The sequence below is a fragment of the Sciurus carolinensis genome, chromosome 9 (genome assembly GCF_902686445.1).
Source record: "Sciurus carolinensis chromosome 9, mSciCar1.2, whole genome shotgun sequence".
Classification (NCBI taxonomy): Eukaryota; Metazoa; Chordata; class Mammalia; order Rodentia; family Sciuridae; genus Sciurus; species Sciurus carolinensis.
The window spans coordinates 94,622,526-94,694,614 of record NC_062221.1 but is presented as its reverse complement, the minus strand read 5'-3'; the positions used below and the strand labels follow the sequence as shown (position 1 = coordinate 94,694,614).

At 35.1% G+C, this 72,089-nt stretch overlaps 4 protein-coding genes and 1 pseudogene across 8 annotated transcripts in view; 3 read left to right on the top strand and 2 right to left on the bottom strand.

Annotated features, from left to right (window-relative positions):
* Positions 1 to 925, top strand: part of LOC124993256 (olfactory receptor 5K3-like) — a 933-nt gene extending 8 nt beyond the window's left edge. The window contains exon 1 of the mRNA XM_047564977.1: positions 1 to 925. This exon is cut by the window's left edge and continues 8 nt beyond it. Within this exon, the coding sequence (XP_047420933.1) occupies positions 1 to 925 (925 nt within the window).
* A 14,309-nt stretch (positions 926 to 15,234) lies between these two features.
* On the bottom strand, positions 15,235 to 29,248 carry LOC124993689 (vesicle transport through interaction with t-SNAREs homolog 1B-like; annotated as a pseudogene).
* A 109-nt stretch (positions 29,249 to 29,357) lies between these two features.
* Positions 29,358 to 30,326, top strand: LOC124993688 (olfactory receptor 5K1-like). The gene has a single exon (XM_047565504.1). It carries the CDS (start codon positions 29,358 to 29,360, stop codon positions 30,324 to 30,326), a length of 969 nt encoding a protein of 322 aa, XP_047421460.1.
* A 17,486-nt stretch (positions 30,327 to 47,812) lies between these two features.
* Positions 47,813 to 48,739, top strand: LOC124993265 (olfactory receptor 5K1). Its single transcript, XM_047564991.1, has one exon. It carries the CDS (start codon positions 47,813 to 47,815, stop codon positions 48,737 to 48,739), a length of 927 nt encoding a protein of 308 aa, XP_047420947.1.
* Positions 48,740 to 71,512: 22,773 nt separating this feature from the next.
* The window catches only part of Cldnd1 (claudin domain containing 1), a 6,581-nt gene continuing 6,004 nt past the window's right edge, over positions 71,513 to 72,089 (bottom strand). For all 5 annotated transcript variants that reach the window (XM_047565301.1, XM_047565297.1, XM_047565299.1 and 2 more), the window contains one exon: positions 71,513 to 72,089. This exon is cut by the window's right edge and continues 306 nt beyond it. The gene's annotated coding sequence lies outside the window, so the exon portion shown is untranslated.

Here is a 72,089-nt window from a genome sequence, read left to right as displayed (position 1 = left end):
GGACAATTACACCTTAACAACAGAATTCATTCTCATGGGGTTTACAGATCAACCAGACCTGAAGGCCCTTCTGTTTGTGGTGTTCTCTGCCATCTATCTGGTCACCATGGTGGGGAATCTAGGTTTGGTGGCCTTGATTTACATGGAGCGCCGTCTTCACACACCAATGTACATCTTCCTAGGCAACCTCGCTCTCATGGACTCCTGCTGTCCCTCTGCCATCTCTCCCAAGATGTTAGAGAACTTCTTTTCTGAGGACAGAAGGATTTCTCTCTATGAATGTATAACACAATTCTATTTTTTCTGTTTTGCTGAAACTGTAGACTGCTTTCTTCTGGCAGCAATGGCCTATGACCGCTATGTGGCCATATGCAGACCACTGCAGTACCACACCCTGATGTCAAAGAAACTCTGCATTCAGATGACCACAGGAGCCTACATAGCTGGAAACCTGCATCCTATGATTCATGTAGGGCTTCTCTTTAGGTTGGTTTTCTGTGGGTCTCATCAAATCAATCACTTCTTTTGTGATGTCCTTCCTTTATACAGACTCTCCTGTGTTGATCCCTATATCAATGAATTGATGGTACTTATTTTGTCGGGTTTTATCCAAATCTTTACTATTACTGTAGTGCTAATCTCTTATTTCTGTATTCTTTTTACTATATTCACAATGAAATCCAAAAAAGGAAGAGGAAAAGCTCTATCCACTTGTGCATCCCACTTCCTCTCTGTGTCAATATTCTATGGTTCTCTTCTCTTCATGTATATTCGGCCAAATTCATTTAATGAGGGCAATAAAGATATACCTGTTGCTGTTTTTTATACTCTAGTCATTCCCCTGTTAAACCCTTTTATTTATAGTCTAAGAAATAAAGAAGTAATACATGTTATCAAAAGAATTGTGATAAAGAGAGAATTTTGAAACATTCTGAAACAAATATCATCTCACTTGAAAAATTGATTTCAAATTGATAACAGATCTTTCTTAATCAATAATACTGAGAAAGTGGAAAATACCTGTTGCAGGTATTAAATTCTGAATACACGATGATATTGTTGTCAAATTAACCTAGAAAGTAGAGGTTCTGCTAAAGTGTACTTCAAAATATAAGGTACTTCATTCCATTAGATATAAACTAAATGATATTGCCAAATTGTCAATGTGAAATTCATTCCAATTTTTAACAAATCCAAACTATAATAAAGAACTGTCACTGTGTGTAAAGGATGCTACTATTTAGTACTTTTTGCAAATTCCTTGAATCCCAAAACAAATCTTGTAATTTTGGGTCCATTCCAAGGTCTCAGATACTAATATTTGTTTATGCAATGATATTTTAATTTGCTTCAATTTATGTTTGAATGTGTGTACAGAGGTAATTTCCTCCAATTAAAGAATGTTTTCATTTTTAGTTTCAGTCATTTTTACTCTCAAACTTTCTGAAATCAAAAGTACCTATGTATGGTGGCTTGTCAATTTGTATTTTATAACAAAGCTATTCATGATGAAAAACACAAGACTTTTATTTTTTCAAAGACTTCTCTTTATATATGAAACACATATGAGACTATAATTAACATATCAATTAATCAAGATTTTTTCTCCCAGATTTTAATAACCCCAATTTTAATAACCTCAAAATAAAAAGTTCTTCCTTCTTTGTATCAACTATGTCACATATTATTTTATATTTCCCATACTCAAACTGTGCCTGAAATATTTGGGTATTCAGTAAATATTTCTTTCAAAATGTTTTTGATGTACCTGTGTTAGAATAAAATTGATTTAATTTTTATAATTTTAACTAATATGTTTTTAGTTTTTCTGTTTTCTCTCTGATAAGCACCAACAGATATTATCAACATTTGCAAAGTCTCTTAGGGTCTGAAATATGTTTCACAGGTATAAAAGAATCTGGAGACCAAAAAGTTTGAGAAGCTCTGAATTGGATAGATATTATACCCATTATATTTTAATGGTAATTTTCAGTTCTCAGAATTATATCCATTGATTTTCTTTACCTTTTCTAGTAGCATCATGGTTTCTGATGTGTATTTCAGCACCACCCATCACTAATCCTCAAGGACACTGAGTCCCAGATATCTGGGACACACACACACACACACACACACACACACACACACCAAAATATTCATCTTGCTCTCTCTAAATGAATGGGTGTAAAATCCATTACAGCCCACTTTTATTTAGTCATCAAAAAGAAAATCAGCCTATGATCATAGTCAACTCTCAAAAAAGGACTGAATTGAGTGAATCCATGGAAGACAAATCAAAATGTATGGACTAAATCATCTCTTACAGTCATATAATCCAATAGATCTTCTTACTGTTTAAGATTTGTTTGAAAAGGTTCTGCTTGCAACAGATTAAATACTAGTTGTAACTACTATGTCTCTTTCCTATCTCTTAAATGTATCTCTTAATGATCAAATGAATTCTGGCACATTCTCTTAGTTAACAAATACCTTTTCAGTGTATCCACTTCACTATTCAGCACATTTATTAAGTCTTTTATTATTGTATTTTTCAATTTAAGTAACCCCAAAATAAAAAGTTGAAGGGCAGAGAGATTTCCTTATTTAACCACAGAAATATAATGGTATAGCTCAGGAATCAAATCCAGGATGTATGACTCCAGAATCCATGGTTGTAACCATTAAGGTATGCTATAAATTACATAAACTGAATATAAAACAAGTGAGAAATTTTTAAGATTCTGAGTTATCCTTGGTAATCAGGAAAATGAATGTCAAAAATACATTGAGATTTCTTCTCACTCCAGTGAAAACAAATAACAATAAATGTTGGCAAGGATGTAGGAGAAAAGTTACACTCATACATTATTGGAGGGACTGAAAATTAGTACAAACACTTTGGAAAACAATTTGGAGATTCCTCAGAAGAATAAGAATGGATCCACCTATGACCCAACTATCCCACTCATTACTTATCCAAAACAACTAAAATCAGCATATTATAATGATACATGCATATCAATGTTTACAGTAGTGTAATTCACATTAGGCAATTATGAACCCAGCCTAGATGTCCCTTAATAGAGGAATGGAAAAGAAAATGTGTCATATATATATATATACACACACACACACACACATGAACACACACACTGAAGTTTTACTCAGCCATAAAAAAGAATGAAATAATGTCATGTATTTGTAAATGAATGAAACTGAAGAATATCCAGCTTAGTGAAATAAATCATAAACAGGAAATCAAAGGTGGATGGTTCTTCCCATATTTAGAAACTAGAGAAAATATAAAATTTTTAGAGGGAAGATCTCATGAAAATAGGAATGAAGTAGGGAAAGGGGATGGCAGGGGATGAAAATGTGGAGAAATTGCAAAATAAAACAATAATGCTATGTGCATTATGAATATAATTAAATAAATAAATATATTAAATAAATAAATATATTAAAATAAATGCTATGTGCATTATGAATATATCACAAAGAATTCTGCTTTTAAATATAATGCAACAATTTGATTAAGTAATAGAAGGAAAACAAAGTAGAGGAAGGGAATCAGGGGAAGGAGGAGCAGTAAAGCTAATAAAAATGTGCATTGAAATTAAGCAACTTATGTCGTATGCATTTATGAAAATGTCAAAATAAATTCCACAATTATGTATAACTATAATGCACTAATCAAAAATAAATTTTATAAAGGCATCTAAGTTGTGAAGTGGGCAGAAATTCAAGAGCAAAGTGGATTAATCACAGTTTTGCTCCCAAATTTGTTTTGAAAACTCTCGAAACAACATAAAACTTAGCAGAATAATATGATAATACTCATGTTTATTTTTAGCAATTTATATTGAATTAAGCAATTTATATTGGTCTAGATCAAAAGTTTATATGCATATATATAAAATACATATATACATGCACATATTGTATATGTTCCTATCATCAATATATACATATAAATATGATATACATTGCATGTACTTATACATATTTATACTCATAATACTGTTTATTTGAATTAAATTTAGATCTGAGGTGCCTCTGCAAGTATGTTCTTAAGTAATTAACTGCAACCTAACTTGGTATTGAAATCAAGTCAAACAAAAGCCTGACTTAGGAGTATGCTCTCATAACCTATAGTTGAGTGTTAGTCAATCACAAGCGGTGAGGCTTCTGTCAGTCAAAGGAGACTAGATGATTAAGCTATGGCAAAACACTGATATGTACCCAATTAAGCACTCTCTACATGACACTGCTGTGTTCTGTTCATAAGTGTTTGACCACATTGCAGCCCAAAAGTTCTTTGAATTAATTATGCTTCTGAGGGTTGCCTGATTCAGAAATTGTGAATAAGAGTGGGTTAAGATCTTTTCATTGAGTTTATTTAATGTGTGAAAATTTTTACACCATAGTATGTATTTATACAAATAATTCATATCCACATATAAAAATATTTACATATGTACTACATATATATATAAATATATGCCTTTCCTTGTACAATAGATGTCTTGTAAAATATCCAAACTCTATTTTCTGATGTTTCCTCTTGATTAGATTTAAGTTAAATATTTGCAGTGATAATAGGCATACTACATTTTCCTAACTGGTTTGGTAGTGTTCATCAGATATTTCCATAATAAACACAATTTGTTTCCTGGTTAATTAAAATCTAAACTGAAGGGTGATATGTTAATACTGTGTGGATTCCTCTTGCTTAAAATGTTTCATCAGTGAGGATACTATTCATTAACACTCTTTGCTTAGATTAAATATTACATTTAAAGGTAGAAAACTGGAGATTTTCCCCCATTAATCTGTCTTCTTTCTGAAAAGAGATTTACCTCAAAGTCATTATGTTTAAATAATTTTAAGCATATTTTAGAAACATTTTAGGTTTATAAAAATGTATGAAGTTAGTAAAGAGTGTTCTGATATGTTACACACTCATTTCTCCATGTCACCAATGTCTTACATTTTTATGGAACATTCAGAATAATTAATAGGCCAATGTTGATGCACTGTTGCCTACCAAAGTTCATACTTTACTCAGATTTCCATAGTTTATAGCTAGTTTTCTTCTCTTCCATCATCCCATTTATGACACCACTTTGTATTTAGTCATCTTTTTCTTCAGGTTCCTCTTGGCTATGCAGGTTCTTAGATGTTCCTTGGTTTTGATGATCTCGCAAAATTTTGAGAACTTGTTTGGTACTGTGTATAAAGTTCTGTTGTCGATGGGACATTGCAAGAACAGACATGTTTATCTTTCTGACCTTAGTAGAAAAGCTTTCAGTCTTTGACCATTGACATAATGTTAGTTGTGGGATTTACCCTATATGGTAAAGCATAAATGCTTTTCATTCTGAGATACATGTTTTATTATATTAAGAAGGTTTCCCTAGTATTCCTAATTGGTTTAGTGATTTTTTTTTTCAGAAAGTTGTATTTCGTGAAATATTTTTTCTGTCTCTTTTGAGATAGACATTTGGTTTTTGTTCTGTAGACTATTGGTATGGTATGTTTTATTGTGTTTTGTTTTAGTCAGTTTTTTCATTGCTGTGACTTGTAGAGGAACAGTTTATGTGAGGGCTCACAGTTTCAGAGCTCTCAATCCATAGACTGCAGGCTTCATTCCTTGGGGTTCAAGTGAGACAGAACATCATGGCAGAAGAGTGTGGCAGAGGGAAGCAGCTCACATGGTATGAGGAGCAGAGAGAGAGATCTTCACTCATCAGATACAAATATATACCCCAAAGTCAAGTTCCAATTCCCACCTCCTCCAGTCATCCCTACCACTTCAGTTACCACTCAGTTAATCCCTATCAGGGGACTAATTCACTGATCAGGTCAAGACTCTTATAACCCAATCATTTCTCCTCTAAACCTTCTTGCATTGTCTCACACAAGAGCTTCTGGAGGACACCTCACATCCAAACTAAAACATGTTTCAAAAGCAGCTTTACAACTTTTTTTTTTTTTTTTTTTGCTTTCTGGAATCGATCTCAGTAGTTGTGTAGTCTTTTTTATAATTGCAGTATTTGATTGACCAGGAATCTTTGAGAATTTTTAATCTATATCCATGACATATATTGTTATGAAGTTTCTTCTTTTTTCCTTGTGATATCAGGTAATATAAAAGGGTCTTATTAAATGACATGTGTTACTTTTTTCTGCATTTAAAAAAATAGTTTACAAAGAATTAATTTTTACTCTAAAATCTTTGGTAGAACCCATTGGTGAAGCTCTATTGACCTGGACACTTTTGTTGGGTAGTTTGTCAAATTAGAAATGCTACTATCTCTTACCTTTTATGGGTAGATGCACATTTTCTACTTCAGTTTGAATCAGTTTTTGTAATTACTGTTTTTCTGTGAATTTATCCATTTCAGAGCTTATCTAATTTCTCAGCATATCATTATTTACATTATTTTATCATCTATTTTTTCTGAAACATTAATAGTAATGTCCACTCTTGAATTTAATAATTTGGATCCTTTTAATAGTAGCCTAGCTAAATGTTTATCAATTTCCTTGATCTTTGAAAGGAGTCAACTTTTGGTTTTGTTAATTTTCCCTGTTCCTTTTTTTATTTTCTGTTACATCAAAGTGTTTTATATTTAGAATGTCTTTCTCTTCCTGGTTTTAGATGCAGTTTATTCTTATTTTTCTTAAAGTGAAAAGTTAGGCTATTTATTCTGATCTCTTTCTTTCTTTATAATAGACATGCTTACTATAATTAATTCCCTAGTAAGCACTGCTTTGCCTGAAACTCATAGGTGAAGTATGTTGGGCCTCCACTTCCATTCATCAAGGAACGTTTTCAACTTTCCTTTATGATTAGTTCTTTGAACCATTATTAAGGGTATACTGTTGGATTTCCACATATTATTTAGTATCATATTATTTTTATGCTAAGAATTTCTAAATTCATTCCATTATAGTCAGAAAAACATTGTTGTTTGGTATTATTTCTATCCTTTTAAGTGTATTGAATTTTGCTTTTATTGACACACAATCTACACTGGAGAATATTCCATGTGAATTTGAGGAAACACAGTTGTTGGTTAGAGTATACTATGCATGTCTATTTCATCTAATTTGTTTTTTTAGTGTAGTTCAAATCTTTCATTTCCTTGTTCTTCTGCCTTGTTGTTCTACCAATTATCAAAAGTAGGATGTTGAAGTTTCCAGCTATGACTATCAAATAGGTTCCTCTCCCTTCTTTTCTTTCACCTTGTCATATAGCTTATTACTCTGTTATTAGATGTGTATTCATCATAATGGTTGTATCATCCTGATGGACTGAACTTCTATCATTATGGAATGTTCCTTTCCATTTCTAGTGATGTATCTTTGTTTCAAAGTTGAATAGGTCTGTCGCTGGTGTAACCACTGTACCTTAATTGGTTGCTGTCTGCATAATATACTATTTCCTATCCTTTGGCTTTCATTTCATTTCTATCTTTTGTTCTAAACCATGTCTCTTATAGCCAGGATATAGCTGGATTTTTTTTGTTCAATCTTGCAACCTTTACCTTTTGATAGGATTATGCAGTATGTTCACATTTAATGTTATCAATACAGTTTAAAGTATATCTTGTGTTTTAGTTTTGGTGTTCTTCATGTCACATGTATTTTCTTCCTCTATTCTTCCTTTACTGCTTTCATTTGCATTAGCAAATATTTTACTAAGACTTCATTAGTGATTTTTCTATCTATAATTTTTGTGTATTTAGCAAGTATATCTTAATAAAATCAGTTTAGATTTATAGTAGGTTAATTACAATGATGTGTATAAATGCTACTGCTGTATAGCTCCATTTACTTTCTCCCTTTATGTGGGGTTATATTTTCATATATATAAGTATATACTTGTTAAAACATACATTGTAATTTTTACTTTACAATATATTATTATTTCCTTAGTCCAATATGTTCTTTCTCCTGCCCACCTCCTTTCTGCTATTACTGGAAAATATATTATGCATAGAATACATTTCTAAATGTTATAGGTATACAATTACATTGTACACACATTAATTTAAAAAATGGCTGCTTACATAAATTATGGAATGAGAGGAGATATGCTTTTAAATAGTGTTTAATAATTACATAATTACCTTCCTTAGTGCTTGTGTGTGTGTGTGTGTGTGTGTGTGTGTGTGTGCGCGAGCACATTCATGTGTAAATGAAATACCTTCTGGGCTTACTCTCAGTATTTCTTTTAAGATAGATGTGCTAGCCACAAATTCTCTAAGATTTTGCTCAACTGGTGCAATGGTCTGAATGTGGTTTGTCCTCTCTGAAATTCCTATTAGAATTTAATCCCCATCCTGTGGTTATTAAGAGAGGCAGAAACTTATTTGATAATAGCATATAGAAGTGTGCCTGTGGGACTTAACTAGGATTAGAAAAGGGATCAGGGAGGAGTCCCCATGATCGAACATTAATGACTTTATAAGAAGAGATTAGAGACTTGAGGGTATGTACACACACACACACACACACACACACACACGACGCACTCACACATATTCCTTCTCATCATGTGAAATGTTATGCTGCCTCAGGACTCTGCCAGCAAGTAGTTATCACCACATGTGGTGTCTGGGTATTGTTTTATATAAACTTTAGGATTATTCTAAAGTTCTGTGAGGAAGTTCATTGATATTTTGATGAGGATTGCATTGAATCTGTAGATTGCTTTGACTAGTAAGGAAATTTTGACACTAGTGATTCTTCTGATCCATGAACGAGTTTTTTATGTCTACTGCAATTTCTTTCATTAATGTCTTATAATTTTCATTATATATATCCTTGATATTTTGGGTTAATTTATATTACAATATTTTATTTCATAACTATGATAAATAGGATTGCTTTCTTGATTTATATTTGAGATAATTTGCTATGGGCATTTAGCAGTACTATTGATTTTTGTTATGTTGATTTCATATCCTGCAACTTTTTGGAATTCATTTACTTGTTCTTAGTAGCTTTTTAGTGGAGTCTTTGGGATTTTCTATGTATCAAATCATGCCATTTGTAATGAGTGTCAGTTTGACTTCCTCTTTTCCAATTTGGATACCTTTCATTTCTTTTTCTTGCCTAATTCCCTGGCTAGGACTTCCCACAGCATGTTGAATAAAAGTGGTGGGAGTGGACATCCTTGCCTCGCTTTAGACCTTAGAAAGTTTTTAGCTATTCGCCATTCAGTAAAAAATTATGTTTGCTTATGATAAATACCTTTTATTGGGTTGAAGTAAATTATTCCTTATTCTTAATTATATTTTCTAAATATGTATTCATTAAATATTTAATATACTTGTTTATGACCACTTCAATCCCTTATAATCTTAACATTTATAGTGAGGACGTTCATTTGACAACTTTCAATTCATTTTCTCTTCCTTTCATATAAATGTTCATATATTGGATTTTGTGCTGATGTCAATATTTCTTGATTTCTCCTTTTAAAACTATGAAACTTGAAATAAGAAATAGTATAAAGTCCACAGTAGTCCTCTGTGTTTCTATCAGGGGATTCACCTTTATTACAATTGTAATATATTCAAAATATAGTGGTAACATTATTATGGTCGTGTACATAATGGATACTGTGCTTCTCGTTTGTTAAAAGAAGGGCTGGACAGTTTCTCCTAAACATCACGACCTGTCTTAGTCATCCCACTTTGCTCTCTCTGGGAGTGCTTTGATCCCAGGTGCATCAGAGCTTCTGAGGAGTTTTGTGTGGTAAGTGATAAGATTGAGTATTAAGCTATAATGACCCAAGAACTTCAGAAAAACCTACCTGAGAGAAACAGAGACTCAGTGGGAGGACAAAGGGGAGAAAATGACTAGAGGATACTGTTCTGAGTGGGAAATGATGTAGAGAAGATGAGGAAATGATCAGTAGCAGAGATAAACAGATGAGAGATGAGAAAAAGAGAGGTAGAAGAGAGAGTGAGGTAGAAAAGGAGATGCAAAGTGAAGAAAGGTGCTACAGAAAACAGCTAAGGTTGATCTCAAGTGTGTTACATTACACAAGTGAATAAATAGGTAAAACTTCATTCACACATATAAGATTTTTATACCTATGCCATGAGTATGACATCTTAATTTTTAAGAATTTATCAAGTTTCAATGGTGAGCTCAAGTTCTTAGGCTGAATGGTCCCTGGTAACTAGGAAGAAGAGTTAAGGAGACTTCATTCACACTAACTGAAAGCAAAGTAAAACTAAACAAAACATAAGAAAAACCCATGGCACCCCATTCCCTGCAAAAGAAGTACCAAATTCCAATTCTTTTTCTGTTTTCAGGTATGACTGCTATCTTCATTATCAAGATTGTAAATAGAAATATTTTAGTATTTATATTTATATCAGTATTTTGTATAATATATATTAATATATATTTATGAAATACTGATATAAAGCACCAATTGTATTGGAAACAATACAATTTAAAGTGGCTTTTTCTTTTCTTAATTTAACTTTAGACCTGAAAATATTAAAGATTCCCTTGGTTGCTACTCTTGAAAAAAAAAATCACGCTCACTGAGAATCATTAAATCTGTGCATGACTTTGTTACTTTTAACTTCAACTGATTAGCTGGGGTAATTTATGTAAATTAACAATACTCAGTGAAATGCTTAGGAGACCTGAATACTCACTGGAGGCTTTATTAAAAATTTCACCCTTGGAGACTGGGAATTGAATAAGTTCTATAACTGCAAGTAGGTTTTCTTTCTTTGCAAACAATGCACAATGGGCATTATTAGGAAATAGAGATCTCTGGTAAAGGAACCTTCAGGTGAGAGATTGAGAAAAGCAATTTGTATTGAGGCATCCCTTTGGGCCAAAGATATCATTAGCAGGAAGTCATGGAGTCTGTTCTTCAAGGACCATACTTTCATGATATGAGGAAACAAAGAATCAGAGAAAAATATGTCCAGTAAGTTGATAACCAACCTTTAATTAAAGATGCAACAATCCAACACCAGGCAAATCACCCTGGTGCCCTGCCATTTGATATTCTATATCAAATGTTTGTTTCTCAAAGGACCTTAGTATTCTTCACCTTTGGAATGGTATGGCTCTTCTAGAGAAAGATCATTAAGTGCCTTTGGCGAATTTCTCTTAGAACCACCAAGTCATATTAATTTGGACAGTAAATAAATAAATATTCCTTTTCTTTTATAAAACATTGCAAAGGCTTCTAATTAAAAAATACTCAGCAACAATATAAATGACTGCTTTTATAGAGGACTTAAGCCTTTTCTAAGTATTGCTAAATAGGAACAAAAACCCAAAGTTTCACCTTTAGGAGATAACAATCCAGTGTGGCAAGTAATGTTTGAATAAGAATATGTGAGCAACAATACTAGAGAATATTTTGGAAGTTCCTATCCTAATGTGAGTTTATCCAAAAGCAAGCACTGAGATGGGGATCTAAGAGAGTGGTCTCTGGGAGGTAATCCCAAGAATCATGAGGGATGCAGAAGTGAGACAAAGGAAGGAGGAAAACACATAAATATTGTCTTGATGAACAGGTTGCATCATCAAGAAGCAGGTATCTTCTGAAAAACTGTGTAAACACTCTAAATTGATCACTCATGGAGTGAGAAAGTCCAAAATTCTTATTGTAATTCATATGTTCTCAAAGCCTTAGCTTTTAAGTTAATTCCCCTGGGAAGGTTTCCCTGTCCCCAGTCCCAAACTAAGGCAAGTTCACCTGTTATATGCTTTCAGATTTTTCTTCACAATATAGTTATCATGACTTTTTAAATGTGTTTTTCCTCCACCACAAACAATAAGCACCATGGGAGCAGAGACTCTGCTTGACTTGCTCACTGCCTATCCCAAGAGACTAGCACAGTGCACGGTGCATAGTAGCCCATTGGCACTCTTTGCTGAATAAAGGCATGAAAGAATGTTTCAGTGAATATGTTAGTCAGATTCCAACAATGTGACAAATATCTGAAAAATAAAAAAGTTAAAGGATGAAAGATTTATTTTGGCTCATGATTTTAGAGGATCCGTCTATGATCGGGGGCTCCATTGTTTTGGGTCTGAGGTAAGACAGAATATCATGGCAGAAGGAAGGCTGCTCTCCTCATGGCAGCCAGGAAACAGAAAGAGAAAGAGAGAAGGGACTGGGAACATAATATATCCTTCAAGGACACATCCTCAGTGACCTACTTTCTTCAAAAGTTTCAACCACATCCCAATAATGCTGTCAAATTATGAATCATCAATGGATTAATCCACCAATGGAGTTAAAGCCCTCATGATCCAATCACTTACTAAAAGCCCCTCCTCTGAACATTGCTGAATTTGGAACCAATTCTTCAACACATGAGATTCCAGATCTAAACTGTAACAGTAAACAGAGTATAGAAGCTAGAATAGTGTGTCTTTCTCTTCTTCCAGTTACCCAGTTAACTCCTAAGTATGCTGCAACCTCAGCGTATGTGAACATCTTTAGAGATGCTCTTCCTGACCCATCTCCTGTATCCTGTGACACACTAGGGTAGTTGGAAGGGAAAGTTCCTCTAGGTACAAATTGATCTCCCTTTCCCTTTAAGAGTCAGCTTTACACAGTTGCAAATTATTGTTTTCTAAGAGATAAGACAGAGTCAGAGATAAAACTTCAACAGATGCTCATGTTGAAATGAAGAGAAGCAGTTCTAAAAATGAGAGCATGTTAAAACTGTCCAATATTCTAGAGAGCTCAAGGACAACAAAGGTTATGGAAAGATAATTGAACATGATGAGTAGATCACCTGGGTAATGAAGATTTTATGAAATGATTGGAATTAAGACAAGGTTGTGGGCAATTAAAGAGAGTTAATGAAAGCAGTAGGCTTTTTAAAATTTTTGACACTAAAATTTGAGAGGAATGAAACAGGAACTAAAAGGGCTGGCAGTAAGGCCAATCCACTTTTTATCAAAATAGGGCAGAACTATACATCTTTGAGAGGAAAAATGCCTTTTATAATGGTAAGTCTAAAGTCAGTTAAATCTTTTAACTATTCACTTTTTAAAGAAATACTATCCTTTTGGACAGTATCTTATCTCTCCTCCTCTCCCACTTTTTCCCCTCTTCTTTCCTTCTGTACCATCCCTTTCTAGCCTCCTTATCAGACAAATGCTGTCCGGTAGGTAGCCATCAATTATACGACTTTTATATGACTGAAATGCACGCATGCAGTCTGAATTACTATGTGTTCTAAGTGCTCTAAGCACATCATATTTCAAATACTTGAAGTGAAAAGCACAGGTAAAATAGCTTATCAATAATTTTTGTATTATTTTGTGTTTAAATGACAGTATTTTGAATATATTAAGTTAAATAAAATATTTAATATTAAAATGGTTTTGATATGTTCCTTTGTACTACTTCTTAATGTGGTTTCTGGAAAATTCTAAATTATATTTTTGGCTTCCGCTAATTTCTTTCACTGGTATCACTCTAGACTTTCTTATCTATCTGCTCTCTCTAGGTTTCAGACTTCACTTGTTGCAGTTTGACACATCCTTATGTCTCATCACATAAGTATATACTCAGCCCTCTCCATAGAGTCTCAAACAATTACATACAATCTCTGGGGGTTTTGGTATGAATGATTTACATATCATGCATTTATTACTATACTAGAGTCCATGTATTTCTAATTTATATTTTATTTTTTGTTTTTAAACATAAATATTTATTTTAAAACAGTGTTTGATTTACAGAATTGTTACAGAGATAGTACAGAATGTCCCCAATGCTCCTACACCTGGTTACCCTATTTCCTTTTCTTTTTTTTTTGAATACTACTTTATTCAGATGACTCCCAAAAGGTAGATTAACTTACCCAGAATAACCCCTTAAGAAGTTAGTTCTAGAGAAGTTGACTATGTAAAGGGGTATGGGGGAAGATCTGGATAGGTTCTTCCCTTCCCCTCCGAGCCAAAGAACAGGGCTAAGGACTTGGGCACAAGTTCTCAAACCCTCACAGAAGGTAACCAGAGTCCAAATTAAACAATATATGACTATATCATCCCATGGCCAAGTGTAAGAGGCTGGGCCAGTCTGCTGGGAAACATAAAAAATGTATCAGATATGGAGCCTTCCTCAGAACTCAGGCATGAAGGGACGAGAATATAAGTACATTTTAGGGCATGTGGTATGGTAAATGGGGTTGGGGATGTAACTCAGTGGCACAGTGTGTGCATAGCATGCAGAAGGTCCTGAGTTTGATCTCCAGCACTCCCCAAAACAATAACAAAATACAGATAAAGCATCAGAAAGCCTGAAAGCTAGACCTATTATGTTAGTTGAACAGGGATGAATTATTTTATTACCTTACAAGTTTCTTGCAGTCCTTCAGCATATAGCATTTTAATTTGAACTGATAGCGAAGAGGATAAAGTGCAAGGGGCTTTCTCATATTAGATAATTTTATAGTGGAAAATGCTCCTATTTTACCTTGGCTTGTTCTCCCTGTCCAGGGGCACAACCCTCACTGAAAGCAGCAGCTAGGGAATTTTCTGAGATTCCATCATACCTTATTCTTCCAGGGTTGCTGCCAGCATTGGATCTTGTTGAAGTCAATCCTCAGTTGGCCACTTCAGATGAAGAGGCTAGCCTGGGTATAGATGTGATTGCTTCAAGTTTTGGTCATACAAGGAAAGGAGGATACACTGTCTATGATAAATTTCCTACTCCCACTTCACCAGATGAATCAGAAAATAAAGAATGTGTGAGAATTTAAGAAACTGGGCACTGGCATATTACACAATGGGCATTCCAGCATTGCAAAGCATTTAAGGGGACAGATATTAAATGGTTGGCTGGATTGACAGTGCCTTAATGAGAACATCTATCCATTTTCACAGTTGTAAAGTTTCTCCTCTCCATTTTGGTGACCAACAATACTACTGTAAATGTATTTTTTTTTAATTTACAAGGTATTGATATGTTACACTACTATGTAAATTTGCAGAAGTCATAAACCGCATTTATTACCTTGGGATATCATACTGGTCTCGTCAATGTTCCTTCATATCTATGTGGTTTTTCTGGCTGCCATTCCTCCTCCCAGTCCGGCTACACAGCAGCGCATCCTTTAACTGTTAGCCCACGCGGCAACATGCTTATTCCATTCCCTAACAACATTCATCCACAGGGTCAAGGTTCTGGCCCACAAACCTTACCCTATAGCAATTTCAATGCTTGAGAAAGAATTTGTAATAAACCAGGCCTCCCAGGATAGCTAGCTCCAATAAATGATGATGGAAAGCAGCAGCTTGTTGGTTGACACTTTTCTGGACATTGAAGGGAGGAGAATCTTTCGACTTTTGCTCAAGTTTTCACTTGTGTTTACCAGTCTGTTCTTGGTAAGTTCCAGCTGGTCTCGTTGTTCCCCCAGCTCTTCTGTGATTTCTAAGCCAATCTGGTCAGTCTCTGTAGCATTCCGATGAGAACGCTCGATACTTTCAGTGCCTTGCAGAAGCAATGCCCTTTGTGACTATAGTCGATTCATATGCTCATTCTCTACGGTGTAGGTGCCAAACTTCATGTCTCCTCGGCCCCCAGGTGTGGCTGTCAAAGGAGTGCTTCTCACCTCCCGATGGAATTTGCCAAGGTCCTTCCTGTATTTTCGCAGCTTACCGTAGTTCTTCCTCCATCTCTGCCAGCGTTTCATTTGCTGCCTGGTGCTTTTCATCAAAATCTCTGATCAACTTCTTCTTCTCTTCCGTCCTGGCCGTCCCCAGCGGCGGCTCCGCTCGGGCGCCCCTCGTAGGTCTTCATGGAGGCGGTGGAAGATTTCGTGTTCCTTCTGAAATGCTCTGAGGAGGCAGCAGAGGTGGCCACGGTGAGGCCGCGCTCAAGCAGCGGCCGCCTGGATTCTGCGCACTGGGCCCACTCCTAGCCCAGTGGTCAGCGGCCCAGTCCCGAAGCCATCACGGCGACCGCTGCGCCACCACCTCCCTGAACGGGGCGCTTCCCCCCTATTTTCTTCAACTTTCACTTTTTATATTTTACTAGTGCATTATAGTTATACATAACAGTGGTATTCATTTTAACATAATCATAAAAGCATGTAACATAATTTGTTGCATTTCAATCCCCAGCTTTAGTTTCTTCCCTTTTCCTCCCAAGCCCCCTTTCTTTGGTCTTGATCTTCTTAGTATCTTTTTTTAATTGGTGCATCATAGTTGTACATAAAAATGGGATTCATTGTCGTATATTCACACATGCACACAGCATAGTTTGGCCAGTTTTATCCCAGTTTCTCCCCTTTTCCGTCCCTCCTCCCTCCCCCTCAATCCCCTCCCTCTACTCCACAGTTCTCCCTTTTGTTTTTATGAGATCCTCCATTTTTAAAACTACTTATTTCTTTCTACTTTTCACACATAAGAGTAAACATTTAACCCTTGACTTTCTGGGTCTGGTTGATTTTATTTAGCATGATGTTCTCCAGTTCCATCCATTTACCTGCAGATGACATCATTTTAGTGTTCCTTATGACTGAGTAAAATTTCATTGTGTGAATATTCCACATTTTCTTTACCCATTCATCTACTGAGGTATACCTAAGCTGGTTCTACAACCTGGCTGTTGTGATGTCGTCTTTCAGAAATCTCAGAAGTACCTCATACTCAGCTTGGGTAAAAGTCAGACCTCTCTTACTCTCCTCTTCCCTCAAGCTGATCCTGTTCCCATGTTTCCATTTTCAATGAGTGCCATCACCATTCTGGGCATAAACCAAAATTTTAGATCCTCCTTCTCTGAACCCTGTATCCAATTATGACACATAATTTTGCTTATTCTACTTCTTTAATATTTCTTGAGTTTGTCTGTTCCACTCTGATCCATGCTACCATGATCTCTTTTCTGTAAAATATGAATAGTCGGTCTGCCCACATTCAAGTTTTTCCAATAAGGTTTTCGTATTTCAGTCAGAATTAAGTTACAAAATGAAAACCTGATTATGTTGGGTTTCTTTATAAAACTGTCCATAGATTTTTATTGCTGTTAGAATGAAAACCTCAATTTTTAATATAATTTGCAGCCTTCCATACTATCTGTCTTCTACTTATATCTCTCCCTCTCTTGCATCATTTTCCCCTGATTCTTTTTGCCTCACTGACACTTTTTCAGGACTTGAGCTTGCCATGTGCTCTCCAGAAATAGTTCCCTTGTTCTTCTCACAACTTACTTACTCCACCCTTCCCTGGTCACTTCTCTTCAGCCTCCAAAGATCAGCTCAATCATCTCTTATTTAAGGAAGTGGGTCAGCTCCCAAAATTCAACTACTGCAGTGATGATAATGACAGTGGTAGTGGGGATGGTGAGATCACTTAGCGTTTATGGAACACTATGTATTAGGCTGTCCCCCAATGCTATACATACAAAGATGCATTAAATCTTCAAAACTAGTTTTTTAGTCTTCATTTTCAGAATATAATCTATTATAATATGTACTTTCTAATGAGGAAATTGAAGAACATAGAGGTTAAATATTTTCACAAGATCAACTAGAAAGTGGGATACCCAATATTCAAAATTAAGCACTCTGGGCTAGGAATGTGGCTCAGTGGAAAAGCACTTGCCTAAGCATGCACAAGGCCCAAGGTCTGATCCCTAGTACCATAAAAATAAAGTTATTTATTTATTAATATAAAAATCAAGCATCTTACTTCCAAATCCCACAGACTTAACCATTACATACTAAATTTTCAGACTGTTTAATCCCCTCTATAAGTTTTACATCTCCAATGACCTTGCATTTATATTAAAGAAGTTACACCTTCACATTCATTAGAGTGATTATTTGATGAATGTCTATCTCTCATGCCTTTCCTGCTGTATTAGTCAGCTTTTCATTACCAGAAAAAAATACTGGAAATAGACTACTTTGTAAAATAAAGAGGGTTATTTAGTTTACTTTCAAAGTCCAAGATTGGGCAACTCCATCAGTATGACTTCTGATTGGGACCTTATAGTAGATGGCAAGAGAATGTGCAAGGACAGATCAAATAGACAGGAATCCAGAGGACTCAGGGTTGGGCTCAGTCTTACAAGGACCACCCTGTGAGAGAGCTCAGAGATACCATGAGAGCTACCAGATCCTTTCTGAGAGAAGATTCCCCAGTTGCTTAAGGTCTCCCAGTAGACCCCACCTCTTTAAGGGTCCTTTTCCTCCCACATTGATACACTGGGGACCGAGCTTACAGCACATGAAACTTTGAGAAGTTCAATCAGACCATATGTAAATCATAACACTCTCCAATTCTATAAGAGGGAGGGGCAGATACCATATCTACTTTTGTTTATTCATAACCACGGTGCCTAGTATTGTAGCTAGCATAATGTAGACACCATATATTTGAAAAAAAGATATAAAAGAAATGTATGAATACATTTAAAAAAGATAAGTGAGTTTCATACCTCCAGTTATGGATTTCTCTATTGAGCACAGCTTAATGTACTACTTTTTATCTTCCTTTGTATGACTGCCTTAGGAAATTTTCTGATTTGACTCTGTCAAAATAAATTAAAATACACTGTCTGGCATATGCAAAATAACTTTAGAACTTCTTCTGAGCAATTCTTTGGTTATGAATAGCATCCATTCAATATTTATTTCATGCACAGGATGAAAAACCTAGATCAGCACTGGGTAATTTATCCATAACGCAATGAGTACCGAATTCAAATCCACAAAATGCCCCAGCCATCCTAGGGAAAACATTCCATTCCTCCAACACCTCAGGAGTTTTCATGCCACTGGCATTTTGTTTGATATTCCTCTTCAAATCTTTTCTTCAGAAAATGCCTACATACCATACAAGTATTCTCTCCCAGGTAATGTATAATAAAACATCCTCTAAGTGTGTGTTTCTTATATAAATTCTGAGCTTAATTTTAGAATATGATTGCACCATTGAGGATACGCTTATAATATTGTGGTTCAGGTTGGAATTGCTCCTGAAGGGTTGGTCATTCTTAGCGTCGATCATATGAGAGAAAAGCTAAGCCCTCACAAAAGAAAACAGGGTTGGATCTCTTACTTCTTCTGTCCTTCACATTCTTGGAAATGGACCTCTGGAGCTCAGTCATGCCTGAACTTCCTATGACTGGGGAAAGTCAACATCTGCCTCTCAGAGATAGATTTAGAGATAGATAAAGAGGCCTCCCAAGGTTTGTGCTCATAGGCACAAGATGATCAACTCATTCGTAAAACAAATTATCAAGATCAGCAAACTTCATAAGCTATTTCCACTTCCTGATCTGTCACAATCAGTTATGAGATGCATCACAGTTGAATTATCAATAATAAACATCAGACAGACACTTTACAGAAGAAGACGTACGGGCAAGTAATAAATATATGAAAACGTGTTCAACAACTCTAGTAATTAGAGAAATGCAAATTAAAACAACTCTAAGATTTCATCTTACTCCAATTAGAATGGCTACTATCAAAAAAACAAACAATAATAGATGTTGGCGTGGATGTTGGGGAAAAGGCAAATTTTACATTGCTGGTGGAGTTGCAAATTGGTGCAGCCACTCTGGAAAGCAGTGTGGAGAATCCTCAGAAAACTTGAAATGGACCCACCTTTTCACCCAGTTATCGCTCTCCTCAGATTATATGCGAAGGACCTAAAATTAGTATATTACAGTAACACAGCCACATCAATGTTTATAGTAGCTCAATTCATAATAGCTAAGTCGTGGAACCAACCTAGGTGCCCTTCAATAGATTAATGGATAAAGAAACTGTGGTATATGTACACAATGGGATATTACTCAGCCGTTAAAAAGAATGACTTTATGACATTTGCAGATAAATGGGTGGAATTGGAGAATATCATGCTAAGTGAAATAACCCAATCCGAAAAAAAACAAAGGCCAAATGTTTTCTCTGATAAGTAAATGATGATATATAATGAGGGTGGGGGTAGGGAGTGAGAGAAGAATGGAGGAACTTTAGATTATATAGAGGAAAATGAGAGAGAGGGGGTATAAAAAATGGTGAAATGAGACAAAGAGCATTACCCTATGCACATGTATGATTACACAAATGGTATGAATCTACATTGTGCACAACCATAGAAATGAAATGATGTACCCAATTTGTGTACAATGAATCGAAATGAGTTCTGTAAAAAATTTTTAAAAAGAAGTAAAAAAAAAAAGAATATTAGACTGGAAAAAATAAATAAAAAATAAGATGCATTTACACTATTAAAAAATCACCAGAAAAAAAAATCACCAGAGTTTAAATATGACTTATTTAAAAAAATAACTAGAGTGGATTCCAGATTATCCCAATAATATGGTCCTCACTGTTCTGCATGACAATATGCTACCTTGAAAGGGAGAAAGTGAAGAGGAATCATAGCTAATTAGTGGACAAACACTCATAACCTGGGAGGTTCATGAAAGTAGGTCACACAGTCAATGTCACTTGCCATGTGCTTTTTTCAGTGAGGAAGAATTGCGAACAATTCTTCCATTTGTATGTTACCATTTTTCCCATTAGTTATTCCCTAGTCTAATAAACACATGTATAAGTGATCCTCTAACTCTTCTCTGTGCTGCAGGGAATCATTTGAACCACAGAGAACATGAAACAAAGAGCAAAACCCTCTTAAAGTTCCCAAGGTTTGGACAGCCATGGTGACTACTTCCCCAGAGGGAAAAATTATTTTCAGGAAAAAGATGAGGGGTTATAAAGTTCCATGGCTCCTTCCACATGGAAATTTACTGTCTAAGGTTAGTGTTATTTTGTAATGTAAAAGGCAATGTTCTTGAAGTGTTTTTAACACCCCCAAGCAAACTGAGTCATGACCCACTTGTTCCTCTTGTTCCTTCCATAGTTTTGAATGTATGCTCATACCACAGATTTTATCACTCTACATTCTAATTATTTTTTTACATGACTGCTTTCCCAGAACACTGACAAGTCACAGCAAACAGACCTCATACTACCTTGAATTACTATTGCTCATTAGCCTGGTGTTTGATGTTGGGATAATCACTATCAAGTCTTGATCAATGCGTCAAATATGATTAGAAAAGAAACAAAACAATCATCACATTCAGTCTGAGGTCTATTTGACACACAAAAAGTTGTTTTTCTGAAACTCAGATGTGATGGAGTTAGTATTTTGACAAATTTTATTCAGGCCTGACTTCATAAAATTCAAGATCCATAATTTAGCATTCTGTCCTTCTCATCATTTTTAGGGTGTTTCCTGTAACTTTCATACCGCTGAATTCTCCTCCCACCACACCTCTTGAATGCCAGACCATCTGGTTTAGTCTAAACTGCAGAGTCACAGGCCTCTCTCCCAGTTACCATTCTATTTTCTACCTTATTTTTCTCCCTTGAAGAGCTCATTTAGTTCCAAAACTTTAAATATCTGTGCCAATGACTCCTAATCTCCAGCCTTGTCTTTTATATTCAATTGCCTCTTCAATAGCCTCACTTAGATAACTGATAGGCACCTCAAATGTAGCATGAAAAAAATAAAATTCATATTTCTACCTCCTCACTTCTCAGAGTATTTATCCTCCTGTCTCCTTCAGTTCAATAGAAGCAACCACCTTGCCCTGAGATACTTAAGGGGAAAAAAAAAAGAAAAGGAAAAAAACTAGACATTTCATTGTGGACTTCTTTTTACCCACTTGAATCTCCCTCTCACATCTAAATCATGAACAAATCCTGTTGAATCATCCTCCAAATCATAACCAGAATTCACCAATGCTTCTCCATATATACTACTATCACCCTCGTTCTAAACTACTATTATATTCTAGTCACTAGTCTCTGCATTTCCACTCTTACCATTTCTGAGCATGCTTCTTTTTTAAATGTAAATATAGTAATGTCATGTTTTTTGCTTTAAAAAAACTGATTTTGTAAGCAGAATAAAGGCCACCCAAAAATAACCTCATACAAATCTGTGGATGCTATGAATATGTTATGATATGTGGCATGACAAAATAAAGGTTGCAGATGGAATTAAGGTGGTTAATCAGCTGAATTTAAAATTGGGAAGTTATCCAGGTGGGCCTAATATATGACACTACCTGTTAAGAACAGAATGAGTTGAGTTGGAATAGAGCGATACAATGTGAGAAAGATGGAGCTAGCCATCTTTGAAGATGAAAAGGGGCAATGAACCAAGGAATGAGACCAATCTGTAGAACTAGAAAAGCCCTGTCCACACCTTGATTTTAGCCCATTGACACCATTTCAGACATAACTTACAAAATTTGGAGGTAATAAATTTGTGTTATTTTAAGCTACTGAATTTGTGATAACATATTTTAGCAGCAACAGGAAATGCATACATCCTCCAGGGTTTCTTATTGATCTGAAAATGAAACACAGACTCCATATTTTTTGTTACAAATTGTAGATGTTCAGAGACGGGTTTGCTGAGGGTGAGGACAAACGATGCCTACCCTACCTAGCCTTACCTAGCGTGCTTACCCAGGCATCGGAGATGGAGCTCTGAAGGCACGGATCTAATTTTATTTAGGGTTGCACAGGACATATATAGACACATTATCCAATCAGGTTAACACACTTGTTAAAGTATAACAGAGTCAGCCTATAGGTGAACTATACATCGAGGGTCCAGGTAGTGTAAACAAACCAAGCATGCCTAAGCAATTCTGCCCAGCAACAGGTCTGAGACAAAGGACTGGGGGAATGGCAAGCTCCTGCACACAGCATGAGGCAAGGCAGCGCAGGCGAGCTCACATCACAGCTTTCTGTGATGCATGTCAGAACGAGGCCTCCCCTCAGCTCAAACTCAGCCTCAGCAACTGCAAAGACCTTCATTCCATGGTGCATCTTTACCATTACCTCAGTTTCTCTGTTCAGACTGTTTGGCTTACTTAGACCATGGTGTCAGTGACTGCTGTCAGATAAGCTTGAGGAATGTTCCCTACAACAAATTCTATGAGATCAAGTCTTCCATCCATCTCCAACTACTCGACTGGGCATTTTATGGGTTTCACAAACCTGCATAGCTTATTTCTGCCTTAAGCAATTTTCACTACCTCTTCTTGTACCTAACATGTTCTTTGCCAAATCACCATAGCTAGCTTCTTGTTACTCATGTTCTCCTACAGTTTTTTTTTTTTTCACACTTTCTATGATTGTTTGATTAACTTCTGCACAGAAACCTTGTGTAAAAATCCCCAAACTTCAATGGCCTACAATGAATGACAAACATTAAAATTCACACTCATGGAATGGCAGATCTTCGAACATGTTTTAGACCACAAAATCTTAAAAGACCTGAGTTATTACAATTATCTGATTTAAAATAACTCCTAATCTTTATCACATCTCCCTATTTTGACCTTGGCATAGGGTTTACTGATTTTTTTCTTTTTCTTTTCTCTTTCTTATTCATGTATTTATTTATATTTGTTTCCCTAATCTCCTTTATCAGAATATAATAAAGTAGTGGAAGAATAGAATGGCATACAATAGGCAGGATATAATATTTTTTGTACAAGTGCATTACCAAATGATAACAGATTTGTGGTTCTTAATATGAGGACTTTTAAAATTTTTCAGTAAATGCAAAAAGTTTCATAAATGTGTAAGAAGATTAGGAAGTGATCATTTGCATTGACTCCCATAAATCTTTCAATAGAGTCCACATTGGTCATAGATAAGAGTAGAATAGGCGACTAGGAACAGCATTCATCTTCTTCCATGGTTCCCTTCATGACTAGCTGTCATTACAGGAGAAAACTGCCCCAAAATGCTATCTCAGCAAAGACCTATTCATGCATTATCTGATATATGGCCCTCACTTGAATAATCACATTGTTCTAGAATTTAAGTTCCAAGGGCAGGAAACTTATCTTGCTTTGTTCTTTACTTTGTTCAGGGAATGCCTCATTGTTCCTGCTATCAATGAAGTCGTAATCAAGCTGAGGGAGAACAAGACTTACACCCATGAGACATCACAGGGCAACTCAAGGCAAATATTGAGATCTGAGATGTGTTATATGGGTAACAAGGGCTTGGATTGAAAAAGAGACAGATGTGTCTGTCCTAGGGAAGGGGGGTAAACCAAATCTGACCATTAAAAGGAGGTGGGGACATAGAATTAGGGTAGATAAAGAGACATAGTAAAGATAATGTAGATGGGCTGGAGTCGTGACTCAGTGGTAAAGCACTTGCCTAGCACATGTGAGACACTGAGTTCAAACCTCAGCACCATGTAAAAATAAATAAATAAAATAAAGGAATTCCCACCTACAACTAAAAAATATATATTAAAGAACGAAAATGTAGATGAAGCAAAAGGCACAAAATTAAGAATGAAAGTGAATTATCAGAGAACCAAAAATAGAGGTGCTGGGCTCAGGGATAGCACAAAGGGAGTGCAGAATACAAGACGACGAAGCAAGCTCAAAGGATGAAGACCAGAAAAATCAAGATAAGCAATTGCAATCATTTGGGTCTTAAATGGACAATATGTTAAAGTCTTGTTCTCTGGCATTATTGGGAGGTGATGGATCCTTTAAGTGGTGGGTACGAGTGGCATATCTGTAGGTCACTGGGGGCATGCCTGTGAGGGGGATGGTGTAATCCCACATCCTCTCCCCTCTTTTGCATCGCAGCTATGAGGTGAGCAGCTTTGCTCAGTCACGTGCTTCTGCCACAATGTGCTGCCTCACTAGCACCCAGAGCAACAGAGCAAAGCAGTTAGATACTGAGCCTCCAAAACCAGGGGACAAAATAAATCTTTTCTCTTTATATGATGATTTTCTCAGGTGTCCGTTACAATGATGGAAAGCTATCACAGTAATTAACCGAATAAATTGATACTTGAGTTTGATAGGTACTAAGGAGTAACAAAGATGTAAAGATTATTTTAGTAACCAAGGTATAAGATCAAGAATATTATCATTTCAACTGGGCATGGTGGCACATGCCTGCAACACCAGCAGCTCAGAAGCCTGAGGCAAAAGAATGACAAATTTAAAGCCAGTTTCGTCAACTTAGCAAGGCCCTAAGCAACTTAGAGAGACCTTGTCTCAAAATAAAAAATAAAAAGAGCTGGGATGTGGCTCAGTGGATAAACACCCCTGGGTTCAATCCCTGGGACCAAAAAAAAAGACTCTTATAATTTCAAAGAAAGATTTCATAAATTGTATTACGACATTAAAAAGAGATGAGATATATTCCATGCATGTACAATTTTATCAAAGTGGACTTGACTGTCATGTACAACTAAAAAAAACCAGTTAAGAAGAGAGAGATGAGAAAGGTTATACTTTCCAACTTATACCATGCCTTCTCTCCTTTGAAACAACCAATCCTAACTCAGTTACCACTTTCTCCATTAGGAACTTTTCCTTCATGCATGGTATTCTATATTCAGACTGGTGACAAGGATAAATAGGACAAGCTCAAATTAAAATCAAAACATGGCCCATTAGTTTAGAAATCGTCATGTGCCTTACTCTCTAGATCTCAAAGGATACATTTAATTATTCCAATTTAGTATGCCTCAGATGTACAGAAGATTGGGTCTCCCATGCTGTGCTCTGATGTCAATATCAAACAAATCCCCTTAGAATTATTCTGAGTATTTGAACCATGTTTTACCAATCACATAAATATTATCATTGGCCTCTTTGCAGAAATATTCTCCTAAATATTTAAGAAGATACTTTTTTATTGCTGGACCTGCTTTAAAAACTAACATTAGGTGACCAAATTGCCTCTATAAAACTCTCATCAGGGAAATTCAGGTGAGAAAAATTTTAAATATATTTTTGCTAAAATATTAATCCCTGAAATATTTATTCCTCTGTTACTTACAAGATATTTTCCTTGCAATTTTAATTTTTTTTAATGTTTTAAGGTTCTTCCCTGTACCCTAAACTTTATTGTGTCATACTAGATAATTGTCACTCATTTACCTCACTTCTGAATTCAAGAGGAACCCAAATTTACCAAAAAATAAATTATAACATACTGACAATAATAACAGAATACAATAATAAAGTTTTTGAAACAACTTTGAGTAATGTAGTTTACAACATGATAAAATGGATTATTAGCCTTTACAATGAAGTAGAATTTAAAGGTCTTGTGTAGGGCATTCCTCATATGCTAAACAAATTATATGAGCAAGGACTATCATTTCAATACACTATTTTAAACTCTCAATGTAATATTACAGAGGATTCTAGTTTCTCTTTTGATTGTTAGCGCAATTAAGTATAAATGTAAGATTTATTTCTGTTTAATCAGTTATTATCAACTTGGAAAATTGATGGAAATCGTTATGTTAAGTGACTTAAAGTTGGCAAAGGTAACATTTAATTTAAAAGATTCATATTGCATAGATTATCAATGTTATTTTCTTTTCCTGGTGATGTTCTTGAAGTTCTTGTCCCCAAGTAATCTGAGATTTACAAGCAATATTATCATGAAACTGAAAAAGAGATAGTCCTATGTCTTTCCAAAACACTTTTTTCTCTGTTCTTGAAATTTGCAGAATAGCTGGAGTCAATGCCTATCAAGAAAACTATCTACCTGGAAATATCTAAAAGAGGCAACAGCGAGTGTAAAAAAATGCAGGTAGAACAGAGCGGATATATAATAAACATCAGGTTGGTGAATAAATGATTCTCAAAGTACTTAAAGTAATTTAAATTGAAATAAAATGTTCCTCAATAGATAAGAACTCTGTCTATAAAGATATATCTAATGAGTAGAAAAAGGAAGCTTTCAAAATATCCTGAAATTTTAATAAATGTAAGTACCAGAAAAATCTAAGAATGCCACAGAAGCACGTGACACTGAGAAGAGTGAAAGGTGACAACAAAGATATTGCTTTTCGTAGAAACAAGTGACCTTAAGAATGCATTAGTACAATATATGAGTATATTCCTGAATTTTTGAGATAAATGCAGTACTGTAACCCTAAAGCACAACAGACATTAGTCAGGCCCTCAATGATTACTGTGGCCTTGTCAGTTATAAAACAAGGAGACTAGGAGCATGCTATTTTATTTATTGAATAAAAATTGTTTCCTGATTATAAGAGTAATAGTAATCATAGGGAATTTGAAAAAGAAAATACGAAAAAGTGAGAATATTATTTTCATCAGCAGAGAAAACTAGAATTAACAGTGTGATGTGTTTTCATGCTACCTTTGGTTTATATTTATAGGTACTTATTTGAAAATTAGAATTATTCTGCATATAAAACTTTTTGTTTTGTTTTTCACATAGTATTTTGTATTTATTACATCATTACAACAAGTATTCTGGGTATATATCATTTTTAATGATTGTACAACATACCATCATATGGCTGATTAACTTTTACTTACCCATACTGATCTTTTAGGTATTTTGCTTTGGTCAACATTGTAAAGATTGCAGTAGACATGATTATATGTGAACCTTGAGTTTCTGATTATTTCTGATAGACTTAACATTTTTAGAGGATAAACACTTAAAAGTTTCATTAATCCAGTACCAAATAATTTTCCTCCAACATCTATAACAACCAGAAAAGCAATTAGAATTCAGTTTCACTGTTACAGAGAACATTGAATATTATCATTATTTAAAATCTTGCTACATTGTTAGGCAAAATAAATATGCTCACATAGCTGTTTCAAATGATATTTCTCTGATTAATAATGAAGGCAAACATTTTTGATATATTAAAAAGTTGCATTTCCTTTGAGAGTTTTGTTTCTGCCATTAATCTATTTTCTACTAATTATTCCTACTGATTTATACAACTTTATATAGAAAAAACTAGAGAAATATTCTACATACTGCAAATAATCTCCACATTTGTGTTTGACATTTGATTTTAATTCATGATATTTTTAATATATATGAATTTAACAATTTTTAACCCTTAGGATTTCTCACACTTCTTTTAATAGCATTTAAGTTTTTTGTGTACATGAACATGAACATGTGAATAATTTTACACTGTGTTAATAAGTGGTATTATAAATAATCTACAAGGTTTTTTGAACTGCTTTTCTTTTCCCTCTTCCTTCCTGTCTCTGTCTTCCCTGTTTTAATTTATAGCACTTTCCCTACCCATTCCCTGGTATTAAATACTTTTTAAATAGCCACCCTTTTCCCCAAAGCATTTAATTTTAACCATATATTTTAATATTATTAGAGATAATAAATTACTTAGAATATGCAAATGAAAATAACCCTTAATTTTTAGTGTAGTAAAATATATGTAACACGAAATTTGCCATTTTATCCATATTTGACTGTACAGTTCAATGGCATTAATTACATTTGTGTTATTGTATAAGTATCACCATTACTCATACCAGAACTTTTCCATCTTTCCAAATTGAAACTCAGTAACCATTAAAACAGAGCTCCCCATCAAACCTCCACTGAAAATTAACACTTTATATTCTACTTCTATAAATTTACCCATGCCTTGTGTAAATGAAATCATACAGGTCCTTTGTATCTGCCTTATTTCACTTTGCATGAAGGTTTATCAATGTGGTAACACATCAAACTTTTATTCTTTTTAAAGCATATTTGATTTTATATGTATAGCATATTTTATGCATTCAACTGTACGTGGACATTTGGGTCATTTCCACCTTTTGGCTATTGTGAACAATGCTGCTATGAACACTGATAAACAACAATAATCTTCTAAACATTTTTTCTAAACAGTTAATCCCTTTGGTACCAGGGATTAAACATGGGCACTCTATTGCTGAGTCACATCCCTAACCTTATTTTCTATTTTATTTAGAGACAGGGTCTCACTGAGTTGCTAATCTTGCTTTTGCTGAGGCTGGCTTTGAAATCATGATCCTCCTGCCTCAGCCTCCTGAGTGGCTAGGATTACAGGTATGTGACACCACACCCAGTTTCAACAACATTCTTAATCACCACATATATGGTCATTGTACTTGTTTGGAAACACTGATACAAATTGCTGACACTTGAATTATCAATCAGTTTTACCTAACCATTATAAAGTTCATGGTCCTGAATATGCCTCAAGAACTCAAAGCCATCCTTGTGCATTCAATTGTAAATGTCCATGAAAACAGACTGGGAAAATGTTTAGTAAGTGAACAAAGAGGTTTTATACTGGAAAGGTTGATTCTTCCTCAGAACTAGGCACTCACCAAAGTCCAGGTGAAATGTGGAGCCATTGTGAAAGATGCTTCTCTTCCTTTGAGCCAAAGAGAGCTCAATAGTGTTTTGGACTTTCTACAAACTAGCACCTTATATCCCACTTTTTTTTTTCCACAGAAGTTAGGAATGATTGAAGAAAATCGTACCATGAAAAATGAGTTTGTCCTCACAGGATTTACAGACCACCCAGACCTGAAGGCCCTTCTGTTTGTGGTGTTCTTTGCCATCTATCTGATCACCATGGTGGGGAATCTAGGTTTGGTGGCCTTGATTTACACACAGCGTCAACTTCACACACCAATGTACATCTTTCTGGGTAACCTGGCTCTGGTGGATTCCTGTTGTGCCTGTGCTATTACTCCTAAGATGCTAGAGAACTTCTTTTCTGAGGACAGAAAAATTTCCCTTTATGAATGTATGGCACAGTTTTATATTCTTTGCACTGTGGAAACTGCAGACTGCTTTCTTCTGGCAGCAATGGCCTATGACCGCTATGTGGCCATATGCAGCCCCCTGCAGTACCACAGCATGATGTCAAAGAAACTCTGTGTTCAGATGACCACAGGAGCCTTCATTGCTGGAAACCTGCACTCTATGATTCATGTAGGTCTACTACTGAGGTTAGCTTTCTGTGGGTCTCATCACATCAACCACTTTTACTGCGATATTCTTCCTTTGTACAGACTCTCCTGGGTTGACCTGTATGTCAATGAACTTGTACTCTTCATCTTTTCAGGCTCTATTCAAGTCTTCACGATAGGTAGTGTCTTAATTTCCTATATCTACATTGTTTTTACAATTTTCAAAATGAAATCTAAGGAGGGAAGGATCAAAGCCTTTTCCACCTGTGCCTCTCACTTTTTATCTGTTTCGTTATTCTATGGATCTCTTTTCTTCATGTATATTAGACCAAATTTACTTGAAGAAGGAGATAAAGATACACCTGCTGCTCTTTTGTTTACAGTAGTAGTTCCCTTACTGAATCCTTTCATTTATAGCCTGAGAAATAAGGAAGTAAAAAGTGCCTTGCAAAAAATTCTGATAAAAATAATTACCTCAAGAAAGTTTAAACAAATGACCTCCACTGTAGCTTAAAGATTTAGATGCATTAAAACCTTCCACATGAGATCACACAGAGAAAATTCATAAAGTGGATATAAGCTATTAATCTATCATAATAGATTTAAATACAATATGTAAATGGGATGATATATTAAAAGGAGTAAACTGTGCTAAATCTCAACAAAAAATAATGAAAATCAAACTTTGAAGTCACTATACTAACATGTTAGTATGTTGTCAAGCTCAGTATATCTTTGTCAGAATCCAAGATGATCAAAACCCAAAAGACAGTAGCAAAACTCAAGAAATATAAAGACAGTTGCATACACATTTATAACTATCCCACTTCAATAACTTACAGCATGAATGTTCCAGGTAAGCTGAAAGAGTTTAAGGTCCTGTGAAACTTCAATCAATGAAATCACTTAAAGTTATGCACATCAAAATTTTGGCAAGTGAGTTTTGAGGAAACAGTTTTAATAGAATTTAGAGGACACTAATGAAGTTAAGATAGAAATGGAGAGGAAATGAAGATGACAAACAAAAGTGAATATTACATCTCCAAATTGAAGTTACTGTAGGGTTAAATGATCAAACACAGAATGCCCATCTTCCAGTTCTATCTATTCCATGTGTATTTAAAGAGGTACAATAACATAAAATTCTGGACAAAGAGTCAAAAGACATTTCACATTCCAGGAACTTCACTGTCATTAAAACTAAACTTCTCCATCCCCCTACTTGAGAGGTGAAAAGGGATTCAATAGTGGGACAATAATGGCCTAATACAGAGTCATTGAGGACATATGGTTGCTAAAATGTGGATACGGCTCATCCAAAATTCTTTCCTTTTAACACAAAATGTGAAGCTGTAGAATGTGGGTGGAATCTATTGGTCTTCATGGGACATCATAAAAGAATTACTTCCAAATATTCACTCACCATTTATTTATTTAGATCCAGTTATGTAGAAGCAGAATTCTAGGTGCTAGGATATATCAAATACCAAAACACCATCTTTTCATTTTGTCAAATGATAGAACAATGCTTATTATCTTAATTACTAACTTCTGGATCAAGGAGGAATCATATCAAGTACCACCACATAAGTGCATTTTACTGTCATGTACAACTAATTAGAACAAATAAAATAAAATTTTAAAAACTCCCCTTCCCACCTCTTTTCTTGATGCTCCGAGGTCACATCTAAATTCCCATATGACAATTGTCAGATCGATGCAGTGCCCCAGACTAGTCACCCACTAGTGACTGATGTCACAGGGAAAATCAACATATTGAAACTGTTGAGAAAAAGCAGTGGGAAAAAAATACATTTCCAATTCCCAAATTCATAAATGAAAAAATGTAGACCCCCAGTTTCTCTTTGTAAGTTCCAAGAAAACCTAACAGAGCTCATTCCATTTATATACAGACATTTCAAGATTTCCTTGGTTGATTCAAATTAAACCCATCTTTGTGGGATTTTCCTAACCTCATCTCTATCCTTTTGTGATTGTGTGTAAGTTTAGGTCCTTGCCCTGTATTGTGGCATTCAGTGCATGGACTGTGTCATGTTACAGATGAGCTCTGTCCAAACTGTGATTATCCAAGATGTTGAATCCTAGTTGGCTCTCTGGTTATCTCTTCATGCCACTCCCACTTTGGGTATCCACATCTATGTCTAGTCCCCAGGATGCACTAATTTTTCCCTAGCCTGGAGGCCAGGCTAGGTTCTCACATTCACTAGGCTAAAAGTTTACTGTCTTGGTCTCTCTAACTTGTTGCCCCCTAATTTCTGAGTAAATTATCTTAACCTCCCTCTTTCCAGGTACAGAAGAAATCAAAGGGCATCATTTTTGGACTTAAGATGACACACAATACCAGTAAAATGCAGAATTTTGTTTTCATGGTCCTCTCAGGAGGTCCCTCTTATTCATAGTCCCCCAGATTTCTCTGAATGTTTCATTGTCACCCATCTGTATTCACAGGACACCCCCTGATAATTTAAGTCGCAGAGCCCAATCTCAGCAAATAGCAGCTCTTCCCTCTGATGTTCCACTGTTTCTAATTCACTGAATCTTTATTCCCAGAATGATATCTAGATTGACACTGACGTCCTCCTCTGGTCTCCATGTCTTAAATTAGCAAGAAGTTTGAACTGTTCTTGCTGCTATCTGAAATAGGAGGGAAGGAACTTGCTCAAAATAGAATCACAGGCTTCATCTGAGGGTTATTGCTAAGAGTAGAAACAACTCACAAAATAAATCCTTTTACATTATTGACCAATAATTTATAGTAATTAGAGAAAAGCAGAGATTTATTTAGGACTTTAGTTTCTTGAAAATAATACTAAAATATATGGAAATAAATATTTTATCTTGCATTTAATTAAAGTTATAATAACAAATATGAACTATGAAAACAGTGAACAAAGTGTCAAGTATTTTCCTGAGTATTATTTTCTAGATTAAAGTATACCAACTTAATAAAAATTTTAATTGTAAGAAATGGTAATAGTAATAAAAAAAATGGGTCAATTTTGTAAAAAAAAGGCTCCTCAAATTTTATCAAGGGTCCCATTTACTCCTTTTTTGTATGAATATGAACTATTCTGTATTAAACATCTTACATTTGTTTGTTTGTTATTCACATTTAGATTGTTCTAACTATACCAGACCATTTGTTAATGGAATTATACATTCTGTTCAAGCAGTTTTCCAACATCACTTTCATTAACTTCACAGTATCTGTTCGATCTTTGTAAAGATCACTTAATACTGAATTTCTGTAATGCTTACTATTAATGCAGAAAATCAGTGGGCAGCACATTTGTCCAATGAGTGAAGATAGATACTAAGGTGAAGCAGGGAGGGATAGTTAAAAGGAAAGTAATTCTATGTATGGTCAGTTTATTCAGGAATATTCATATATTATGACAATTCTCACACATTCCTAGCAGCACTGACACTTTGGAGCCTGGCATGTTGAGGGCTGTGTGGTGAAAATCACTCTGTGGCTCATCAGTTAATATCATATTTTCATCATATTTGCAAAGATTGGCACTTGACCTACTTTGCAGTTATTTCTAATGCTGCTAACTCTTTCTTTCTCCGTACATTTTAATTATTAGAGTTTTACTTGACTCCTTGCTATTTCCTGTTATCTGGATGAACTGTCAAGTTATCTTGGTATGCAGTTTGGTGAATATTCATCTACAGACTCACCATTTAACTGCCTTCCATATCTTTCTTCTTAGGATGATATTAGTCTTCAATCCCTGTTCATTTTCAGAATAAGAAAAGTGTTCTGAAGTTGGCATTGCTTTGGGACATGTCTGCTTTATCAATGAGCCTATCTCATGACATAAGTTTAAATGTCATATCATAAGCAATGTTGATGAAGCATTAGGGAAGCAGAATATAATGGCAGTCTTCTGTTCTCCTCTAAAGTCATAATTCTAGAGTCACAAACTGTTGAAACTTTAATTCTCTAGTTTAATATAACTCCCAGATTACATTTTTAACCTACTTAGATGTGACTACCCTGTAGAATAGGGAGAAAATGTGTTTTAATATGAACTCATTCTTATATCAGAACAAATAAAAGATTTCATTCCACCCCCAGATTTGCCAGTCTATGTATCTTTCAAAAACTTAAAACTTATATAATATTAAATTATTTCTATAAATTTGAGTTATCATTAATTTATTTAAACAAACTCTTAATTAAATGTAGATGTTATGTTCTGTTTATTTTTTAAAAGTATATGCTTGATATTAGATTTGATTAATTCAGTCCTTCAGAAAATATGTACAAAATTATCTGTAGCACATGCAGTGGCAAAAAAGATAGGAAAAGAAGTATGCTAAGATTCAAACAACAAATTTACACAATAAATAACAATCTTTATTTTAAAATATTTTATGTGCATGTTTAATACATATATTCATAACTTCATTTGATCTATACCTCATGAGTCAGTCACATTTAGAAGAGGTTGTATCTTTCTTCAAAAATTTACTTTTTATGGGCTGGGGTTGTGGCTCAGAGGTAGAACACTTGCCTATCACTTGTGAGGCACTGGGTTCAATTCTCAGCACTACATATAAATAAATGAATGAAATAAAGGTCCATCAACAACTAAAAAAAAAATTACCTTTTACTAGTATCATCAAAACTTTACCACATATTCTGTGAACCTTGAAATGATAGATAAACAAATTTCAAAACTTTCAAAAGAGAATTTTACATAAACTTATAAAAATCTTTGTAATAATTTTATTTATAACTCATAACAAAAGTAAACTATTTTTAGATATTCTTAAGTAAAATATTTACTGCTTAACTAATCAAACTATTAAAAATCAAACATACAACCTACAACTCACACAAGAATCTTTCCTTCTTGACTGTTCCTAACCTAGTATCATGTGATTTTCTACATACTAGCCAAGATTAGTCTCTATTAGTCCTTCAAAGTCCCTCTTAGGGCAAGTCTCTGGTTTATGCTGCTTTTTACCATCTCCTTATGATGCTGAGCAAGAAAAGTTTAAACTGACAGTGCAAATTCTTCCATGCGCTCTCTTCTTATATTTTCTGGAAAGTAACAGATAAATGGCAATTCCTGTTTTCACCCAAGACTAACTGTAATACATGAACATTTTCTTGACTATTCCTGTTTCATGTTTTTAAACAACCTTAATCAAATCAGAAGATATTTTCCTTCATTTTTGTTTTTTCCATATGTATAAGTCTCATTCTTTCATTTAGCCAACCTATTTTTGAGACTTACAATATATGAACCACTGAGGTAGATCTCAGGTGAAAATAAAAATTAAATAAGACCTAATATCAACTTGAAAGAATAAAATTTGTATTCAAGAAGATGTTTTATGTTAATTCACATAAAATCATTTTGAAATATTAAAATGATATATTACTTTATTATTTACCTAAATATATTTTCACAACAAGTCCAATAGTAGGCATGATCAGCAAGCATCTTTTTTATACCTACAATCATAGATTGTAGGTATGAAAAAGATAAACTCATAGATTAGCTCTTGCTTACTGCCTCAGTAGGTACATCATGAAAATGTTAATTTCTGTCACTTATGTCCCTGTATTGAAGGGCTCACATTCACTATAAGAGTCCAGACCAGAAATGAAAAACATAACATGTTCTCCCTCTTAGGTCAAATCTCTCTCTCAAAACTAATTTTCACAGGCTGAATTTATAAACAAACAGGCTATAAGATAGAATGTAGTGTGCATATGTTACCAAGGCAATGCCCTTGATAACAACTCTTGTAGAAAGGAAAAGAAAGAAGCATTTGAAAGGGGGAAAATTCAGTGCCATACAGATTCCTTATAGCCAAGGCCAATCCCACAAAAAAATCTTGGAGTTAGAAGGGCTCCATATGTCTCACTGAAAGGAAATGGAAGAAATGAACTTTGAAAAAAGAGACAAATCAGTTAAAAATAAAACTTCAAAGAATTATAATTTGTATCAAATAGAAAATTCTGCCATTAAAAATATAAGAAGAAATTAAATAAAAGTAACATTTAGAATACAAAAATATACTAAATTCTTAAATTACAATAACAGAAATTCTTAAAAATCAATTTAAGAGTTAGAAGATAAAGCTGAGAGGTAGAGCAAAATGATGGAACAGGACTTTTTAGCAATTGTCTCCTGGCAGAAATATCTATTGGAGCAACTCTCCATGCATAAAAATATTCTCATAAAAGCTAAGGGAACCATTTGAAAGATTTCAAACCCTGAACATAGCACAGAAATAAGGAAAGATGAATCGAAAGGAATAGAAAAGATCATTTCATATGACGTGTGTCACTTTTCCCTCATGTCTGGGTAACAGTTATGAGAAAATAGGTGCTTCATGATGAAAGAAGACTGAAATGATCAACCAAATTTACCATGGAACTCAGTGTCTAGGAAACCTCCCTGACTCCAGATTCTGGGCCATCAACCACAGACCCAGCCTTCTAGTCAGCTCATTTACATGTGACCCTTCTAACCCAAGCCTTAAATTCCCATCAGGCCAACCCCTGAAGACCCCAGTCCAGACTGAATCCCATGACCCAAATCTTCAGGCCTTTCCCAGTACCTGACCTGCTCCTGTATCCCTGGTCCTTCAATCAGCCTTTGTGTTTGTCTGGTCCCCACAACCTCAGACTCCATCCAGGTCAATACACATGAACTCAGCCTCCAGGTCAATTCCACAACCCCAGGCTTTAGGCTTACCTCAAAGCCCCTACATTTCTAGGTTTGCAATTATTCGGTGACAATCTAGCCACAGTCCCAGATTCCAGACCAGTTTCAGCAGATCCATTTTCCATGCCCAACCCAACTTGAGGCAAATACAGTTCAAGAGACAAGGCCAAGAGCTACAGTCAGGACCCCATAACTGCCATTCATAGAAACCACCCCCTGCACCCTGAGAATCCAGGCTAGTCTTCATAGACTCAAGATTCACACTTAATTCAACAGACACTAGCTCCAAGTCAAACTACCACAGATATAGACATCAAGTTCATCCATGAATTTCACCAGATGTTCCAACCACAATCTGGACTTGTTGACTTCTGAAAGGTATTCCTGTTGAAGTCATAATATAAAGACTCGAATAGATGACCACTTCTCCAAGTATGCAAATACCAGTGCAAGGCCACAAATAAGATGAACAACTGGGAAACATGACATCAACAAGCAAACAAAATAAAGCCCCAGTAATTAATCCTAAAGATATGGAAATTTACGAATTGCCAAACAAAAATGTCAAAATAATCATCTTAAAGAAACTCAATAAGATTCAAAAGAACACAGATAAACACTTAAATGTAATCAGGAAAGCAAATGCACAAAATGAGAATAATAAAGAAATAGAAACGGTAAAAAAGAACCAAGCAGAAATCCTGGAACTTGAGATGACTGCACTGAAGAATTCCATAGAAAGCTTCGACTACATACCCAATCAAGCGAAAGAAGAAATCAGTGAGCTCAAAGACAGTTCATTTAAGATTACCCAATGTGCTATTAGGTTTTCATTACTGCGACCAAAATACCTAGCAAGAAAAACTTAGAGGAAGAAAGTTTATTTTGGACTCATGGTTTCAGAGCTTTGGTATATGGTCATCCAGCTTGATTGCTCTGGGTCCAACGTAAGGTAAAGCATCATAGCCAAAAGACATGGTGGAGGAAAGCTGCTCAGCTCATGACACCCATGAAGCTGGTGGGGCTGGGGAATGCTAGGGACAGATAATACTTGAAGACCACACCCCCACTGACCTACTTCCTCCAGCAATGACATGACCCATTTGGCTAAAGTTATCATCAATATTCTACTCAAATTATTAATCCATCAAATGAATTAATCCACTTATGAGGTTATAGCTCTCATAATTCAATCTTTTTTATTTCTGAATATAGATACACTGACTAACACATGAGCTCTTCAGGAGACCTTCCTAGATCCAAACCCAGGAAGAGGAACAAAAAGCAAAAATAATAAGAAGGTAAAAAAGTCTATAGGAATTATGGGACATTATCAAGCAAACCAATGTACCTGAATGAGGGGAGAAAAAGAAAGGTACACAAAACTTATTTAAAGGGACAATGATAGAAAACTTCCCAATATGGAGAGGGAAATAAACATCCAGATCCATAAAGCCTAATGAACCACAAATACTCTAAATATAAAGAAATCTTCTCTAGGACACATTATAATCAAATTCTCTAAAGTCAAAAGCAAACCTTGAAATTTGGGAGCAGTAATAGGAAGACAATTTGTTATATACAAGACTATTCACGATTTCTCAGTATTATTCTCAGTATTATAGCAGGCTATGAGAGAATGAAAGATACATTCAAAGTGCTGACATTAAAAATCAGCCAACCATAAGTACTATGCTCAGAAAGACTATTCTTCAGAAATCAAGAAGGTATCAGGACTTTATTAGGAGGAGTTAAAAAAAAAAAAAACTTGGAGAGTTTATCATCTCTCCACCTGCCTCATGAGAAATACCAAAGGGAGTTCTTCAAGTCGAAATGAAAGGATGCTACCTAAAAAAATGAAAATGTATAAAAGTATAACACTCATTTTGAAGCTAACATCATAGTCTTAAGTTTTCTAACATGATAAATATTTAAGGTTATAGAAATGCAACTACCCTGATTTGATCATTATACATTATATACATGTATTGAATTATCTCACCATGTTATAAATACATGTGATGAAAAAAACTTAAAGAATATAGTTAAATTCAGAATACAATTATACTCTAAAGGTGATGCATAAATTAAACTCTAATATAAAATTAAAAGATTAAAGTATGCAGAAAATATGGCTATAATTTTGGATTTGAATATAAAAAATATGAAAAAAATAACTTTGTAACTGACAGAATAAATAGCTGGGGAAAGAGGAAATAAAATTTGGGAGGGGTTGTATGTGGTTAGAGTTAAGTTGCTATCAGCTAAAAATAATTCCCTACAAGTGGAGGACATTTCACATAAGCCTCATAGTAAGCACAAAGAAAAAATCTGCAGTAAATACCCAAAAGATAAAGAGAATGGAATTAAAGTATACCACTATGAAAAAAGTTAAGAAAAATAGAACTAAAAACAGAAAATAATCAACTAAATGAAATTAATAAGTCCTTTCTTATCGATAATTAATTTAAGTATGAACAGTTCAAATTCTCCAAACAAAAGTCACAGTGTAGTTGAATGAATTTTAAAAAAAAACATTCAAGTATATGATCCCCATACAAGACTGACTTTAAGCACACATACAGGTTGAAAAAGAGACAGGTGGGAAAAATTGTAATAAAATAGCATTGTGGATATACTTTTATTAGACAAAATAGACTTTATGTCCAAAAGTGACACAAGAGACAAAGAAAATCATTACACAATGATAAAGTGGCCATTACAAAAAGATATGATTGTAAATATATGTGTATACATCAGAGAACATAAATATTAATGGAACTGAAAAAAGATAGAATGCAATACAATAGTAGTAGGGGAATTCAATATTCCACTTTTAACAATGGACAGATCATCAATAAGGAAAATGTGAACTAGAACAACACTACAGACCACATGAACCTAACACATATATACAGAATATTCCAACCAATAACAGTATTATACATTCTTCACAATTACATGTGATATATTCTGAATGATAGACCATGTGTTAAGTAACAAAACAGTCTTAACAAATTCAAGAAGTATTAAATAACAGCAAGTGTCTTTCCAATCACAAAGGTATGAACCTAGAAAACAATAACAAAAATGGGAAAATACACAAACGTGAAAATTAGATAACGCAGTCCTAAAATCATATGGACCAAAATAAAAATCCAAAGTGTAATTTTAACATATCTTGAAATAATTAAAAATGGAAATACGGCATTCCAAAACTTGTAGGATATAGTAAAAGCATTTCTAAGGGGAAAATTTAATGATAAACAAGAAGATCTCAAATAAGCAACCTAACTTTACACCTCAAGAATGAGAAAAAAAAAAAGAACAAACTGAGTCAAATATGATCAAAGGAAGAAATAATAATTTAAGACCAGAAATAAACAGAAAAGGACTGGGGATATAGCACAGTTAGTATAGTGCTTGCCTCGAAAGCATGAGGCCCTGGGTTCAACTCCCAGCACTGCAAAAAAATAAAAATAAAATAAAATAAACAGAAAAGACTAATAAAACCAAGAATTCGCTTTTGGCAAGATAAGCAAAATCAATAAAGTTTTATCTAGAAGATTAAAGGAGAGAAGGCTCAAAAATAAAATTATAATTGAAAGAGGAAACATTATCACTGATACCATGGAAGTGCAAAGAGACTGTACAATTATATGCAAACAAATATGATAACCTAAAAGAAAGGAGAAATTTCTAGAAACTTACAACTTATCAAAATCATGAAGAAATTTTAAAAATCTGAAGAGATCAATAATGAATAAAGATATTGAATAAGTAATCAAAACATCCCAATGGTAGGGAAAAATAAAACAAGAACTTGATGACTTTGATGATAAATTCTACCAAGAACTTGAAAGAGTTAATGCCAATCTTTCTACCACTCTCTTAGAAGATTAAACTGAAGGGCATATTTCCAACTGCTTTTTACAGGATCACCACTACCATAATTAAAAAGCCATACTAGGAGAGTACCTGGAAACAAGATTATAGCCACTATCTTTTGTGCACACAGACACAAAAATTCTCAACAAAATACTACCAAACTGAACTCACCCAGCACTTTGAAAACTTCATGCACCATGATCCAATGAGATTAATCCCTGGGAAGCAAGGAATATTCACATGCAGATCAACAAATGTAGTATATCACATTAACAGAATGGCAAATTAAAATTATTTGATAAAGGGAAAGCATTTGACAAAATGCAACCTATTTCATGATAAAATTCTCAACAATTTAGATATAGAAAGATTGTACCCCAACCTTATAAAGACCATGTATAACAAGCCCAGAGGTAACATAATATTCAATGGTGAAAAGCTGAAAGCTTTTCTTCAAAGATGAAAAACAAGACAAGAATGTCCACCTTCACCACTTCTATATAATAAAGATCCGGCAGTCCTAGTCAGAGCCGTCAAACAGGAACAGCAAATAAAAGGCATTCATAGAGAAGGAAAGAAGTGCAATTATCTGTTTGTAGACAACATAATCTTATACATAGAAAATCCTAAAGAATCCATTAAAGAACTATTAGAACTATCAAACTCATTCCGTAAGGTTGCAGGATATAAAATCGACTTACAAAGTCAATAGTGTTTCAATACATTAACAACTGGAAAAAAATAAACTCACTTAAAATAGCATTACAAAGGGGTTGGGGTTGTAGCTCAGAGGCAGAACGATTGCCTAGCATGTGTGAGGCACTGGATTCAATCCCTAGCACCGCATACAAAAATAAATAAAAGTATGCTGTCCATCTACAACTACAAAAAAATTCTTAAAAAATAGCATCACAAAATAAAATACTTGGGATTAAATTTACCTGTTTTAGTCAGCGATTTCACTGCTATGACTAAAAGATCTTACCAGAACAATTGTAGAGGAGGAAGAGTTTGAGAACTCATCATTTCCAGAGGTCTCATTTCATAGAAGGTGGGCTCCATTCCTTGGGACTCAAGGTGAGGCTAAATATCATGGCAGGAGAGGGTGGGAGGGAAGCAGCTCACATTTTGGTGATAAGGTAGCAGAGAGAGACTTCACTCCCCACTCGCCAGATAAAAATATGTATACCCCAAAGCCACGCCCCAATTCCCTCCTCCTCCAGCCACCACTTCAATTACCACTCAGTTAATCCCTATCAGGGGATTAATTCACTGATTGGGTTAATACTCTTATAATCCAATCGTTTCTCCTCAGAACCTTCTTGCATTGTCTCACACATGAACTTTTGGGAGACACCACATCCAAACGATAACATTCCCCAAGGAGATGAATGAGAGTAATGAAAACCATAAAATACTGATGAAACAAGTTGATGACAAAAATAAATAGATATCCCATGTCAATGGACTGAAAGAATTAATGTTAATCTTCAAACATGCACACTACCTTGAACTAACTATAGATTTTGTGCAATCACTATTCAAAATTCCAATATTTTCACAATTAGGGGGAAAAAAAGCTAGTTTCAAGAAACACAAAAAGACCAAAAACAACCAAAGAAATTTTGAGTAAAATGAACAATGTTAGACATTTTTCACTACTTGATTTCAAAATCTATTACAAAACTTCAATAATCAAAATAACACAATACTGTCATAAAAACAGACATATACCAATGGGACAGAATAAAGAGTCCAGAAATATATACATGTATTTATGATCAGCTGATTTTTGACAGAGTAGTCTCTTCAAGAAATGGTCTGGGGAAAACTGAATATCCACATGATAAGAATAAAATAAGAATATTATTTCACATCATAAGCAAAAATTAACTCAAAATAGATTGCTTAAACATAAGACATAAAATTACAAAACTAATAGAAAAAAACACAGGAAAATCTCCATAACGTTGGTCTAAGCAATGATTTTTTAAAAAACATGAAACCAAAAGCACTAGCAAAAAAGAAAAATAGACAAATGGGACTGCATTAAATTAAAAGGTTTCTGAAAAAATTAAAATACCAATAAACAGAGTGAAATGAACTCAAACTCAGTAGTAAGAAAATAAATAACCTGATTACAAATTTGACAAAGGACCTGAAAAAAAGATTGCTCAAAGGAATGTATATGAATGACCAAGTACATAGGGAAAAATGTTCAATATCACCAAACATCAAGCAATTGCGAATAAAACCAAAAGGAGATATGACTTAACACCTGTGAGTTTGCATTTGCAGTACAGAGAAAAGAGAATTGTATACTCTGGTGAGAATGTAAATTGGTATAGCCATTTTAGAAAACAATAGAGGATCCCCAAAAATTTTTTAAAAAAATAGAATTATCATACAATTTAGCAATCCCACTGCTAGAATATATATTAAATAAAATCAGTAACTCTAAGATACATCTGCAATCACATGTTCATTACATTATTTGCAATAGCTGAGATATGGAATAAACATAAATGTCTGCCAACAGATGAATGGATAAAGAAAAAATAGTATATATACATAATAAAATACTATTCAGTCTGAGAAGGAAATTCTGTTATTTGTCACAATATGTATGAACCTGGAGGTCATTATGTTGTGGGCAGAAGCCAGGAGCAGAAAGACAAATATCACTTGACCTCATATGTAGAACGTGTACGTGTGGAACTCAGAGCTGAAGCCTATTGGTTAGGCAGCCACAATGGCACATTCCAATGATCCTGGCAGCTCCGGAGATCAGAGAAAAAGGATCACAAGTTTGAGGCCAGCCTGGAAATTCAGCAAGACCCTGTCTCAAAATAAAAAATAAAAGGGGGCTGGAGATATGACTCAGTGGAAGAGTGCCCCTGGATTCAATCCCCATTACAGAGCACAACAGGGGCGAGGGTAATGGGGAGGCTTGTTGTGTTGGGAAATTGGAAAACACAGAAGGCAGTGGAGATACTAGTCAAATAATATAAATTCTCAGGTAGATCCAAAGAACAATTTCAGTTGATTTCTTGTGCAGTAATGGGAATGTATTTTATAATAATGTATTTTATACTTGGAAATTGCTGAGTAGATTTTTAATGTTCTCACCACAAAAAAAGAAAGTGCAAGAGACAATGCATATAATAATTAATAAGATTGAGCCATTTCACAATTGACAAATATGTCAAAATTTCATGTTATACACAATAAATATATGCATTTTTGTCAATTAAAAACAAATAAAATTAAGGAAGAGCTCCTGAAATAAAACACTGATATGAATAAAAAAAAAAAAAAAAAAAAAAAAAGAAGTGGCTCTTACCAACCTCTAATCACACCACACTTTCTCCCCTAGGAAGCAACCAATCATACATTAGTTCTCACTTCCTCCACGAAGCCTTTGCTAACCACTTCTGGGTGGAAAGTTTTTTTTCCACTTAGGATTTTGTATTCAGATTGAAGGTAAGGATAAATGATCCAAAATCAAATGAATTAAAACCAATGCACAATCCCTAAAATTTTTAACAAATGGGTGTTTGCCTTACTAAGTCTCAAAGGATACACTTAATTTTTCCAATTTAGTATGGCTATGATGTTCAGAACATTGGGTCTCCAAAGTCAATGCCATTGGGTCTCTGATGTCAATGCCAAGTAAATCCCCTTAGAATTATTTTTAACATTTAAACCACTCTTTACCAATGGCATAAATATTATCCTTGACTTGTTTTAGAAATATTCTCCTAAATAATCACAAGAAAAGTTTATTGCTGGAGCTACTTTAAAAACTAACATCCATCAAGCAATCATTTGGTCTCTATAAAATACAGAAAACACAGGTGAGAAAGAATTTAAACTCTTTTTTTACTAGAAACGCTAACTACTAAAACCATACATTTTTCTACATTCTTTAGGAGTTTTTCCTTACAATTCTAATTTTTCTATTTTTTAAGATCCTTGAAGTCTTCCCTTTACTCTGAAATCTATTATGTAAGCACCAGAAAAATCTACCATTCATTCATATCATTTCTGAATTCAAGAAAAGTCTAAATATACCAAAAAATAAATAAATTTATATTTCATAATAACAGTGGTACACATTGTTGAAGTTTATAAAATTTCTTTAAATTATGTGGTTTGTATAGTAAATGAAATGTATTATTAGCCTCCACAATGAAACAGAATTTAAACTTTGTGATGGTCATTCCTTATGTATTAAACAAATTAGATTATCAAGAAATATAATTTCAACTAGTCCTTTAAATCTCCAGAATAATTTTAGGGAGATTTCTATTTTCTCTTTTGATTCTTAGAGAAATAAAATAACAGTACAAAACTTATTTCTGTTTCATCAATTATGTCATATGACTTCAAATTGGCAAGGGTAAGGCACAAAATGAAAAACAATTCAAATAATGTCGACTTCAAAGTTTCACTTTTTAAAATATTGTCCTTAAATGTATCACCCCAAATAATCCGAGAGTTTAAAGTCAATAACATTTTTTTTTAATGAAGAAGAAAACGTTCTATATCTTCCCAAATCTCTTTTTCTGTGTTCCTGAAACTTGGAGTGTAGTTATGGTCAATGACTGCCAGGAAACTTATGTCTAGAAATGTTTAGGAGGGTCAATTGACCATCTAAAGAAATTAGGAAGCACAAGCAGTTATTCAATAAATATTAGGCCAATGAATAAATGATTCTCACAGTTACTAAAATAAACTGAAATAAAACATTCCCCAAAATGTTAGAGTTCTTTGTCTATGGGACACATGTGATGGGGTCAATAATGAAAGTTCAATAAATATCCTGAAGTTTTATTAAATGTGATCATCATAGAATCTTAGGAGATCATGGAAACAGTTGATGATTCAAAGAGTAAAAGTTGACACTTTGGATATTGCTTTTCACATAGGTAAGTGAAATTAGGAATGCCTTCTACAAGATGTGAATGTACTCCTGGATGGTTTGAGATGCCTGAATGTTGTCATTAAATGATTATTCTTTCTAAGAATTAATGCCATTATCACAGAACTAGATCAGGCACTGTGATGTTATCCATTATAGAATTGTAAAGTGCAGAAAATATTTGTTTAATCTCCTGTTCTTATTATGGACTTATCATAAAATATAGCAGTCCTTAGAGTATATGATTTGATTTACTTAAAAAAGTTTTGGTTTTCTGATTATAAGCATAATAGTAAAATAACAGTAGAGAGTTGAAAGAAGAGCAAAACATAAAGAAGAAAAAACGATGTATAATTTCATTACACAGACAAAATCTAGTATTAACATTTTGATGTGTTCCCATACTATCTTTCTTTCACCTTCATACATAAATATTTATTTGAAATTTAGGATTATTTTTTACATAAAATTTTCTCTTTTGTCTATTTTACCATTTCATGAAATATTCTAAGTAAACACGATTTTTAATGATTGTACAATACACCCTCATATGGATGGTTGACATTTACTAATCATCATTTAAGTGTTTTTAATTTTTTACAAAGTGACATTATAATAACCATAACTATATAGAAGCCTTTTTTGAGTTTCTAATTATTTCATTCTGACAGACTCATTCTTATTGGTCAATGATTGTGAACTTTTAGGAGTGCCCTTAATCTAATATCAAATTCTCTGACAATAATTGTATCAATTTATTCAATTTATGAAATAACAGTCCTAAGATTATTTACCGGGAATGCAAATAGGGTTCCATTTCACTGTATTCTACACAACACTATAAATTATCATTTCCTTAAAAAAATTTTTCTTTAAACTCCTGATAGGCAAAGTAAATACAATTTCATAGCTGTTTCAAATGATATTTCTGATGAGTAATGAAGCTAAACATTCTTAACTGGATAAGAAAATTTTCTTCTGAGATCTTTCTGTTGTTATCTTTTACCTACCTTCTAGTGATTATCGATATTATTTGCGTAAGTTTTCCATAGAATAAAATGATAGAAACACTATTCTATGCATTATAAATAATCTCCCAATTTGTGTTGGCATTTGATTTTATACATTTTTGACATATTGTTGCAAAATTGAATTTTTATTTCTAACCCTTAAGATTTTTTCAATATTTTTCATAAAATTAAAATTTCATACACATGAACACATGAATAATTTTACCTTCCATGTGCAAATGGTATTATAAGTAACCTGGAAGTTTTTCACTACAACAAAAAGCATATTTTGTCTTTCCTCTCCTCCATATTTCATCTCCCTACTACCATTCACATTGCTCTTCCTCCCCACCCCACCTCCAAAGTATAAATATCTTTATCCAATAGCATTATAAAGCATCTACTCCACTAGTAATGAAGATAATAAATTATCAGAAAATGCAAATGAAATTGTTAAAATTTGTAGGAAATTTTTAATACATTCACATTATTATGCAACCACCATCTCCATTCATCTTCAGACCTTTTCTATTTCTCAAGCTGAAACTATAGAACCATCGAACAACAGTTTCACTCCCTCCCTCCTTCCCCTTGGCAGTTACCATTCTCTATTTCGTTACTATAAAGTCACCTACTCAGGCATCTCATGTAAGTAATATATATAGTATTTCTCCTTCGTTTCAGGTTTATTTCACTTAGCATAAAGTCTTCAAGGTTCATCTATGTTATAACAAGTGTCAAATTTTCATTTGTTTTGCACACTGAATACTTCATTATATGAGTATATTACACTTTATACGTTCATCAATCTATGAACATTTGGGTTACTTCTACCTTTTGGCTATTGTGAACAATGCTGCTTTGAAATTGGTGGACAACAATAGTCTTTTAAACAAATTCTTAATCATCACATATATGTTCGTTGTACTTGTTTGGGAACGCTGATCAAATTGCTGACACTTGTTTTATGAATTAGCTTTACCCAATGATCATGAAGGAATATCCTGAATATGCCTCGATATTTAAAGCCATCCTTGTGCATTCAATTGTAAATTTCCCTAAAAATAGGCTGGGAAAATGTTCAGTAAGTGAACAAAGAAGTTTTTAGCCTGGAAAGTTGGATTCTACCTCAGAACTGGGTCCTCACCAAAGTCCAGGTGAAATGTGGTACCATTGTGCAAAATGCTTCTCTTCCTTTGAGTCAAAGAGAGATCAAGGGGTTGGAGGAAGGAAAATTAACAGAATGAATTAAACACCGTTACCCTATGTAAATGTATGATTACACAAATGATACGCCTCTGCTTCATGTACAACCAGAGAAACAAGTTGTACCCCATTTGTTTACAATAAAAAAAATAATGATCAATTTTTCCATTAAAAAAAAGAGAGAGAGATCAATAATGTTTTGGACTTGTCATAAACTAATGCTTTATTTCCCACTTTTTTCCCACAGAAGTTAGGAATGACTGAAGAAAATCATACCATGAAAAATGAGTTTGTCCTCACAGGATTTACAGACCACCCAGACCTGAAGGCCCTTCTGTTTGTGGTGTTTTTTGTCATCTATCTGATCACCATGGTGGGGAATCTAGGTTTGGTGGCCTTGATTTTCACACAGCGTCAACTTCACACACCAATGTACATCTTTCTGGGTAACCTGGCTCTGGTGGATTCCTGTTGTGCCTGTGCTATTACTCCTAAGATGCTAGAGAACTTCTTTTCTGAGGACAGAAAAATTTCCCTTTATGAATGTATGGCACAGTTTTATATTCTTTGCACTGTGGAAACTGCAGACTGCTTTCTTCTGGCAGCAATGGCCTATGACCGCTATGTGGCCATATGCAGCCCCCTGCAGTACCACAGCATGATGTCAAAGAAACTCTGTGTTCAGATGACCACAGGAGCCTTCATTGCTGGAAACCTGCACTCCATGATTCATGTAGGTTTACTACTGAGGTTAGCTTTCTGTGGGTCTCATCACATCAACCACTTTTACTGTGATATTCTTCCTTTGTACAGACTCTCCTGTGTTGACCCGTATGTCAATGAACTTGTACTCTTTGTCTTTGCAGGTTCCATTCAAGTCTTCACGATAGGTAGTGTCTTAATTTCTTATGTCTACATTGTTTTTACAATTTTCAAAATGAAATCTAAGGAGGGAAGGATCAAAGCCTTTTCCACCTGTGCCTCACATTTTTTGTCTGTGTCTCTATTCTATGGATCTATTTTCTTCACGTATATCAGACCAAATTTACTTGAAGAAGGAGATAAAGATATTCCTGCTGGTGTCTTATTTACAATAATAGTTCCTGTATTAAATCCTTTCATTTATAGCCTGAGAAATACAGAAGTAATACGTGTCTTGAGAAAAATTCTGAAGAAAAAGTAATCTTGAGAAAGTTTGAAACCAATGTCATCTACTGCAGCTTAATGTTATAAATGAAGCAATAACCTTCATGTGGAATGACAGAAAATAAGCACAAATGGCAGGTAATAATTACAATACATCAAAATGCAATCAAATTGTGAAGTAAAATGTAAATGGTAACAATATATAGAATGCTGAATCTTGAGAGAAGAAAACAAAAATCAAAAGCTGTCTTCGAAACTATTTAAGAATCAACCTAAGATGCTTCCAAGCTCATGGACTGTGTCAGCTACAGTGATAATCTGTACCCAAAAGACAAAAGCAAACTAGTACTTACAATGGCATTTTAGGGGAAATAATTTAGTCAGTTTTGTATGTGGTGAGTAAATAAATGTGTCAAATAAAAATGAACTATAATTAAAAATTGAAGTCATGTAGTTAAATGATTAAACACAGAATGTCAATCTTCAAGAGAAGATACACACATACCTCTATATTTATGTATTCATATATATATTTGTATATTAAATACATGCACACTGAGGATACACAAAGTTCTAGACAAACAGTCAAACCTGGTGTAAAATCTGAGGAGCTTCCTTGTCCATAAGTCAAGCCAAAACTTCACTGTGCTCCTTTCTGAGAGGTGAGGAAAAGGCGTATTACATAGAGATATGAGGAAGAGTATCTTGTTGGGTTGTGGAAAAGACTTATTTAAAACAATTCTTTTTTTTTCTTTTCCTCATTGCAAAGCCAGAAGTTAGAGCATGTGAAAGGACTTAATGATCTTAATGTGACATCACAAAGAATTACTTTCCAATTACTCACTCATCATATATTTACTTAGATCCAGCTATGTAGAAGAAGTGACCTGTAGAAGCAGTGATCTCCTAAAATAATAGAACATTGTCGAGATTTTCATTGCTAACTTCTGGGTAAAGGAAGACCCACATGGAATAAAACAAAAACTCCCCCTCCCACTTCCTCTCAATGCTCTGGGGTCACATCTAAATTTCCAGAAGTCAGCTGTCAGGTCGATGCAGCATTCCAGGCTAGCCACCCACCAGAGAATGATTTCACAGAGAAAATCAACATGTTGAGACTGTTAAGAAGAAGCAATGGGGAAGAAGATACATTTCCAATTCCCAAATTCATGAGTGAAAAAAAGATAGCCACCTCGTTGCTTTTTATAAATTCCAGAAAAACCTAACCTTGGTTATTCCAGTTATATATAGACATTTCAAGATTTCCATAATTCATTCAAATTAAACTCATCAATTTAGAATTTTTCCCATCCTCATCTCTGTTCTTTTTTGGTTGCATGTAAATGTAGGTTTTTGCCTTACATTGTGGCATTTTGTACATGTGTCATTTGATTCAGATGACCTCTGTCCAAGCTGTAGTACTCTGAGATGTTGGATCCTAGCTGACCCTCTGGTTATTTCTTTATGCCACTGTCGTTTTGGATATCCACATCCATGTCTAGTACCCAGGCTGCACTAATTTTCAGCTAAAAAATCTGCTTGTCCAAGTCCACAAGGCTTAAATTTTGCTGGTTTGGTTTCTCTAGCTTGTTGTCCCCTAATTTCTAAGTAAAGGTTCCTGACCTCCTCTCCTCTGTGTCCAGGAAAAGATGAAGGACTTTGATTTTGTGCTTCTGATGCCACACAATGACAATACAATGTCATGCTTTGAATGTTTTTTGTTTCTCCACAGAAAGCACTATTTCTACAACGCTTCCTCCCAATTCTCTGGGTATTTTCACACCACCTCCATTCCCAGGAAAACCCCTGGGAATTTAAGTTACAGATCCACATCTCAGTGAATACCAACTCTTCCTCTCTTTCCAATAGAACTCTTCTTCCATTTGTCTGAAAGCAATTAATTCTTATTTTTACAATGATTCCTAGCTCTCACATCATTAGAAATGCTTCCTAAATCTGCTGCTATATGAAATGGTAATAAATGTCACTGGAGAAAACAGAATTACAGACATTATCTGAGGATTACTATGTATAGAAAGAAAGAAATCTTATCAAATGAATTCTGTAAGAATCTTGATCAGTATTTTATAGTAAATAGGGGGGGGAAGAAATTTTGTTTAGAACTTTATTTTATTTTAAACAAAATTTGGAAATAAATATATTATCTCACATTTAACTAAATTCTAGTTATAATCACAAATGTGCACAAATTTAAAAAAGAATAAATCAAGTATACAGGGTTCTCCTTGGTACTACTTCCAGAAGAATAAAGTATGATATATGATAACCCTTTAATTAAACTTTTGAGTTGATTTTTATTACTATAGTGATAGTAGCAGCAGCAACAGCAACAGCAGCAGCAGCAGCAGTAATAATTTTGTAAAATTATCCAAAGGGTCCTCTAATTTTTTCAAGATTCTCATTTAGTTATTAATTGTACTAATTCTTTTCTATTTAAAATAATTTCCTCACTTGTAGTTTATTCACATTTTAATAATTTTAACTCTACCAGACTCTATTGTTAACTGGGCTATACATTTTTGTTCAAGCAGTTCTCCAACATTTCTTTGACTTCATGATATCCCTTCAGTCTTCCTAATCATTTCACTCTGAGCTTCAGTAATGTTTATTAGAGCAGAAAATCATAGGTAACACATCAGCACAATGGGTGAAGCAGGGAGGGGTATTTAAGAGGGAAGTAATTCTATATACATGGTCAGTTTATTCAGGAATATTCATGTATTATGACAATGCTCGCATATCCCTAGCAGCAGTATCACTTCAGAGACCGGCATGTTGAGGGCTGTGTGGTGAAAATGGCTCTGTGACTTATCAGTTAATATCATATTATTTCATCATAGATTAACACTTGTAGTTATTTTTAATACTTCCTACACTTTCTTTTTACATTTTAATCATACAAGTTTTACTTGAATCCTTGCTACTTTTTGTTATCTGACTGAACTGTCAAGTTATCTTGTTATACAGTTTGATGACCCTGAGACTATTTATTCTACACACTCACCTATAGGCTCACCATTTAATTCCTTTCCAGATCTTTCCTTTTAGGATGACATTAGTCTTCAATTCCTGCTCATTTCCCACTCATTTCCACTTCTGCACAAGTGCTCTGCGGTTGGCACTGTGTGGAAAAGATCTGTTTTATCAATCAGTCTATCTCATTACATAATTTTAAATGTCATATCATAAGTGATATTGTTGAAATATTAGAGAAGCAGAATATAGTGGTTGTAGGCCATCTCTAGAGTCATAACATTAAAAATTCTTCAGTTAGGCCAGTGCAGCTCAGCGTACTCTGGCACGCAAGCAGATTCAGGGTCCAGACAGGGCAGCCAGAGACTTCCCCAAGTAGTCTGGACCCCTGCGGTGGGAGGTGCCGTTCAAGGTTAGCCTCTCGGAGCTGACCGCCCAGTGAGAGACTTTCTACATAGAACCAGCCACAAGCCCCCGAACCAACGGAGAGCCTCGATCCGCAAACAGCCTCTGGGATCAGGGCAGGGCAGCCAGACACCTCTTCAGGCGGCTCTGCCCACTCCGGCTGCAGGCTCTCTTCTCGGGGCGATCCAAGATGGCGGCCTAGAGGGAGACTGCACCCCCTGTCGCTCCAGAACCCAGGAGTTAAGAAGGGGAGGCATTGAGAGACTCGGACTGAAATAGAGCCACGGGTGAGTCTGCCCACTGGGTAAAGCTCGGCCCGGGGGGCAGGCCCAGATAGAGGTGGCTTATCGGAGCCGGGCAGGGCAGCTAGAGTCATCCACAGGCAGCCCGGCGCACTCCGGCGGTGGGCCCCGCCCACACAGCCAGCTTCTCCAGGTTCTCGGAACGGAACTGGCCCGCTGGTGAGAGCCTTTCTGACCAGAACAAGCTCCGAGTCCCGAAGCCAGTGCAGCTAAGCGTACTCTGGCACGCAAGCAGATTCAGGGTCCAGACAGGGCAGCCAGAGACTTCCCCAAATAGTCTGGACCCCTGTGGTGGGAGGTGCCGTTCAAGGCTAGCCTCTCGGAGCTGACCGCCCAGTGAGAGACTTTCTACATAGAACCAGCCACAAGCCCCCGAACCAACGGAGAGCCTCGATCCGCAAATAGCCTCTGGGATCAGGGCAGGGCAGTCAGACACCTCTTCAGGCGGCTCTGCCCACTCCGGCTGCAGGAACTCTTCTCGGGGCAATCCAAGATGGCGGCCTAGAGGGAGACTGCACCCCCTGTCGCTCCAGAACCCAGGAGTTAAGAAGGGGAGGCATTGAGAGACTCGGACTGAAATAGAGCCACGGGTGAGTCTGCCCACTGGGTAAAGCTCGGCCCGGGGGGCAGGCCCAGATAGAGGTGGCTTATTGGAGCCGGGCAGGGCAGCTAGAGTCTTCCCAAGGTAGCCTTCCACACTCCGGCAGTGAGCTCCTCCCACACGGCCAGCTGCACGGTGCAGGCCCACAGTGAGAGCATTTCAGCACAGAGCCAGTTCCAAATCGTGGAACCAGTAGGGGGCTAGGGGCAGTTTTCTTCGGATACGCTGCTTTATCAGATTCCTCCAAGACATCAGGCTACTGAAGGCTGGGAGGTGATACACTGGAAATCTACCGGGACACTATAAGCCAATAGCGGAAAACTGCAATATCTCAGGGTCCCACTGACAACTGACCAATATGAGAAAACAAGGGAAGAAAATGTCCCAAACAAACCTAGATACTACATCAATAAAACCCAATGACAGCACAGCAGAAGAAATGTCAGAAAGGGAGTTCAGAATGTACGTAATTAAAACGATCAGGGAAGCTAATGAGGAGATGAAAGAGCAAATGCAGGCACTGAAGGAGGAGATGAAAGAGCAAATGCAGGCATTAAATGATCGCACCAATCAACAGTTAAAAGACCAAATACGGGAAGCAAGAGATCATTTCAATAAAGAGTTAGAGATACTGAAAAAAAAAGCAAACTGAAATACTTGAAATGAAGGAAACAATAAACCAAGTTAAAAACTCCATAGAAAGCATAACCAATAGAATGGAGCACCTGGAAGACAGAACCTCAGACATTGAAGACAAATTATTTAATCTTGAAAGCAAAGTTGGCCAAACAGAGAAGATGGTAAGAAATCATGAACAGAATTTACAAGAATTATGGGATATCATGAAAAGGCCAAATTTAAGAATTATTGGGATTGAGGAAGGCTTAGAGAAACAAACCAAAGGAATGAACAATCTATTCAATGAAATAATATCAGAAAATTTCCCAAATCTGAAGAATGAAATGGAAAACCAAGTACAAGAGGCTTATAGAACTCCAAACATACAAAATTACAACAGACCCACACCAAGGCACATTATTATGAAAATACCTAACATACAAAATAAAGACAGAATTTTAAAGGCCGCGAGAGAAAAGAATCAAATTACATTCAGAGGGAAACCAATAAGAATATCAGCAGATTTTTCAATCCAGACCCTAAAAGCCAGAAGGGCCTGGAACAACATTTACCAAGTCCTGAAAGAAAACGGATGCCAACCAAGAATCTTATACCCAGCAAAACTTACCTTCAAATTTGACGATGAAATAAGATCCTTCCATGATAAACAAAAGCTAAAGGAATTTACAAAAAGAAAGCCAGCATTACAGAACACTCTCAGCAAAATATTCCATGAGGAAGAGATGAAAAACAACGATGCAAATCAGCAACAGGAGGCGCTAGCCTAAAGGAATAGCCAAATAAAGGAGAAACCAAATCATGTCAAAAACAAATATGAGTCAATTGACTGGGAATACAAATCATATCACAATAATAATCATGAATGTTAATGGCCTGAATTCATCAATCAAAAGACACAGACTGGCAGATTGGATTAAAAAGAAAGATCCAACAATATGCTGCCTGCAAGAGACTCACCTCATAGAAAGAGACACCCATAGACTAAAGGTGAAAGGATGGGGAAAAACATACCATGCACACGGACACAGCAAAAAAGCTGGAGTATCCATCCTCATCTCAGATAATGTGGACTTCAAACCAAAACTAGTCAGAAGGGATAAAGAAGGACATTACATGCTGCTTAAGGGAAGCATAAATCAGCAAGACATAACAATCATAAATATCTATGCCCCAAACATTGGCTCATCCACGTACGTCAAACAAATCCTTCTCAATTACAGAATTCAAATAGACCACAACACAATAATACTAGGCGATTTTAACACACCTCTCTCACCACTGGATAGATCATCCAAACAAAAATTGAATAAAGAAACTATAGATCTCAACAACACAATCAGCAATTTAGACTTAACAGACATATATAGAATATACCATTCAACAAAGAACGAATACACTTTCTTCTCAACAGCACATGGATCCTTCTCTAAAATAGACCATATTTTATGCCACAAAGCTACTGTTAGCAAATACAAGAAGATAGAGATACTACCTTGTACTCTATCAGATCATAATGGATTGAAATTAGAAATAAATGACAGAATAAAAAACAGAAACTTCTCCAATACTTGGAGACTAAATAATACACTATTATACGATGAATGGATAACAGAAGACATCAGGAGGGAAATAAAAAAATTCTTAGAAGTAAACGAGAACAAAGACACATCATATCAAAATCTCTGGGACACTATGAAAGCAGTACTTAGAGGAAGATTTATTTCATGGGGTGCATTCAAAAAATGAAGTAGAAATCAACAAATAAACGACTTAACACTACAGCTCAAAGCGCTAGAAAAAGAAGAGCAGACCAATACCAAAAGTTGTAGAAGACAGGAAATAGTTAAAATCAGAGCCGAAATCAACGAAATCGAAACAAAAGAAACAATTGGAAAAATTAACAAAATAAATAGTTGGTTCTTTGAAAAAATAAATAAAATTGATAAACTACACTAACAAAGAGAAAGAGGGAGAAAACTCAAATTACTAAAATTCAGAATGAACAAGGAAACATCACAACAGACACGAGTGAAATACAAAACATAATTAGAAGCTATTTCGAAAATCTATACTCCAACAAAACAGAAAACCTCGAAGACATCAACAAATTTCTAGAGACATATGAATTACCTAAACTGAACGAGGAGGACATATACAACCTAAATAAACCAATTTCAAGCAATGAAATAGAAGAGGTCATCAAAAGCCTACCAACAAAGAAAAGTCCAGGACCACATGGGTTCTCAGCCGAGTTCTACAAAACCTTTAAAGAAGAGCTCATTCCAATACTCCTCAAACTACTCCATGAAATAGAAGAGGAGGGAACCCTCCCAAACTCGTTCTATGAAGCCAATATCACCCTGATACCTAAACCAGACAGAGACACATCGAGGAAGGAAAATTTCAGACCAATATCCTTAATGAACATCGATGCAAAAATTCTCAACAAAATTTTAGCAAATCGCATACAAATATATATTAAAAAGATAGTGCACCACGATCAAGTGGGTTTTATCCCAGGGATGCAAGGTTGGTTCAACATTCGGAAATCAATAAATGTCATTCACCATATCAACAGACTTAAAGTTAAGAATCACATGATTATTTCAATAGATGCAGAAAAAGTATTCGATAAAATACAGCATCCCTTCATGCTCAAAACACTAGAAAAAATTGGGGTAGTGGGAACATTCCTAAACATTATAAAGGCAATCTACGCTAAGCCCATGGCTAATATCATTCTAAATGGTGAAAAACTGAAAGCGTTCCCCCTAAAAACTGGAACAAGGCAGGGATGCCCTCTTTCACCGCTTCTATTCAACATCGTCCTTGAGACTCTAGCCAGAGCAATCAGACAAACCAAAGAAATTAAAGGGATACGAATAGGAAAAGAAGAACTCAAACTATCCCTGTTCGCTGATGACATGATTATATATTTAGAGGAACCTGGAAATTCCACCAGAAAACTTTTAGAACTCATAAGTGAATTCAGTAAAGTAGCAGGTTACAAGATCAATGCTCATAAATCCAATGCATTTTTATACATAAGTGATGAATCTTCAGAAAGAGAAATTAGGAAAACTACACCATTCACAATAGCATCGAAAAAAATAAAATACTTGGGAATCAATCTCACAAAAGAGGTGAAAGACCTCTACAATGAGAACTACAGAACACTAAAGAAAGAAATTAAAGAAAACCTTAGAAGATGGAAAGATCTCCCATGTTCCTGGATAGGCAGAATTAATATTGTCAAAATGGCTATACTACCTAAAGTGCTATACAGATTCAATGCAATTCCAATTAAAATCCCAATGATGTACCTTGCAGAAATAGAGCAAGCAATTATGAAATTCATCTGGAAGAATAAAAAACCTAGAATAGCTAAAGCAATCATCAGTAGCAAGAGCGAAGCAGGGGGTATTGCAATACCAGATCTTCAACTCTACTACAAAGCAATAGTAACAAAAACGGCATGGTATTGGTACCAAAATAGACAGGTAGATCAATGGTACAGAATAGAGGACATGGACACAAACCCAAATAAATACAATTTTCTCATACTAGACAAAGGTTCCAAAAATATGCAATGGAGAAAAGATAGCCTCTTCAACAAATGGTGCTGGGAAAACTGGAAAACCATATGCAATAGAATGAAATTAAACCCCTATCTCTCACCCTACACAAAACTCAACTCAAAATGGATCAAGGACCGCGGAATCAGACCAGAGACCCTGCATCTTATAGAAGAAAAAGTAGGTACAAATCTTCAACTTGTTGGCTTAGGATCAGACTTCCTTAACAGGACTCCCATAGCACAAGAAATAAAAGCAAGAATCAACAACTGGGATAGATTCAAACTAAAAAGCTTTCTCTCAGCAAAGGAAACTATCAGAAATGTGAAGAGAGAGCCTACAGAGTGGGAGAATATTTTTGCCAACCATACCTCAGATAGAGCGCTAATTTCCAGAATCTATAAAGAACTCAAAAAACTCTACACGAAGAATACAAATAATCCAATCAACAAATGGGCTAAGGAAATGAACAGACACTTCACAGAAGAAGATGTACAAGTAATCAACAGATATATGAAAAAATGTTCAACATCCCTAGTAATAAGGGAAATGCAAATCAAAACTACCCTAAGATTTCATCTCACCCCAATTAGAATGGCGATTATCAAGAACACAAGCAACAATAGGTGTTGGCGAGGATGTGGTGAAAAAGGAACACTCATACATTGCTGGTGGGGTTGCAAATTAGTGCAGCCACTCTGGAAAGCAGTGTGGAGATTCCTCAGAAAGCTTGGAATGGAAACACCATTTGACCCAGCTATCCCACTCCTTGGCCTATACCCAAAGGACTTAAAATCAGCATACTACAGAGATACAGCCACATCAATGTTCATTGCTGCTCAATTCACCATAGCCAGATTGTGGAACCAACCTAGATGCCCTTCAGTTGATGAATGGATAAAGAAACTGTGGCATATTTATACAATGGAATATTACTCTGCAATGAAGAATGATAAAATTATGGCATTTGTAGGCAAATGGTCGAAATTGGAGAATATCATGCTAAGTGAGATAAGCCAATCTCAAAAAACTAAAGGACGAATGATCTCGCTGATAAGCGGATGAGGACATATAATGGAGGTGGGAGGGGTTAGCATTAGGTTTAGGGTTAGGTTTAGAGTTAGGCTAAGGAGAGCGGTAAGAATGAAGGAAAGAAGGACTGTATAAAGGGAAAAGGGTGGGAGGGGTGGGGGGGAAGGGAAAAAAAAGAAACATCAGTACCCTATGTAAATGTAAAAAAATAAATAAAAAATTCTTCAGTTTAATATGATAATCCTCAGATTATATTTTAACCTGTCTAAATGGACTGTATCAGGACTGTGTGCAGGGAAGGAAGACAGGCTCTGAGTTGGAGTTTAATGTACAAATGTAAGGAAATGCCCTTGAGATTAACTCTTGTGAAAGAAAGGCAAAAAGATTTGGCATGGGAAGAAATCCAGTGCAATATGGACCTCTGACACTCTTCACCAACCCCACAGGAGTCCTGGAAAAGAAGAAGGGTTCCGGAGATTTCATAATAAAAAGGGACAAATCAGGTAATAAAATAAAACTTAAAAGTCATAATTCATATGCTCAAAGAAAGAAGAAAATATTATATACAGATCGCAAATACAAGAAGTTATAAGAAAGAAACACTTAGATACAAAAAATGATGCAAAAATTATAAATTACAGTAGGGAAATTTTTCAAAAATCAATTTAAGAGTTAAATGATAAATATGACCTAATAAGTTAAAAAGAAAAAAATATTACAAATTAAAATAAGGACAAGAAGCTTATATTCAGAAACTCTAACATTCAAATAACAGGAATTTTATAGAAAGATAAAAAAAGAAAAGGGAAGACGGGCAGGAAGGAAAGGGGGGAGGAAATGAGAGAGAGAAGGGAAGAAGAAAGGAAGAAAAACGACAGCCACATCAAAACATATTGTGAATACTAGAACACCAGGGGCAAAGGAAGATCTAAATTACTTCAGAAAATGAAAATAATAACAAGAGTTTGACATAAAATAAGATCGGGAAGTCAAACGTCATCAGTTAATAAGGTGATCACAACTTACAAAGCCTTAGTTAGAAAAAAATGCATTTAAAATTCTGAGGCATATTTCAAGTATAAAATTCTATTACCATCAAATTATTAATAAAAGTTAAGATAAAAAATATATATTTTTTTACAGACAGAAAAGGACTCAAAAAATAAAAAGAAGAAATACATCCAGGAGAGAATGAGTCCAACGTAAGAAAGCTGTAAGGGGAATTTGCAAAAGGATTGTGAAATAAAATCTCAAGACAAAACAGAAGACCAAGCTTGGAGCAGAGTAACAGTGCTCCAAAGAGTCTCAATTTAAACATTTAATCTGGCACATTACTGTTTTGAGATAAAATATACAACTTTTGGAAAAAAGTTTGGGGAAAAAATGGTGGAAAATGAGCATGCCAAAAAAAAGTCACTGATTAATGCAAGGGAAAATATTTTGAATAAGAGAAAAATAAAATGACAAACAATAAGTTTGTAAATAATAAGTTCTCATTCATAGGACTATATCTGTTGTCTGTTGAGTTGATTAAAATTATGACAGATTGATTGAGAGATGAGGGGAGTAAAAAGGCATATTGGAGCACAGGTATGATATTTAGTGGAAATGCTATATATTTCTTTTACATGGAAGAACTGTATAGATATCTATTACTGGAAAACCACTAAATAGCAATATAAGCATATTGTTCCATAATTTAAAAAGTAAAGTCAGAAAACCAGTTAAGAGTTAAGAATGGTTGAGAGGGCAGGAACTGACATGAGGGTATAGATACTATTTTTCATTTTAAACCATGTAAAATGATCTGATTTCCAAAATTATGCATATGCATTTCTTTTTGATAAAAATAAGATAATTGTTAAAACACTCTATTGCATTAGCTTGAACATTTCGCTTCTTTCCATTTTCAATGTTTGTGCTAAGATACTAAGAGCATTTTTGAGGAAGACTCTATCAGTTCCAAACATGAAATTCCATTGTTTGGTTTCTGTGTCCTTCAAAAATATCAGAAACTCCCTGAGAAAACTATATACCATTTTAAGAAATGGCAAGAGAATAAGCACCCATATATGCCAAGTCATGGCTAAATGAAAAGGTGCATGTTAATGGCCGCATATAAGGAAAGTCAAGAAATGAGACTTCAAGGCATCCTAACATGTTTGCCCTGACAAATGCCAGAACAGGCCCATACTACTCCACCCACAGGATCAAACTAGAGTATGTTGGACTTCTTTGGGGAGAAACTTCTTTATTGTCCCACTATGATATGTTCCAGTTATTATTGCTGCACATCCTAAAATTGGGTTATTTAAAACAATAGCTATGTTATTATCATTTATGTTTCTGACCGTGGTTAATGCTCATTGAGGCAAGTTTTGCTCAACATGTCACTTAGTTGCAGTCAGATGATGGCTAGGACGAGAGTCATTTCAAAGGCTCCCTCACATCCATGAATGGCAGTGGTTACTGGCTGTCAGATGGAATCTCCATCAACATGTGGCCTCTCCTTGTTAACTGGTGTTGTGGATTGAGTTGTGGGCCCCTAAAAAAGACATGTTAATGTTCTAATCCCCAGTACCTCAAAATGGGACCTTATTTACAGGGTTAATTAAAGTCAAGTCATTAGGATGGGCCCTAATCTAATAAGATTGGTACCCTTTAAGTCAAAGGGGAATTCGGACACACAGAGAGACAGGGAAAGACAATGCAGGGAAACATGAAGATGGAGAATTGAGTTCAATGCATCTATAGGCCAAAAGTTCCAGCGTACCATTAGAAGTCAGGAAGAAACAAAGGACTTGCCCTTATGAGCTTCAAAGGGAACTTGGCCCTGCCAGCACCTTGATTTCAGACCTCTAGCCTCTAAAACTGTGAAATGACAGATTTTTTTTTTTATTGTTTTAAGCCATGTCCTTAGTAGTTGCATTATTATGGTAGTACTAGAAATAAATAAATCTGAGTTTCCTTGCAGCATGGCTATGTTCTGAGAACAAACGTACCAAGAAAACAAGACAGGAATACATGGCATTTTGAAGACCCGGTTTTAGAAATCACTTAACATCACTTTTGCCTCACTTTCATCATTGAGACTGTCACATTTTATCCATATTCAGGGAAAGAAGAGATAGATCCCCTGATGGAGAAAGTGTCAACATCACAATATAAGAAATGCATGTGGATGAGACTTACTATATTGACCATCTTTGGTTAATACAATCTTCCACAACTTAACAAAAGATTACAAAAGACCTGATAATGATCACAGGGCAGGAGCGAGGATATACCAAGTGCTGAGTTTGTTGGACCAACCAAACTTGCCTATTCTTTGTAAAATTCTGTTTGCCCCTGGGTAAATGAAAGGTGACTGTTATGAAACAAAAAATACAGCAGTGAAATCCAAGTGAGTTTGACTTTTTAATATACAAGTTCCTCAGATGTTCTCAACTTCCCACTCCACCCCCATAAACCATGAGTCAGTTCTTATGGTTTATTTAAGTCAATAAAGATACCAAATCTTCACCTTCACCATCAGCATCACCAAATTGACTTGGATATATATTGTGTGTCCATCTTATGCTAAGCTATATGTAAGTCTTACCTCATTTAACACTCACTTGAATTCTGTGAGAAGTAGAATTATTATCCCATGTGACAGATAAGAAAATGAAGCCCCCTGTGACTGAGTCACTCACTCATGTCCTTCAGTAGTCTGTGTAATATGACCTCAGTCTGTCTAATTATAAAACTCACATTCTCAGTGATCATATAATACATCACAAGAGGTCACCCAAGAGTTGCACAAAATTGTTGACTTCAGCCCTTATAGTGCAGAATAGAATAGTGTTGTTATTGTTTTATTATTATTATTTCATTTCAAACACTTGAAACTCAGGATAATTTTTTATAAAAGCAAATTTTAACTTTTCTTGAAAAGTTGAGAGACCTGTCTGACAACAATTAGTTCTTCCTATACCACCTACCTGGTCCCTCTGAAAATGTTTTTGTTGATTTTTTTTTAAGCAAATTATTTAATTTTACAAATTAATGGGTGTCACTGTGACATTTCAATACATGAATATATCCTGCATTGACCTAGATGTCTACCCTTTCTTTGTACTCCATTGACCTTCTCCCTCACTTTCCACTGCTGCTCCCCAACCCTCCCATTCACTAAGTCCCTTTTCTACTTCCCTCTGAACAGCTAAATGTAGAATTTTGCATTACAAAATATTTCCTGTCATCATGCTTTATTATTTAATACCTACTTTCAAGTAAAAACATTTACCATGTTGCTCTTGTAAATTATAAAATATATGATTTGAACAATTTTTCATTATTTCAGTTTACCTTTTACAGTTAAAACATTAAAAAGGAGAGAAATGTCCAAAAAAGGCTCAGAAGGGCTATTTCACTAATTCATTGACAGCCCTATATATGGAGAGAAACTATATATCTATATATAATGGGTTATGAAAAACAAAAATAATAATAAATATGCTAAATACAGTAATTCATATTTTTAAAATCTCACAGAGTAAAGAGATAACTATTGAGCTATACATTTTTTAAAGAAATTATTTCATCTTATTGAACAGGGAGTTTAGGTATGAGCTTGATAGAAAGGTGGTAGAAAATAGTCAATTTAATACATTAAAATAAATGTATGTTCCCTTTTTATTACCTATGAATTTAATATTTTATTTGATTTAAATTATGTTCATCTGTTTGTGTTATAATCTTGTTTTGCCTTTGCCAGTGAATCAAAATCAAACTCAGAGAACAAGGAGAACAAAATCTTGTTAGTCCTGTTTGAGTTAACAAGAAAGGCAGCTTCCTTTCATGAGGGTAAGAAAGCAAATGCTAATGTGGTAAAGTACATATCATCAAATTAGTATGATAATTTTGGAGAAATGAATCATATGCTGATAATATATACTGGTATGTTTTGTTTGATACTCCCTTTAGAAGAAAAGGATAAAAGAACACAAATGAAATAAAAGAAAACTGAGATAAAGTCCAAAAATTTCTATTGAAAGAAACACCTACTGGGAATTTTTAAAACATACCGCGAGATATGTTTCTGTGTGAAACTAATCTTCATTAAACCAGAGAGTGAACATAAGAAAAAGTGAAAACAGCCTTTGACTGGGACATGCAGTTGGGCACATGGGACATTTAAACAAACACAAGTGCCCAAGATTGCTGACCTGAGCTTTAAAAAGTGGGTAGGGAAAAAACCTTCTAAATGTTTGCAATAAATCTAGAATATAAACTAAAATATAGACTAAATAAGGTACTTTAGGTTACCATAATTAGGACAGGACAGAGAAAACTGATTTATTCATTTTTGAAATATAAATATATAGACTAGCGCTATGTGTATATGAAGCAATGAAATTTGAGGAGCACTCAAACTATTCTAGCCAAAATGCTTCTCCATCTCTATAACAAGTACATGATATGATTAGGATATTAAATTGAGACAAATATGATCAAGATATTTATCTTTATCTTGCCCAATGAGCAACACTGATTGATGAGGGGTATTATTCATGGATTCAGAAAGAATCCATATTTAAAAAAATATATGTGTGTATTTTGTTTTATTTCTAGTAGCAGCCTATGTTCTGTATGAAGGCAGAGGTGCAGTCTATATTCCCAGGGTCTATTATAATGCATGGCCACAGCTGAGGTGCTCAAAACTACTTAAAGAAAGAGAGAGGGAGGAAGTGGAAGGGAGGGAGGGAAGAAAAGCAGGCAGGCAGAAAGAGAAGAAGCAAGAAATTAGGATTAAGGTCTTGAAGTTCCAACTATTACACACATAACTTACCCAGATGGTGTCACTTGGTATTTCAGTAACCCAAGTGAGCTCATCTATTTTGCTAGGTCTTCAACAGGAAACGGCCCAGAGGAATGAGGCACATATTAAGGAAACCCTTAAGTCTCAGAGACCCAGGTCATATAATGTCCCAAACTTGAGATTCCTGGAAGGCTGGACAGCCTGAGAACCCTAAGTCCACAGAAAGAGGCAGTCTTAGAAGTGGGTGGTAGGAGGGTCCTGAAACACATTTTCTTTTGAGTTTATGTTGGCTGAACTAGAAGTATAACTCTTCAAAATTCCAAGACCTGAGCACTCTTAGTTTTTACATCATCTCAAAATACAAATTTATCATAAAATTTACTATGACAAGAATTCTGGTAGAGAGGTCAGCTATGAGATTCTACTAGAGACAAGACACCTTTGGCATGATTTCCTCAGCAAGCTGAGGCCTGTCCTCTTGTGTTAGTGCTCTCCATTGTCTTGTCTTAATCCCCTCCTGCAAAGCATCTTAGATTCCTTTTGTGATCACCAAGAAAATATGTAGTGAATATAGTTACTCTTCGTTTAAGAACCAATATGGGGCTACACAGTAAAAGAATTGCATAGGCACAATCCCTGCTATTTAGGAATGTATGTAATGCAAGCTATTTAAGAAAGAAAATGGTATAGGATATTTGTAGGGTATTAAATACACACGAGTAAACTAAATGGAACTTCATTCTCAACAATACTTCCCTTCCTCTCAATTTCTTCTTCTGTGTCACTAACTTCATGTTTAAATATGTAGCCCCTACTTAGATGGAAATATTGATCTTTAAAATAATAAATGTTTTACTTTCCCAAGAAAACACATACCAAGAAATTAATGTTTTACACCTTTGAGGACTGATGGGAGGTAGCACTAAAGCTCAAAATTTAATAATTATGTATTTATCTGTATACATAGCTATCTATAGGTAGATAAATGTACATGGATTGAACAATAATGTATACATCTATGTGCTTAAAACTGAAAAATGAGTATTATGGCTTACCAGACTAAAGAATTAATTTTTAGAGGAAAAAAAAGTCAAACAATTACATAATCTAAATATTATTTTTTCGTGCATCATTTTATATGTACTTACTGGGCATTTTTTTAAAAATGTCAGGCATGTATAATCACTGTGCACTATAAGTCAGATTAAGATTTCTACTCTCATGGTTCTCATCGTCAAGTTTCCAGTTCTGCAAATATCTTAAATTGATACAGGTGCATTAAAATAGATTGGAAATCATAAACTAGAGCCTATATATCCTTTATATTTTCACATATATATTAATTATATATATTCAAATGCTCTAATCATTCATCTATTACTTCTCTCAAAAGAACAGAGCTCTAAAAACATAATAGCTCAGTATACAGTTTGAATGTTTGTCCCCTCCCAAACTCATGCCAAAATTTAATTGCCATTGTGACAATGTTAAGAGGTGGGGACTTTAAGAGGTGGTTAGGCCAGGAGGGCATCATCCTCATGGGTGGGATTTATGCCCTTATAAAATGGCTGGTGTCCCACTCTTTGCTTTCCTTTGACCTCTCCAGCCATTCTGTTTTCATGCCATGTAAGGAACAGCCCACCTCCCCTCTGGTGGATGCAGCAGTCAAGGTACCACCTGGGAAGCAGAGATCAGACCCTCACCAGACACTGAACCTGCTGACTCGCTGGTGTTAAACTTTACAGCCTCCAAAACTTAAGAAATAAACTCCCATTCCTTATAAATTATCCAATATCAGATACTCTGTAATAGTACTACAATATCAGATTATGACAGATTGATATGGTTAGCACAATCATTGAAAGACCAAAAGTCTCACACTACTGCAGTCATCTTGGAGAGACAGGAAAAAAAAAATGTAAGCTTAAAAAGTATAAATTCTTTCACCTTGAGAGGCATGAATAGCTAACTAGCATAAGTAAAGAGGCTGTTTTTAGTAAACCTTAACTGAAAGCCAAAGACTCTCCCCAACACCAGCCTCCTCCTCACTGGAGAACAGCCACAAGAATAAGCCTCAATAGCTCAGAGTCCTATGCACAAATGTCTGACACACAGGTTAGGCAAAAGCCACCCTCCTCCGGTGCACTGTGTTGGCCTGCAGGTAATAATAGGTAGCATTTATTGAGCTCTCATGTTTCAGGATCTGTTCTAAATCTTTGCCTATATACCCTATTTACCTTCATGACAACTTATTGAAATAGAAGCATTTGACCTTCATTTGATAGACACTGCCATTCCATGTTCATCTTCAAGAATTTTCTGACTTATGTAGAGGTTAATGTCAAACCCTCACTCCTCTTTCTTTCCAAGTTTAAGCAAGAGAATGAAATGACAAGCAGACCACAATCAAAATATTCACTTTCTTTATGGAGGCCTAATTAACCACTCCAAACTACAAGCCCTGAAAGCACTACAGAAAGTACAGTGTACCCCTCTCTTTTCCATGGTTATACTTTCCCTGACTTGTTACATGCAAGCTCAAAATGAGCAATGTTATTACCTTCTACCAAATCCAAACTTTAGGACCAGTTGCTAGAGTACACCGGGTCTTGTGTGGGTCAGCTTTTCGTTGCTGTAATCAAAATACCTGAAAACAACTTAGAGGAAGGTGTTTATTATGGCCCATGATTTCAGAGGATTCAGTCCATGGTCAGTTGACTCCAGGGCAGAAATGCCATGGTAGAAGAGTGGACAGAGGAATGCTGCTCAGTTCATAGCAGCAGGGAGCTGAGCAGAAAGGGCTGAAGACAAGATAAGCCATTCCATGGCACATTCCCAATAACCTACTTCCTCCAACTGTCCTCCATCTCCCAGTAGTCCATTTGGCTATAGATAGATTAATCCACTGATGAGGTCAGAATCATCATGATCCAATCATCACCTAAATGCCCCACCTTTGAACTGTGCTGCTTTAGCAGCTATGCTTTCAAGATGTGAGCATTTAGTGATACCTTCCAGATTCAAACCATAATAGGTCTGTACTGGGGCAACTTCATAGATGTTTTTTTATTCAGCTTTTTTGCTGCCGTGATTAAAGGACCCAACCAGAGCAACTGTATAGGAGGAAAAGTTCATTTGGGGCTCAGAATTTCAGAGGTCTTAATCCATAGATAGCATTCTCCATTCTTTAGGGCTCAAGGTGAGTCAGGACATCATGGCAGAAGAGTGGTAGAGGGAAGGAGCTCACATGATGATCAGAAAGCAGAGAGAGAGAGACTCCACTTGTCAGATACAAATATATACCCCAAAGCCACACTCCTAATGCCCCACCCTCCTCCAACTACAACCCACCTGCCTTCAGTTACCACTTAATCCCATCAGGTGATTAATTTACTGATTGTGTTAAAGCTCTGATAACCCAATCATTTTTTCTCTGAACCTTCTTGCATTGTCTCACACATGAGCTTCTGGGGAACAACTCACAATCACACCATTACACTAGATATCTCCAGTCAGCAGTGGTATAATGGATCAGGGTCTATCTCAAAGGGCCAGTCGACAGCAGTAAGAGTACTAGAAAGCACAGGACAGAAGTAGATGCTAGAAGGCAGGCACTATGCCAGATATATTTGCTCCCTAGGCAGACAGGATGCCAGGTCTATTTACTCCACTGTCTTTCTAACAATCTGCCTAGAGAAAATTCTAGTGCTTTTAAGTGTAGTTTTCAAACAGTTGCCCCTGAAATCATTTGGAAAAGCTGGAAAATTTGCAAAAACTTAACCACACCCCAGGCCAACTAAACCAGATTCTATGAGACATGACTAATTTTTAAATTAGTCCAGGAAATTCCAATGTGCAGTCTAGACTGAGGATGACCAATTAATAGCCTTGGTAACCCCACCACCTTGTAATGTAATCAGTCATAACTAGCATTTTTGGCTACTTTATGCTTAGCAATTCTCTTCACAACTCCGTAAAGCAGGTATATTATAACCAATATACACTCTTCTGCTCCAGTGGATACCCTGATCCCAGCAATCTCTCCAATCAGGTAATAACACATTCCCCCTTTTAAAAGGAGCAAGTAAGGGTTGGAGATACTGGAAGAATTAATTCTAAGACTCCCTTAAGAAGGGCATAAATTTCTTCCATAGAAATCAAGGAAGAATAAGTTTCCAAGAACTTTTACAAGGAGATTTGAAAAATGTGAGGTAATAAACAGGGATTATTGTACTTGTCAAGCAGTTAGTCAGAAGCATAATTTTATAGAAAAGTTTTAGTTTTGAACAGACACCTTTGGTGGTTTGAGACAGGAATAAGAGAACTGAATAGCACAGTATATGAAAATAAGGCTAAGGATTATATAGGAAGAGACCATGGGAGATTATGGGGACAAGAGAATCAGAGATGTTTGTGAACATATGATGACAAGGTAAGGAAAATTAGAACAGAATGCTGGTAGACTAGGAAGGATAAAAAGTTGAAGGACAGGTGAGGTGAAGTTCACACCCTGAAACACCAACACTGAGTCAGTAATAGATAAAACGTGATGCATTACTCAGACATTTTCAAAGACAAAGACAATACAGAAAGGCTGAAGATATAGCTGGGTGGCAAAGTGCTTGCCTAGCATGCACAGGGCCCTGGGAATGAGCTCTAGCACTGCAAACAAAACACAAAAACAAATTCTTTTTCATAGTTCACATTTTCAAACCTCTGCAAATGCAGACAGAAATATAAATTGAATCTTGTATATACAAGTTTCCTGAAGATGTGTGAATGTTTATATGTAAAATAATGTATCGATTTTGCTAACAGAAAATCTGGCATTATAGAAGATTTATACTAAAAACAGCAGGTAATCATTTTTGTTACTTTTCTTGCATTTTAGGATTTCCACATTATGAATCTGCACAACATTGGTATCTATCTGTAATTTGACCCTATGGGAAAAAATGCATCTGATTGAAATAGTGTCAGAACACCTGATGAACAATAGGAAAAAGAATTCCTACACATAGATGTGCTCCCTTGGTTTACTCCTTTCTTTTTAAGGTAGGAGCCATCATTTCCTTATGAGAAGATTCCTGAAAGGACAAAATAGTCCACCCATCTGTGCCAGGACAGCGCTGCATCCAGCCTGTGAAATAACCACTGGCATCATCAGTCTTACCCATTAACTGGCTCACTTCAGGAAGTGTTGGAGTTGCCAAATTAGGTCAATTCAACAAGTTTTCATTTTAGATAAAAACTTACGTGAGGATTAAACATTGAAAAGTCCTCATTCTGAATATCTTATAGTCAAGTGAACATAACTAGATTTGTAAGTTTTAACAGTGTTTGGCTGCATTTGGTAATGTTTCTGGAATGAAAAATGTCAAACTCTAAATTGATTCGTTGTACTCACCTCATTCTTCTCAATCATGTGAATAAATGACTAAATGATTTCACCTCTAAGTGATTTCTTAATTCTATCCTCCCTCCCAATACGTATATACACACCCCTAAACACTTAGAACAAGAGAAATTTTAATACAATACTATTACATTGCAACTAGTGTATTATGATATAGTAAACTGAACAAATGAATTCTTCTAGAATTAGTCTTTTTTATTATATCAATTTTGGGTGTTTTTAAGGCTAACAAATTTTGAAATGTATTTTGCTAAAAAGCATTTAGGAGATATTCATCCACATCATTTAATCAACTAGGAACCATAAAATTAATGATTTAAAACATTTCTTAAATTGTCATAAAACTTATGTTTTAAAAAATGTGTTTGGTTTTTGTTTTGTTTGTTTTTACTTTGGGAGTTGCTTTCAAAGATTAAATGAATATTATTAACACAATTTACCTTGCCATTTTTATGTATTAGATTGATCAAAATAGTTGGATATCAACTGGGCACTAGTGGCACATATCTGAAATCCCAGTGACTCTAGAGATGAGACAGGAGGATTGAAAGTTCAAAGCCAGTCTCAGCAACTTAGTGAGACCCTAAGTAATCTGGTGAGACCCAGTCTCAAAATAAAACAATTAAAAAGGGCTGGGGATGAGCTCAGTGGCAAAACACTCCCAAGTTATATTGCCAGTACAAAAAAAAAAAAGTATAAATGGTTGGGTATCAGCAATTTCATATGATTCAACCTGATTAGAAAAAAACTTTTTTCACATTAAATGAAATATGGTCCTATGTATTATGGAGAAAAAAAAATCTTTGCGAGACAGCATGGCCTGAACTACTCTGCAATGTGCTAAAAATACCAATTACAAAACATATTCAGCAACAGAGATTATGGTGCTAGCTTTTCAAATTCAAAACTACTACCACCAAGGCTATAACTTAAAAGTCCAATTCTCACTTAATTTCCACAATGCACATTAAACACTGATTTTGGTGGACAGGTACAGATAACTCTGGGGGCAAAGAGCCAGGAATACTATTTAAAATAACTTCCTAATACAAAAATGTCCTGATGTTGATAATTTTTAAATCCCATTCCAAAGGGTTTGGTTTGTTCACTTAACTTTTTTCCTATCCATTCCACAGATGCTGAAAAGCAATGAAATTTCAAGAGTTAAGAATAGGTAGAAACCTGAGTAACCAGTCATTTCACAGTAACTGGAGTAATGCTGACCTTGTCAGAGTTGACTTATTTAACATAGAATACAAACATCCACTAATAAAATAACTTTCTAGGAAACTGGTCACATTAAGTATGATGTGCAAAGATCACAAAACTAGTTTGAAAATGTGTCTTAAAATTCTGAAACACAAAAATTCACTTATTTGCTAATGGTGGGGAGTTCCCATATTTTCTGGAAGACAGAACCAGACACAAGATATAAAGACAAGTCTAAAGAGCAATAATGCATTTGCCACAGAGAACCATCCCAATGTACTGAGATTTAAATCAATTCACTCTATACACAATTCTTTTGAGTCTCTTCTCATTTTTATTTTTTAAAAAAGACAGATTTAGCATATGGTAAGAAATTACTAAGTTACAATTTTTTTAAATCTGTCAAGTGCTACAGTAATGGAATAAATAAATAAGATTTTTTTAAAGTTCAATGTTTATAGACATATTTATAAAAAAATGACTGAATTAGAACACATTAAATAATGATATACACCAGGAAGGGATTTAGGCAAGGAAAGGCACGTCATTTCACCACAAGAAATAAAGACCATAGTTGGAGTTTAAATGAACAGCCACAGCTTTAGATCTTGTGGTAGTATTCCCAGCTCTGTGGGCTCTTTATGGTAGAACCTTCTTTATGGTACTTAGCTGGAATAAACAGAAAGCAGTTGGGAAATTTCTTACTCTGTGATCCTAACAATATTAAAAAGAAAGTATTCTTTTAATAAGCCCAGTGTGGAAGAAAGAAGGAAAACAACTAAAAATGGTTTGGTGGTACTGAAAATTCTATAAAGGAGTTTTTTTTTTTTTTAAAAAAAAAAGCAATTCAATAAAATAAGATTAACCCGTTTGGCTGAATTAGAATTTTTGCAATTATAAAGTTAAAATTTCAAGTAAACACTGTATTTTTCACTTCTTTTCTTGTAGACTAACATGGTGTAAATATAAACAGCTGCCATATTTCACCTTAGGATGAAGCTATGTGCCAAAGTTTACAGAAAAGGATCTTAGATAATTTTCCAATTTTATGGAGCTTTCAAATTTTTGAAAACAGCACTAATATGCCTAACTGACTGGCTATCTACAACAGCAAAATTCTGACAATAAGAAGTTTACCAAAGAAATTTGTACTTTTGGTGGAAAGTCTAATACACATAAGCAGAACTTGTTCTGGGTCAATTTCCCACTGCTGATTTTCTGTCACAAATTTGTGTCAATCCTCTATTTCTTTATGTCTAGACTTTGAACCTAAATTAGTTTGAGAAATGAAATCACTCTGAGTAAACCACATAAATTTTAGTGGCATTTACTATATATTTAGTGGTGTGTGTGAGAGTATAAACAAAAGGGACTTTCAGGATAATATGGTATATCCACAAAAAAATAAAAA

Excerpts from the sequence above, each read along its gene's own strand:
- LOC124993688 (XM_047565504.1), top strand. The coding sequence starts at position 29,358 with ATGATTGAAGAAAATCGTACCATGAAAAATGAGTTTGTCCTCACAGGA.
- LOC124993265 (XM_047564991.1), top strand. The coding sequence starts at position 47,813 with ATGACTGAAGAAAATCATACCATGAAAAATGAGTTTGTCCTCACAGGA.